A 72,089-nucleotide genomic window follows, 5' to 3' on the forward strand; every position below is an offset into this window, starting at 1 on the left:
CTTTGGGAGGACTGATTATGCTATAGGCTTGCAATGCTCTCTCCATGTTCCTTGTCTGGATGGAGACTAGGCCAGTTGGTCACAATAATAACTACAACACACATATAAACATGGATTCATAATGTATTCATAGAATGAGCAATTGCTTTGTACTTAATGCTTCCAAAACACGATAGAAGAATATAACTAGTCTAGCGTGAGTGACCAACTATTACTATATTGTTTATGTTTTTCTCTTGCAACCTCCACTTCTAGGCTTGCGTGTCTCAATATTCTTTAGACTCCTCTACCTTTCACACAATTGAAGCACCATTTTCTTCTATCTAGGGAGATACATAGTTGACTTTCAAGACTCCTTATTTTCCTCACCTCTCCTCTAATTATTTCCTCATTGTATCTATTTCTTGGCATAACCATTGGTTCTCTATATTTAAAATGTTTGACTAACCTATTAAATTCTGAGTATAAGCTAGAATCCCTTGATGACTATCTCCAACAAACCTCAATATAATGAGGAACATGAAAAGAATGGAGGGGTGCTTCTTATCATGGGATCCACATGATACAACCTGCCATTAGTCCATAAATCAATATTCTTTCCTCCCTCTGATCTCATTGCTTTCAATGCACTCGGTGTGTGACTAGACACCTTATTTCTTTTGTAAAGAGGTACATACTCATTCTCCAAATTAATATGGAGATGGTATGGACATTTAGATTATCCATACACGCAACCGAGTTACCAAATGAAGTGATCTCAGCTTGCAATGGATGTGGTTTATGGCTCCCCAACATAAAATTTTGAAAACAAAGATGGAATATTTTGAGAGAGTCATTGAAGCCTAAAGGGAAGTTTCTAAGAAACGGTGAGGCATTGAAGGTGACAAGTGCATGCAATGCCTAAACAGTAAGCATCTTTTGAGATTGCAATTTTTTTCCAATAAAATTTTTTATAAATTGCATTGCACTTTCTCTCTCAATTTCTTACAGGGCCAAAAAGCGACCTCAAGTTTCTCTAATGACACAAATTATCACTACAAAGAAGCAACCAAAGCAAAGAAGCATGGAAAACTCTTCAAACTTACCTTTTGCATTTGCAACCATACAATATGCAAAATAGTCCTTCTTTCTCCTATTGAACTATGGCATGAAAGGTATAGACACTTGAATTTCATAAGCATGTTTATGTTCAAGTCTCAAGGCATAGTTTTGGACATACCATCACTACAAAGTATTGGCAAAGTTTTTGAAGCATGTTGCATTATGAATCAGTCAAGAACTAGACTCTCAAGTACAAATAGATCAAAAGGAGTCATTGATCTCATTCATGCAGTGTATGTGAATCAACCTATATACCTTCAAGACATGGACATACATAGTACGTTGATTTTGCTGATAATTTTTTCAAGGATACTTGGGTATTCTTCGTAAAATCCAAGGTTGAAGTCTTCAACATCTTCAAGCATTTTCATATTATGGTTGAGACTGACATGTAGAAGAATCAATTTGTTTAGGTTAGATAATGGACCAAAGTTCTTATGACAAAACTATGCCAATACCTCCTTAAACATGGAATAAAAACACAACCTACTTGTAGCTATACACATTACTAGAATGGCGTTGTAGAGAGGAAGAATAGGACCTTGTTTGAGATAGCTAGATGCATGCTCAAAGACAAGTAAGTTGCCAATTGCTATTGGGTTGAAGCAATCAATATTGTCTGCAACTTGATGAACCAGTCACATACTGAAGTACTAAGAGGTACTACACAATTCAATTCTATTGATCCAAGCCTTAGGTATCTCATATCAAAGTATTTAGATGCTTATCATTTTCTCATATTCCTAATGAGAAAAGGAAAAAACTTGATGACACTAGAAAGTAAATGTTTGTTGGATATAGAGATGTGAGTAAAGCTTACAAGCTTTATGATCCGATCAAAAAGGAATATTTTGTATCAAGGGATGTAATGTTTGATAAGAATGCAAGCTATGAGCAACTCAGTCCTTAGATTTGGATGCATGCTCTTCCACACATATCTTAGTTCAGGTACCAACATCCATGGAAGAAGACACTATTGAAGAATTGGATGAAGAAGATAAAGAGCATCAAGAAGCCTTAAGGAGGTCTACAAGGCATAGAAGGGCACCCCAAAAACTAACATATCAAAGAGGTAATAATCCATATTTTCAACAATACAATCTTGACATGCTCACCATGGAATTACAACATGATGAACCTAAAACATGCAATGATGCATGTCGTAAAAAGAAATGGAAGGATGCTATGGATAAAGAAATGTTTGCATTGCATTGGAATGATACTTATAGATGTACGTCAACTACCACCCAATAAGAAAACCATAGGATGTAAATTGATCTACAAGTTGAAATCTAACAAGGAATGATAAATTGATAGACATAAAGCTAGGCTAGTAGCCAAAGCATTTGGTCAAGAATATGGTACTGATCATGAAGAGACTTATGCTCCTACAACCAAGATGAGCTCACATTGCTCTCTTTGGTTGCTCTTCACAAATGGAAGCTATGGCAAATGCATGTAAACAGTGCCTTTCTCAATGGATAACTTGAGAAAGAGATTTACATGCAACAACCAGACTATATTGTAGAAGGTAAAGAGCATTTGGTATGAAAGTTGAAAAATATCTTGTATGAATTGAAGTGAGATCCAAGAGCTTGGTATGGTAGAATACATAACCCTCTCAAAAGTCAAGGATTTCAAAAGAGTAATGCTGACCATACTCTCTATTACAAGATTAAAGGGAATGGTATTGTACTTGTTTTCCTTTATATGGATGATTTGATTTTAATAGAAATCAATGATGCTTTGGTGGAGCACGCAAAGTCCAAATTCTCCTATGAGTTTGAAATGATAGACCTTGGATGGTTGCATTACATTCTAGGTATTAGAACTTGTAAGATGAAGTTAGAAGACATTCATTTCTCCACAAAAATATCTTTGATCCATCTTTGAAAGATTTGGTATGGCTGCAAAGCAATTTCCACATGCATGGAATCATCCCTCAAGATAACTAAGGATGAAAATAGTGCTTCTTGCAATGCTACTACATATAAGTAACTCATTGTTTCCCTCATCTATTTGACTATCACATTGTTTGATATTTATTATGCAATCAATTCGTTTTCTCAATTTATGCAAACTCCAAGAATGTTGCATTGGATGGTAGCCAAAAGAGTACCGAGGTACTTGAAAGGTACTTAGCATTAGGGTATTTTATATGCATGTGACAAGTTGAATCTACATGGATTCACAGATTATAATTATGCAACTAATTTGGTTAAATATAAAAAGAATTAGTGGCAATGATTTCTTCCTTCGAAGTGGAGCAATCTCTTGGTGCTCCAAGAAGCAAAATATAGTCTATCTCTCAACTATGAGGCTAAATACAAGGCCTCTACTGCAACAACTTGTGAAGCTATATGGTTAAAGAGATGCATGCAAGAACTTGGATTCTATGGACCCTGTGATACTACTTCTATTCTTTATGATAACATATCAATTGAATCTTTAGCAAAGAATGTAATCATGCATTAAAGGACTAAGCACATTGAAGTTAGAGAGCACCTTATCAAGGAAAATGTTAATCATGGTGATATAGTGTTGCGTTATTGCACCAGCAAGGAGAATATGACTGACATCTTTACTAAAGCTCTAAGGTATTGAAAAAGTAATATAATAATACTATTGTTTGGAGTACATGGGCATCTTAGCCATCCATACTTTTCTCAAGTTTGAAACACACCCCTTCTATGTGGTTACACTCAAGAAAATTTCTAAGCATCCATATAATAGCTAGGGGGGAAGTCTCAACAAGTGAAATTCAACAACATAAAATGAGTTGTTTAAAGCATATTTAGTCTTACTTGCATTGTGAACTAGTTAGATCCAATAAGAATAAGATACAATGGCAAGACAAATGCAACCCTTAAACATTCCGTTTAGAAACTAGGAAGATACCTTGCAATTGTCATTTGTTTGACCAAGATGCCCATTACTTTCCTTTGAAAAAGAAAGACTAGGAAAGCCAAATTGTTGTATGCCTAAGCATTGTGTCAAATAGAAGCTCAAACACACATCTAATTTTTGGCAAGCTACTTTCAAAGCCATTGGGAGACTCAAAAGTTATAAAATCTTTTCTTCTACAAAAAGATAGAAATGTTGAGACAATGAATCAATTATAAGAAAATTTCCTTGAAATGTATATGTTAAAGAAAAGAATATTAACTGAGTTGAATGTTTCACTTTAGTAGTGTTTGCTTACAAAAACTCAATTCAAATGACTCCATTTCAAGTTATTTATAGACAAGTTCAATATAGCAATAATTTTTTCTCACTCGAAAAATAAAGTTGAAGCTTATAAAGAGATGCTTGAGATGATGGATGATAAAGTCCATTAGAGAGTGTACAAGAGCTCAAAATAGACAAAAACAACAAAGAACATGTTTTTCGTGAGTTGATGAACTTGTAAATATGTGTACATTTGACATTCATTCTCAAGAGAAGTAACTTGATTCTTTGATAGGATAGGATACTCTCACCTTGTTTCATAGGACCTTCCAATGTCTTAAAGAGGGTGGGGACACTAACTTACCAACTTGAATTTCTTGAGAATATAATCGTGCATGTGAGTTTGTTCATGTTTCTAAAATACATTTAGCATCCCAAAATATTGAACTCCGAGGATGATTGAGCCACAATCTATCTTGGATATGTGAATGAAGCCTCAGCTTACTTTAGAAGATTTTTTTAGCCTAGAGACAATAGTCGAATATCCCTAAAAGATCACTCAATTGATTTGAGTTTGTGGAGTCCTATGTCTAAGGGGGGTAGATTGTATTTATCATATACACATTCTACTTTGATGGAGGTTTTCAACCTGGAGTTGAATATGCATAACCAATGTACATTGAAGTCCTATGTCCAAGGGAGGAAGATTGTATTTATCATCGGCACAATCTACTTTGATGGAGGTTTTCAATTGGGAGTTGAATATACATAGCCAATGTACAATGGCTAATATTTTGTGAGCTAACTCTAGCTAGGATGCATACTTTAGAGACAATATAAAATGATGGGCTTTCAGATGTTTTTATTTTAGAAAATGTTTGTTTCAAGTGAATTGTTTCAATTACTAATTTATGTTTGCTTCAAGATCTAGAAATTTTATAAATATGCTTAAATTTATATGTCAAGAATCACAAGTTCTAAAACACATCCGAATGAGGATTTGACTCTCCACAATTAAACACAAGGAAGGAGGAGGAGGATCAAAATGAATACTTGGTAAACATCCTAATGCAATGTAGCTTTCCAAATCCAGTTGTGACACCTTTGAGGGACTAGATGGAATTGGAACTCAATTACTAGCTCAATCCTCCTCAATCTACTCTACAAGAGTGTTCTGGTGAAGCTTTAGTAATAGGGTGCATTTCTCATGCACAAGGTTGGGCACATGCAAACGATTATAAGGTATTGTTTTAGTTTTAAAGAGCATGTAACCCAATGAATATGTTTTTTGGAACAAATTACTTGTCATTCCTTTTGATGTGTTAATACAGGTCGATGTGCATAACATGAATACCTTGTAAACATTTCGATGCAATTGGTCTTTCCAATTGCAACTTTTTCAAGGAGCACACCTTTGATGAGCTAGATGAAATTTGAAGACTATTACTAGCTCAATCCCCCTTGATGCACTCTCGAGAAGTGTTACCTTTGTGAAAGAAAAAGCAACCAATTGTCAACTTGGTCATGATGTAACATTGAAAAAAAAATTCCCACAAATAGAGCTTTAGTAGTAGGGTGCATCTCTAGCACACAATGTTGGGCACATGCCCATGAAGGAATGTGGCAATCTTAAGAAGAGTTGTTTTTTGCAATACCATGTGACATGTTTATAAGGTTTTATGTGCCTAAAAATAACGTTTTGTAAACATCCTAATCCAATTAAGCTTTCCAAATATGATTTTTACAAGGACACACCTTTGATGCAATGTTAGTCCAATCCTTCTTTATGTGCTCCACAAAAAAGCTATGTCTACTAAAGTAAAAGCTTTTCAACTTAGTTCTAATAGTCAAATAGCATTTACCCCCAAAACCTTAGATTGAGCTTTAGTAGTAAGTGTGTTTCTAGTACACAAGGTTGGGCACATGCAAAACCACCAAGTTAAAATTGCATTTCTATAGAGTGCATCACCCTAATAAATAAAGCGCACTCAAGGTTGAGCGCATGCAAAATCATCTTACAACTAATATTAGATTCTTAGATACCACAAAAGGGAAGGGGCTTTAGCTTCTCCTAATCTCATGCTCAACATAATAAGCCTAGCAAACAAAAAAGAGAACTTATATGGGAGGAACATCTTGCAATCTCAATCATAAGGCCTTCCAACTAGCCTACAATGTACTACATACAATTTCTTTATTTGGCATTGCAATGGCAACTTTGTCTATCCGATTGATAGGTTAATGACCTCAAAATCATGGCAAATACATTTGTGGTCTGCCTTCAACAAGAGCCTTCTTCATGCTACTTGGTATAATGCTCACTCATCGCAGCCCTCAAAGGAGTTGCAAACTAATTTTGTTTACATCGAGATGAAGAAAAAGTAACTAAAAGAGCTCAAGGCAAGACAAAAGCCTGTTTCACTCAATAGCTTTCTTGCACCACCAAAAATTCCCGATTGCAATGTGCATTCACTGGCAAAAGATGCCACATCTTTTCACCTTACAAGCAACTCTAAATCTAGGGTTCCACCTAAATCCTCACCTCCCCTCTTCAAAATCTTATTTATGCATTAAAGAACCGAATCTTCTTAAAAATTGAGAGTAATTGGCAAACTTGTCAAGCTCATGAACTTAAGACTATTGGCTCAAATCCACCCCTTAACTTTATTAATATACTAACACATCTAACTACGATTACACAAGACCAAACCTATTGATGTCTCATTTTTATCAATTTCCGAGAGAGAGAGAGAGAGAGAGAGAGAGAGAGAGAGAGAGAGAGAGGCAATCATACGCCCAAACCATTAATGAGGATACCAACAAGTAGGAAACATTCTTAAAATGATAGTATTAATTAATAATGGTTGTTTACTCGCTAGTAATACCACAATCACTTTTGTACATGTCTAGAAAATGGATGTCCATTCAAAGATAATAGTCACACCTCAAAGTAGGTTTTTAAATTGAACACGTATCACTATAAGAGGACTCTCAACCCAAAATCTCTAGGTCTTATAGCCGTAAAGCATGCAGCAAGATCCTCCTCTACCAACACTCTCACTTCACTTCTAATTTGAAAACAGTCATCAACACATACATACAATGACATTCCAGCAATTAAAAAAAACGAATAAAGCATCAGCAAATCCGAGTCCAAGAAAGATACCAATAAATGAGTATTAATGGTTATGTAGCTAGCTGGCTCTCTTCTTTCTCCCAAAGAAGTGTAGCTAGCCTTCTAGAAAGCGAGCCTTTGCATTCTCCTCATGTTCTACAATTGAACCATTGCATTCTCCTCACCTTGTACGACTGACATGGCCGAAGGCCACGCTATAAAATGGCAAATAACCACATCTTTAACGGCACAAATGTAACCTCCCTACCTTGCAGAAAAATATACTGTGATCATCCTAAACTACACTTCTCCATTAAAGCACAAGTAATTAGAATCAGAAGTACCATTTAGGTGGCAGTTATGTGAACTGCCATGAGATTTGTAATCTCAACAAAAACATACAGCACATGAACTTTCTCGCACCATTAAATGCTGAAAGTGAACCCAGGCCAATGTTGTCTCTATGAACAATATTCAGCAGGAACAACATCCTGAAAACCCTTTTGAAATATGTCATTGCACAGCAAGTAGTCCCATTATCAACATAGATAGATGCTCATCAAGCACTTATCAAACTCCATTAGATTCCAATTTTGCATGATAATAAATCTCATCAATGCAATCTCAATGGAATCACTCATTACAGCTGCACCAGCTGAATGAATGCGAATGACAACTATCAGCTAAGAAAAAACACAGATTGCATGCTAAATAACACCTCATGATGAGAACACAGATGAGGTGAAACTGCCGAAGCCTTGACACCTGAAGACAACAGTAAAGTTTACCTGAAGAAACAGAGGAATGAATCTCAAGCAAGGATATGTAGAATTACAAAGTATACAATGTGCAGATGAACCGATGAACTCAACAAGGTGAAAGGAACCCTTGGAGCAGTGTGCATGCTAGAATGATGTGGGAAGATACATTGGCAACTATCATTAACCTTTCAAACTCAACAATAGTTAGCTTACTTGTTGACTGCAAGCATTACAAACATCCAGTTCACTTCTCTGAATTCAAAAAGTTACACAGGAACAATAATCAGACTGAACCCCTCAGTATCCAAAGCATGACATATTTCATTAAGTTAGCACAAGCCAGTTCAATAGTTAGCTTACTTGTTGACTGCAAGCATTACAAACATCCAGTTCACTTCTCTGAATTCAAAAAGTTACACAGGCACAATAATCAGACTGAACGCCTCAGTATCCAAAGCATGACATATTTCATTAAGTTAGCACAAGCCAGTTTGTGGAGCAGAAAAGCATTTTCAGAGAGGAAAGTTAAAACTGTATAAGCTGTGGTTTAAAGGGTGTCTGCAACATAGAAACATAGAAGTTCAGGGAATAAATCCAATGCAATTATGGTGTCTTATCATAAAGTACTCATACCCTCTCTCGTGGGATTCCAGAGGAACTGTAACATGAATTGCTATACCATGAAATACAAATGTATTCACAAACATCAAAATGGAGCCTATCTCTGCTTTTTCAGCCACAACATGGTCAGCTACATCTGCCCTTTGGGCAGACTAGGCAGACTAAGCACTGGAAAGTGCAGCAATGGCATATTTCCTTGTATGCATGGATGCTTCCCAAAACAATGACTTGAAAGGAAGGCTCTAGACAAATATGCTACTGCCTGTTCTTGGCCCATTCAACATAATTATCCAGTAGCAATGGCCACGCTTGACTTTCATCATAGTTGTTTAAATCAATATCAATCTGAAAGCACCAAGAAAAGATCACCAATTTTATTCAGCACCAACTATAATGACAGGCAAGTAATTCATATATTCCTCTTCCCCAAAAACCAGAGCTGGAAGTAGAACATTACCTCTTCACAAAACCTTAGGAAGCCTATCCATTGATCAAGATTCACCACTTTATATTCTTTTTGCAACTGCACAATAAGGTTACAACCGAACAAGGACGAAGGAAAATGAGGTGGTAAAACACAAAATGAAAACCAGGCCCATGAAAGTGCATCTAATGTTGCTGTAGCACTGCCAACTTTAACCATTAGACTACATATTTGAATTTCTCTACATTCACTCATACTTCCAACGAGTAATCACAGTTCCAAAAACATCTGAAACTGAACAATTGCAGAGTATCAATAAGAGATGTACAAACACTCAGAACCCAAAACTAGCAGTCCTACACACAAAAATATGAGCCTATTTACATGCACTTGTGCTAAACCACAGGCTTGACCTTGTGCAAAAGAGAATGATTATAATTCCAAAGCATCCAAAACTTTCGAGAGAACTGATTGTGACTACAGTGAAAACAGGCTTTTCTTGCATAATTACTGATAACTACATTGTACTTACAACCCCCATTGAATCTTTAGCCATAAAATAATACCTGTAAGAACTGGATGAATGATGAAACATGTGGCTGATCCCCTAGAATCAGTTCCAACATCTGACAAGCTGTCTCCAGATCCAGAGTTTTTTGGCGAGGTTCTGAAAGTGAAAGCATTATCATATAGCAAGCATTCACAGATTCTTGAACACCACCAAGACAACACCAAGATGCCTGAGCATGGTGTAAATATTGACAGTTGCTAAGCAACTCCATCAGTCTCATATAAGAAGTCATAAGTGTGTGCCCTGGAACAAAGGTTCATATGGCATGAATATCACGTACCTGTCAGGCAGTACTGAAATGCAAATGTATAGAAATCCCTGAACACATCAGGATTAGACACCTGCAAAAGCATGCATAAGATATCAAACCAAAAACCAAGTGGCTTGTGTAAAGCATGCATTATACATTAAACACCAGGTAATCACTAGCCTCTTGCTGTAGAACAGGAAGTGCTTTCTTCAGCTTATCTATGGTATCCACTCGCATTGCCTTCAAACCTCTTCGCCACTCTTCCTGCAATAGCATACAGACTATCAACTTAAGCATTCCATAATGGCATGATCTACAGAATGAGATCTCGGTGTGGTAATAAGATCATTTATTCTTTTGCCAATGTCATCGTAACTCCTCGAACGCATTTATGTCCTTAGGAGAAAAGAAGAAGCAAAGAGAGCTTGTCTAACAGCACACTGGGCTGACTCATCAAGTTTCAAAATGACTGAGCTGCAACCAATAGAACCATGCGACTAGCAGAAGTCAATCATTGTTTTTATAGACTCTCAATTTCTGTGAGAGTGCACAGCGGCAAGGAAAGCAAATGGGAAGAGAGAGGAGGGAGAGAGAGAAGGAATGCAAATAATGAAGGAACAATCTCACTGAGACTGAATGATACAATTGCTGATCTCTATCAGCTCCAACACGCAGCTTTAGGCATCAAGGTCTGGCACCAGATGGAGGCATAGAGAGAAAGTGATGATGACAGATGCATCAGTGTGTGGGCACCAGATAGAGGCACGGTAAGAAGATGATGATGACACAAGCTGGCTGGGGGCTGGCTGTTTATAGCCAAAAGACCAAAAAACTAGCCAACCTGCACAAAAGGCCCAAAATATGGCCAACCTAGTCTAAAACTAACATGGCCACCGTGCCAAAACAGAAATGGACTGTGTCACCTCCACCAAAAATGTCTCAAGACACGTAAACTAACAGACAATCTCAATGTCAAAGCTCCAAAAGTCCTCATCTAGCTCAAACTCCGGCTCATAGGCAAGAGATGAATGTACATGTAACACAACTGCTAACACCTCCTCTTAGATCTTGGGTGTGGTGGAAGGCCAAAAGTGATGGAATGTATCAAAGGGTGGTAGGAAGAGTGCCCCTATCAATAAACTCCATCAATGAAGAATCCCAACCAAGGAGTAAGACCCCCTCTCGAGATGAAAGCCCGATGCAACAGGAGGCCACCATAGGCCAATGGAAGCGGCGAGGCCTCAAATGGATCACTCCAAAAAACTATAATTGAGAATGGATGAGCCAAGCCTCTAATCCAACTAGGAGACGATAGCAAGGAGCTAGCAAAAGTGCCATAACCTACCAAAGAAGAAGAACAAGTACCAAGAGCCACAGAAGTGTTGGGATAAAGGTCAATGTGGTCGGCCGCCCATCTTACTCACTAACCCTAACTATACACATACACACTCATTCTTTATTCTTTAAGTATCTAGGCAATAAGGTGTTGCTCACAAGAGAGCTATTGGAGGCACCACAAACATGACATCCTCTCTATTTCTCTCTCTCCACCTCTGTGCAATCTCCATTCTCCTTGCAACTCCATCAATTGGTATCAAAGTGGGTGGGAGAGTCTCTAGCCAACACCGCAAACAAAAATCTTCAATCTCCCCAATTTGGATGAGATTCGACACGCATGATGAGGTCAACAAATTCTGAAGAAAGGCTTGTTAAAACTTGGTCTGCTTTGTTTTTCAATCTTGTTTTGAGCTCCATTTTTGACCTGTAAGTGCTACATAGGTTGTTTCATCTTTTTCCGCAATTCTACATAAGTTATTCAGATCTTGCAAAACAAGTTAAGGCTTATAGTATTCACTATAGAGACACTATACATAGATAACCAAGCATAGGTAACCAATGATAGACTATTAGAGACAAGCAATTTCAAGTTACAAGTTGTTTAACATAGGTTGCAGATTACAAATTTCACCATTTTGGAGTTTGTTGTTGGCCACTATTATATGAAACAAGTGTTACTAGAGAGTAGACTTTGATGTACATGTTGTAGCAATACTTGAGCTACATGTAATATTGTCACACTATCCATACATATTTGCTCATGAATCGACAAGAATATCATTTATCTATGTATTGCTATTGTTTCAGGAAGATCAAGGTTGTCACGTCCAATGGTGTCCGACTAGTACAGTCCGATGCTAGTACAATACTAATCGGACTAATAAATCTTGGATCTACATCCAATTTTACATCCGATGAAAGAAAAAATACATATAATTTTAAGTCTATGCTTAATGTTTGGACTTTAAAGTTAAAACATAAACTTAGAGATTTAAGTCAAAAGTGCAAAAGAGAGTTGAAACAAGACTCGAGAGTGTAGCATGAATAATGAACTAACAACTTTATTATGAGCCACGTGCAATCTCATACAAAAAGTATACAAAAATGGATCGAGATAAAAGCCATCATCCATGGCTCAATTCAAATCAAGATACATGATTACTCTAGGTGCTCACATCACTCTTGGCATCGAAGGTGCAAGCATCCTCGTCGCCGCTTGAGGAGCCATCACCCTCAATAAAATCACCCTCACTAATGGCATTGCTCTCGTCATCATACTCGGGCTCTCTAAGCTCTAGGTGAGAGGCAGTGATAGACACGTCCTCTTGGGCCGAACTAGGAGTACTTCTCGAGCCACTTCCACGCCTCGTGTAACATCTAAGGGCCCCACAAGCATCACGGGTAGCCGATATGGATGTTGAAATGGAAGCTCCATCGCTACTGACGCGAGGGCGAATAACAACACGGGCACACCGTGCATGAGTGCAAGAGACCTGCCGGTCTATCTCCTCAAGCTCCAAGTAAAGCTCCCTAAAGATTTGCTGCTCCTCCAAGTCTCTCTCACAAGTCACACTTTTAAGTCTACTAACAGAGAGCTAGAGTGAATCCACATTTATCTATACATTTAGAGAATGAAAAACTTAGATCAAATAAATGAAACTTCTTTAAATATATTTCATAATCTATGAAAAAAGTTATGAGCTAAAAAGTATAAAAATTAGATATATGATACCTATCTTGCCATAGACATCTCATGCAGATTGTGTAACATGCGTAAATTGCAACCACAATAAATTAGTCGCTCCAATTGTCGTGTGCTAAGCTTATTACGAATTTTGGTATGTACGAGAGAATAGTCAGGGGACCAAATCATCTCACATGCACTCGACGAATAATCCTAAACCATGTGAAGAAAAAGTAAGTTTAAACTTTAAGCTTGCAAGTTGTAAGTTGTAACTAGAATTAAATGAAAAAATAAAAGAGATTTCAAACATATGCAAGAATGCGTAAAGCCACTCTTCGGAGGTGAGGCAATTGATAGCCAAATGACTCCCATTAAAAAAGACGGCTTTACCAACAATTCCCGCTTCCAACAAATGGCAGATATGAAAGCGATGCCCCTTTGATTGCTATAATTAATGAGCTCCTGGAGGAAGACACCATGGTCAACAATCCTCGCCACCTACTCCAACTTGCATATATCTTCCATAAAAAGATCTAGACAATGTGTAGCGCATGGTGTCCACACTATGGACGAAAACTCGGCCTCGAGTTTCCAACCCATAGATCCACAATTCAAGGCGTTATCCGTCACAACTTGCACCACATTTTACGGCCCAATCTACAAGATTATACACGATGAACTTAGAATAAATTTGAAAGATTTAAACAAACAAGAGATTACAAAATAATGGATTTAGAAGCATTGCCTCAATGATGGCTTGCCATATGTGCCGATACATAAACAAGCCCGTAGTTCTCCTTCCCCTTATGCCTGCATCCACCGCTCACAAGAAGTATGTACCAAGTGGGCAAGAGACAAGGATGTTGATGATCCCCCCTTTTTTGCAATCACTCCATCCATCGGATAAAACAAAGCATCCATACTTCGCCCAACCGGTACACACGGGCTCGAGAAACTTATCACTTATCTCTCTCTCCTCATCGAGTTTCTTGGTACACATGTCATTGTACATGACACTATACCATCCCTCACATGGACCAATGGCGGCAATGGCTTTCACCATCCGCTTCCATCGATCCACTTTGAGAATATGGAAAGAGAGATTGTACTCAATTATGGTACGTGCAATCTCTATTTCCGCTTGCCTTTGCCTCTCCTTGAGAAATGAGAGAGAACCGAAAACTTGCCCCGTTGCTTGGGCAAGAGTGGCTTGTCTCTTGGGCATAAGTGCACCACTCAAATGGCTTTTTCTAGATGGGATAGAAGAGGCCCCTCCGTTGAAGGAAACCGAGACAGTTGGAAAGGGATCATCTTCCGCATCCAAGACCTCATGATCGAGAGAGATCACCTCCTCACTTACCCTTGAAAGACCTTTGCGTGACTTCAGTGGTAAGTATTTCTGACGACAATCTTCATAGACATCATTGAGAATACCGGAGCATGGTGTGGCCTCCCCTTCTAATTTGCAAAAGGTGGATAAGTAAGCGAGTGATGGATGAGATTTGGAGCTTTGGGCAATACTTGCGTTGCCACTTGCAAGTGTTGGATTTGTCTCATGGAGAGGGGGTGCCATTGATGATGTATAGAGAGAGCCTAAAGGGACACGAATGAAGGGTGGAATGATTGAAGAAAGGAGTAGGAAGGGTAGAGAGCTTGAAGGAGTGGAGAGAGGCTAGAGCTTGATGGAGGAGGAGATTGAAAGGATTGAGAGATTAATGGAGGACTCAAGGAGAGAGCTTGAGAGAGTAGGAAGGATGGAGAGCTTGAAAGGAGGAGGAGGGGTGGAAAACTTGAAAGGATGAATGAGATGGTGGGTGAGGGGAGATTTTTATAGAAAGAGAGAGTACTTTGGGGTTTCGGCTTGGAAGAGAGGGAGAGAGAGAGAGAGATTTCAAATTCTAAAATTTGAATGGTGGCCCATTATCCATGGGAGAGGATGGTTGCATTGTGCCATAATCCATTGTGTATGAGAGAGAGAGAGAGAGAGAGAGAGATGGATGAAATTTGAATCATGAGAGAGGAAGAGGGAAGGAAAAAGTTTTTAAACTTCTTAGTTTAAAACTTTAATCTTTAATCTTTTCTCTTGAGTTGTGTGAGAGACAGAAAAGATAGAGAGAAAGAAAAGAAAGAAAAGAATAGAGCCAAAGAAAAGAATAATAGAGAAGATTCAAGAAAGAAAAGAAAGAAAAGAATAAAAGAAAGGTAAGAAAGAAAATAAAGAAAAGAAAAAAAGAATGACGAGGCTTGAAAATGGTCAAAAAAGTTGACTGTTTGTTGGCCATAGGGCCCAAGCGTATGGGACCTGCGTAAAAGTCGACGGACAAGGAGTACGGGACCCATGTAACGGTCGACTGTCAGGAGTCGAACAGGACCCAATCGAGTGACTCAACGAGGACCGGACGGCGGGTCTAGACCGAACGTGGCGGATAGGACAAGACAAGTCAGACGAGTTGATCCGTTCGTCGGACGCGGGCAACCTTGAGGGAGACTAGCCTACTGATGTACTTCTAAACAATTGAATGATGTTATGCTACTATATCTATGAGGAAGTATTGATACAATAATACAATGTTTTAACTATATACAATGATATTCACAACGTTTGGACAATGATAAATGCATTATTGTTAAGGAGTAATCCATTTTCTATCTTCTCTTAGTTCTCATAATACTAAGTAGGTACTACAAAAATTCTACTAATTTCTTAGTGTGGTTTACTAATTTTCTAATTACTTTTACTTGACAGTTAGTTGTTTTACACAAATGGCTTCATCATTTGCAATAGACAATGAACTATATAACATTAGAAAGTTTGATGGTACTAAATTCAGTTTGTAGAAGGTGCAATTCTAAGATATCCTTATTCAAAAGAAGCAGTTAAGGCCTAAAACAAGCATAGATGCAAAACCAATACACATATTTGAAGAGGATTGGTTGGAGCTTGATGCATTGGCCAAATCCACTATTAGGTTGCACTTGGCAAAATCTGTGTATTTTATAATTGTGAATGAGACCACTACACATATAGAAGAATCTATGTGTCATGAGAAAAAACCTGCCTCTAATACGATGTATCTCATGAAAAAGTTATTTGAGTTGCACATGAAAAAGAGTATTATTATCACCTCCCATCTGAATGAATTCAACATCATATTCAGTCAAATAGAAACCCAAAAGTTAAAGTTCAAAGATGAGGTTAAGGCAATCTTTTTGTTATGCTCCTTGCCTACATCATGGGACACCTTTAGGACAACCATTAATAATTTAGCTCCAAATGGTGAGCTGAAGTTTAATGATGTGAGTAGTTTATTGACTAAAGAGATACGCAAGAAATTCATGGACCAGGCAAAACTAGTCGAGCAATAGCAACTCAAGAAGAAAGAGAAAGAAAACAATATAAAGGCAAGAACAATGACTATGGGCAGCCACACAACAAATCCAAGCCTAAGAAATGCATTGAATGCTTCTATTCTGATAAAAATCTCTCTCTCAAATGGCATTGCCAAAATGATCCTCACTTTAGCAGGAATTGGCAATGAGTCCAACATGGACCTTGTATCCCAAGAAGCTTTGGTGGTCTGGATGCCTAGAAGCTAGCTAATGAGAGAAAGATAGCATAAAAGTATTCCATTCGCAATGGATTACCTTTCTAAACAAGGCAAAGTGTATGTGCCTGACAATTGAGATATCCGCAACAAAATTTTATACAAGTATCACGATACACCAAGCACAAGACACGACTTTAGCCTTAGTTGCTCACTACTTTATTGGCTGCATATGGTGGTTGAGTCTTGTGTGTGCAAGTGCTTGCAATGTCGACTTAACAAAACTAAGCGACAAAACGAGTGGGAATATTATATCCTTTACAAATTCCCGACTACAAGTGCTAGAAAGATAGAATGAAAGTATAATTGGTCTTAAGTAAGTTAGACCTACCCCTAACCACTACAATAGGTCTTAAGTAAGTTAGACCTATCCCTAACCGATCAACTAGAGTTATGTTGGGTTTTCCTCACATCTATGCTCACACATGAGTGTCAATGATCAACATGTAGGACACTAGGGCACTTTTCACTCTCCCTAAAAGAGGCTTTTTCCCCTAGTCGCTTTTATTTTCATCTATGTATTTACATTACACATGTTGGTCACTTACGGCACAATGCACACATCTATGTGTGAACACACTTTTAAGTCACTTTCTCAACCCTAAAGTCTAAGGGTTGTACTTCTTACTTTACACTTCACATTCTATTATGCAAACAATCGTGCTATGACCACTCCCTCTCTCTATCAGTCGTGTTCACTTCTTTTTGCTCCATTGTTGTGCTTCAATCATACGCACCTTCTCTGTTCTTCTCAACCTCTGCAACCCTTCATGGCTGTTTAGAATAGTCAAAACCCTAATTCACAGGCACAGTCCCAAAAACTCTAATTTTACAAGCAGAGTCCAAAAAACCCTAATTTGGCAGGCATGTTCAGAACTGCCACGTCAGCACCTGCACAGTCCAGAACTGCTTCAGATCAGTTCCAGCCAGTCGCATCAGCAGCCAGCAGCTCAGAACTGGTTTTGCTTGCTCTCGACTTGCCACATCAGCATATTTTCAGATCTGCACAGCTGCTACAGGTATATTTTACTACTTTAATCAGAATTTCAGAGCCAAAGCAGAGGGCTTTTGCAGGAATATGTCAATTTTTGCTTCACAAGTGCTTCAGTGCACAAATTGAAGAAATTTGCAGATATTTGGGTCAAAAATTTTGGAGTTTTTGTATTTTTGGCAAACATTGGTACATGTTAAGTGTTTTTAGTCTGAAATTGACTAAAACTACACACATTGGACAATCAAATTTTGGGGCTTTAAGTTTTCAGTGCTGCTGAGCACTCTTATTGCCTTGCACAGCATGTTGATTGCTGAAACCTGGAAAATTTCAGCACATTCAGGCAGTATTGGTCAAATGTGACATGATTTGGTAATCCTTTTGACTAAATTTGGTCAATTACAGCTTGGCATTTGCTGTAATTTCTGGGAATTTGAAGATTTCCAGGTCAGACAGCTTTTATAATTGCTCTTTTTGCATTTGATTAAGTGACATTTATCATGGCAGCTCATGGACAAAATGATGTCTTCACTTATGTTTCGAACGAGGATAGATTGGATGGCAACAACTATTCTTTGTGGTCCTTTATGATGAAAAATGTGCTTGTTGCAAAACGTCTTTGGAATTATGTCAGTGGGAAGAAGTACGTCCTAGTGATTTGGCTCCCGCAATCCCTCCACAAGGAGGAGGTCATGGACAAAGGCAAGAGGGTGCAATAGCAACCTATCAACAACAAGCGATAGGACGTGAACAAGGCAAGAAGTTGCCACACAGCCACCACCCCAAATAACATTTGCTCAAAGGGCTTGGGCCACTAGGGATGCCCAAGCATTGTCACTTATTTCATTGGCAGTTCAACAATCGATAATCCCGCATATTCGTTCTAGCATGGCTTACACTTGAGCACATTTTGCTGGTAAGAATGAGGCACACATTTCTTTTTTAAGATAGAGCTTGAAAATGTGAAGATGGAAGAAGGTGAAGCTATGCAAGATCACCTTAATAAAATTCACGACTTGCGTGAGCAATTAATCAATATAAATGAGTATTATTTTGATGCTTAGATGATTTCTACCCCTTTGAACTCTTTGCCACAGTCTTGTTTGGCCTTCCACATTGCATTGAATCTTTTAATACAGGTTTCTCCACAACCACCTACTTTTCTTCGCTTGGTTAGCTTATAGCTAGAAGAAGAGCAAACAAAGAATAATAGTGGTGCACATGTAATAGCTTCTGAACAAGCTTTTGTGGCAAAGCAAAAGGTAAGGGCAATCAGCCCAAGAATGCTCCGCAGAGTTCTAGAAGTTTTGGAACTTCATAAAACAAGAAGAAGTAGGGGGGGTACACAAGCTACGAAGGGCAAGTGCCATTATTATAAAAAGCCAAGTCATTATATCACAAAATGCAAGAAACACATTGCCAAGGAGAAAAGGGAGTCTAGGATGTCAATTTCACATGCACCTTCTACTTCTACTGCCACAGAGTCCACAACTTTTGTCATTGACCTTGACCATTGTTTTTATACTTGCAATTATGATTCTTCTTGGGTAGATAGAGCATTCAGCTCTACCGAGGATGCTAGTACTCAGTTTTTTTATAGTGGTGCTTCTAAGCACATTACATCCCATAAGGATTTGTTTACTTCTCTTGTTGCAACTCCTATTGGCAAATCAGTACAACGTACCAACAATACATCTTATCCTGTTAGAGGCATTGGAGAGATTGTTTTAAAAGCCATTGATGGCTCTACACTTGACTTTGGAACTCACTGGCACATTATGTCATGGACTTTATGAGTAAGATGCTCACTCTATTAATCAGTCAATTTATTTGGCATTTACTCATACTCTCGCTATGTCACAAGCAAAGTTATGGCATGCTCGTATGGGGCATGTGAATTATGGCAGTCTAATGCTTATGCAATGTACTCAGATGTTGGAAGGCTTACCTCTCTTAAAGAGACCTCCTAAGCACATTTGTAAGGAATGCATTTTGGGAAAAATGCATCAGTTTTCTTTTCCTCATGATGTTGCTTTCAGAGCTAAGGCCAGGTTGCAAATTGTGCACTCAAATATATGTGGACCCATCTCACTAACTAGATTGCCAACTTTCTACGAGTTTTGAGTGTCGGTTCTTGGGTTACACGAGATTGCACAATCAAGTCCACAAGAAGTCCTCCATACACATCCATTTAGAGGGGCGAGGATTGGTTGCCTCTTCTTCGAGAGAAAAAACCAACAGTAGTAAAAACTTGCAAGATGTGAAGGCAAGCCAAAACAATGGTGACATCACTTTCTCCAACGTAACCAAAGAAACATGACCCCTTTGGCAGCAAATTCCTAAGAAAAATAGGTTTTGCACACACTGGCTATATGGACGAGAAGTGTCATACCAAGTTTAAGGTCTTCCTCCTAGAAAACCAACGCTGATTATTGCAATTGCCTCCACTCCAACTGGCCAGACCAATGGGGCTACGCCTCCCATTGTTGCACCATCTATTCCATGATCCATCTATCCCAACGGGTACTAGATATGTGGCATACGGACAATTTCAACAACCTATCTCCTTCACTACTCCTAAAGGATTGGCCGATTGCTTTGCTAGTGGCTCAACTATTCCACTTTATGCATCCATTCCTAGGACATCCATTGTGTTGCATACCTACATACTCATTGCATTGCACTTAGCTTTGCTTTACTTTATTTTCACATTTGTTTTTTGAAGCATCTCACTACTCACCTCTGAGCTTGCAAATTTTTCTCTTTTAGAGGGTTTTGTATTTCAATGTAGGGCTTGCATACAAGCTTGTACTAGTCTTTCCTGAGCTAGAAAAAGAATATGCATATTGTTCCTTTCATGGTTTCATCTACTTGGAGTTTTGCTCTTCTACCAACATGAAGACTTCCCCTCTCGCAACAGATCATCATGCAGTCTCTCTCTTCATGCTATCACGGCGGTGACTTCTATCCTTGCCCTTCTAGTAGGGGATGCTTTATCATCTTCATCCATATGGTTCTTGGCACTACACAAAGGCTGAAACCTTCAGGCTTCTCTTCCTTCTTCAACATCAACATCTAGGTTGAGAGGGGATTTCTACCCTTCTTGGTATTTGACAGTGTGACATTAATGTGATATTTAATGTGACATTAAGGTCACAAACATTGAATGTGACATTAAAGTGACATTTAATGTGACATTAAGGTAAATCAAGGGAAACGTGCACGAGGATGACTGTCCGGGCTCTTGGGCGCCCGAAGGGGGTTTAGGGGAGCCTAGAATTGCCAAGCACTCTTCCAGTGGATATAGTCCATTTATGTTAATGTATGGGTTTCAACCCAGAGCTCCTTTTGGGAGAATTGGCTTACAAGATCCAACTACCTGCTGGTAGTAAAATACATCCAGTTTTTCATGTAAGTAAATTAAGGAAGAAACTGGGTGATTTGGATAATCTAATCTTAAATGATGATATTGAGGAGCTATTAAATGACCAATCTAATCCACATGAACCAGAAAGAATATTCCTTGTTCGTCTTTTTCATGTAAGTAAATTAAGGAAGAAACTGGGTGATTTGGATAATCTAATCTTAAATGATGATATTGAGGAGCTATTAAATGACCAATCTAATCCACATGATCCAGAAAGAATATTCCTTGTTCGTCATAAAATTAAGGAAGAAACTGGGTGATTTGGATAATCTAATCTTAAATGATGATATTGAGGAGCTATTAAATGACGAATCTAATCCACATGAACCAGAAAGAATATTCCTTGTTCGTAAGAAACTGGGTGATTTGGATAATCTAATCTTAAATGATGATATTGAGGAGCTATTAAATGACCAATCTAATCCACATGAACCAGAAAGAATATTCCTTGTTCGTCTGAGACGAACAAGGAATATTCTTTCTGGTTCATGTGGATTAGATTGACGAACAAGGAATATTCTTTCTGGTTCATGTGGATTAGATTTGTCATTTAATAGCTCAGACGAACAAGGAATATTCTTTCTGGTTCATGTGGATTAGATTGGTCATTTAATAGCTCCTCAATATCATCATTTAAGATTAGATTATCCAAATCACCCAGTTTCTTCCTTAATTTACTTGCATGAAAAACTGGATGTATTTTACTACCAGCAGGTAGTTGGAGCTTGTAAGCCAATTCTCCCACCTTTTTAAGTATTATCAAAGGACCACAATACCTTGGTGAAAGCTTTGGACATTGTCCCTTTTTTATAGTTTTAGTTTGTTTAGGCACCTTAAGATAGACCAATTCTCCTTCTTCAAAGGAGATGTCTCTTCGGTGAGGATCTGCATATGCTCTAGCTCGATTTTGTAAAACTCAATTCATTAATGATGGGCATTCTGCTGAGTGCATCAGCTACTATATTATACTTTACTTTTCTATATCTTATCTCATAGTCGAACTCTTGGAGGAGTTCGGCCCATCTGGCTTTACACCCGTGTAAATCCGGTTGATCATTAAGCCACTTAATGCTTTCATGATCCGATAAAATCAAAAGTTTGGCACCGTACAGATAGTGCCTCCATTTCTTCATTGCATGTACTATTGCATACAAGTCCCTCTCATAAACAGAATAATTCTGTTTTGCACGGTCTAATTTCTTGCTTTCAAAAGCAACTGGTCGACCTTCTTGTAATAAGACCGCGCCTATCGCCTTATCACTAGCATCAACTTCAACCACAAATGGTTTATTGGGATCCACTATTAATAATATTGGAGCTGTAGCAATAGCTACCTTAAGTTTTTGAAAACTTTCATTTTGGTTTGTTCCCCAATTAAAACTTTTTCCTTTCCCTTTAAGTTGATCAGTCATTGGAACAACTATTTTGGCATAATCTCGAATGAATCTACAATAAAATCCAGATAAACCTAGAAAGATCTGCAGCTCTTCCAGGTTCCTTAGAGATGGCCATTCAATAATTGCCCTTACTTTTTCTGGATCCATGTTAATTCCCTCTTTTGAGATAATATGCCCCAAATATCTGAGGATGTTCAACAAGGAAATGGAGCATTAGGGGTTGCTCAAACCGGATTCAAGTGGAAGAATTTTACCATTGATAATGGTTATTTACTCTACAAGGGTAGGGTATGTGTCCCGAAAGATACAGAAATAAGGCGCCAGATACTCTTTGAGTGTCATGATACCCCTAGCGCGGGATATTCAAGAGTTAATAAGACTTATAGTCTTATTAAAAGGCAGCTCTATTGGCTTGGAATGAATAAGGACGTCCTTAACTATGTGGTCAAATGTAATAAATGCCAGATTAATAAAGCTGAAATATTGAAAATGGGAGAACTTCTCCATCCACTAGAGATTCCTTCGGGAAAATGGGAGAGTATCTCCATGGATTTTATTATTGCTTTACCCAGAACACAGAGGGGGCACGACTCTGTGTGGCTGATTGTGGATAGGTTAACCAAAATGGCTAGGTTCGTTCCAACTTCAACTAATGTTAAAACACCAGAATTGGCTAGATTGTTCGTAGAGAACATATCTCGATTGTATGGCCTTCCGGCAAATATAGTTTTTGATCGGGATAGAAAATTTGATAGCCAATTTTGGCGTGCCGTATCTAGGAAATTAGATACTAAACTTAGCATGAGTACGGCGGATCACCCGCAAATTGATGGGCAAACTGAAAGGGTTAACCAAATCCTTGAAGATATGCTTAGGGCATATGTAAGTAAAAGGCAAACTAATTGGGAAGAGTATCTACCAATAGCAGAGTTTGCATATAATAGTGCCAAGCACTCTTCCACTGGATATAGTCCATTTATGTTAATGTATGGGTTTCAACCCAAAGCTCCTTTTGCATAAGGAAAAGGTTCAGGCAGCCAAAGACTTTTTAGAGGATATGAATAGTATGTTAAAATTTGCTCAAGAAAATATTAAAAAGGCTCAAAATCGAGCTAGAGCATATGCAGATCCTCACCGAAGAGACATCTCCTTTGAAGAAGAAGAATTGGTCTATCTTAAGGTGCCTAAACAAACTAAAACTATAAAAAAGGGACAATGTCCAAAGCTTTCACCAAGGTATTGTGGTCCTTTCATAATACTTAAAAAGGTGGGAGAATTGGCTTACAAGCTCCAACTACCTGCTGATAGTAAAATACATCCAATTTTTCATGTAAGTAAATTAAGGAAGAAACTGGGTGATTTGGATAATCTAATCTTAAATTATGATATTAAGGAGCTATTAAATGACCAATCTAATCCACATGAACCAGAAAGAATATTAAATGTTCGTAATAGACGAACAAGGAATACTATTTATCAAGAATGTTTGGTTAAGTGGAAAGATTGTTCAGAAGAAAGCTCAACATGGGAGCGAGTAAGTACTTTAAAGAAAAGGTTTTCAAATTTACAGTTAGACCTTCCAAGTATCGTTTTTGAGGACGAAACCAATTCTTAAGGGGAAGGAAATGTGACATTAATGTGACATTAAAGTGATATTTAATGTGACATTAAGGTCACAAACATTGAATGTGACATTAAAGTGACATTTAATGTGACATTAAGGTAAATCAAGGGGAACATGCACGAGGATGACCGTCCGGGCTCTTGGGCGCCCGAACGGGGTTTAGGGGAGCCTAGAACCAAAGAGAGTCCAAGAATAGTAGGACTCACCAAGGTTTGATGGCTGGCAATTGGATCACGATAGGTCTGGCCAGCAATAAACTAGGCAAGGCTGGGAGGTGAAAGGATCACTCGTGCTCATTCATCCCGACTGTCTTTCTCTGGCTTTGATGGTTTTCTTCAGAGTCATCTGTCAGACAGGCTTCAACACTTGTCTTTGACATCGATCTGTCCCCTTGTTGTACCTTCCCCTTTGCATTGCATGATTTTACCATCTTTATACTAGGGCGCTTGGGCAAGTGAACAATTTCCCCACAAGGGACATTATCGAAATGACACTTGTTGCATAAGCATTATTCAACATGTAGCATCCTTTGTGTCCCATTGCGCAAAGCACCACTAGACAGATTGTAAGTTGTTTCCACCAGCAAATTACACCACCATTCTTCTTCACATGATACTTCATCACCCTTTCCTCATCATCGACATTCTCGAGTGGTTGGGAAAGCTTGTACTGTTTTGTGATCTATTGGATGTACCATCCCTACTCCCGTCTTCAAGGCCACTATTACTTAATCAATTGCCACCCTTAAAATTAACTTTCCACCACCAAAAAAAAAAGTTTAATGTGGTTTCATCCGCCTTTGTAAGACTTAGTAGGCCATTGGACAACCAATGAGCACCCTTTGTCCGATGCCCTATCCTCTTTGGGATGACTACTTGGACTTCCTTGGTGTAATGAATGAAGCTGAGAAGAGAGAGGTGAAGAGTTTAAGAGAGAGAAAGAGAACAAGAAGAGAAAAGCGGACTGGAAGAGGAGAGAGAAAGACAGAAAAGAGAGAAAAAAGGAGGAAGCCATGGAAGTTGAAGATGAAGGTGGAGTATGTTCTTGATAATAACCGGTTGCCCTAATCTAGGGCTCTTACACCTTATACCCCGGTTAGTGTGACTTGGTATCTAACCCCTAGTTTCTATGTATCCCGCTTGTTACAATCCATTCCCACCCTAAAAGTTTTTGCCCTCAAAAACAAAGAGAACTAGAGGGGAATGATGGGTCAGGTTTAGGGAGAGATGCAAAGTACTACTCTAAGCCATATTACAATGAAAATGGGTGGGTAAAGACTAGGGGCAACATGCTGTCCATGACCAGTCTGTTGAGGTAAAATTGTCATAACTTTTGGTAGGCTGCTCCAAATGGGATATGCCGCATGTCGAAACGGAGCTTATGACGAGTACCTTCAATCTAAGTAGGATGCACATGCTTGAGATTTGGGAAAGTACAAAACTGTTCTAAAACAGTGTGCACTTTGCAAGCAGAGGGTGGCTAAACAGGGGCATAACCAGCTAGTCTTCAGTCCATTGGACCTCTTGGAGATGGGGAGATTTATTGACAATGGTGTTTGGGCACCAAGAGGCTTCTTCCAGGGGCAAGCCTTGCCATTTGATAAGGTATTCCTTGATAGATCGAGACCTTAAGTGCTTATCTCGTTGCCCAATGATTGCCTCAGGGATATACTGAATGATGCCTTCTTCATCTATGGGAGGGGAGTTCTTCCACATAGTCCACTGAGGTGCCCATGAAGGGTTTCGACTGGCTAACATGAAACACATTGAGGATTTTGGTGGTAGAGGGAAGCTCTAATCAATAGGCCAAGTCACCAACTCTCTTCGGGATCCGGTAGGGGCCATAGAAGTGGTGAGCCAACTTCTTACTACTGCCCTCTTAGAGAGTGTAGTGAGACTTCGGCACTTTCAAGAGGACCAATTCCCCTTCCTAGAATTCCAAATGCCTTCTTTTCTCATCAACATAGAGTTTCATGTGTATTTGTGCCTTTAGAAGATTCACTTTGCATTGCTGAAATAGGACTTGCATACGATCCTTGAGGGCTTATCTTGACTTATCTTGTCATTGAATAGTAACTGTAGGGAGGGGAACCTTATACCCGTATAAGGCCTCAAACAGGAAAACTCCAATGCAAGAGTAGGTGGAGTTATTATAGGCAAACTCAACCAAGTGCAGCCATGTATTCCAACTGGATTGTACATCATGGCAAAAGTGCCTCAAATATGTCTCAAGCCATTTGTTCACTCTTTTAGTCTAGCCATCAGTCTAAGGGTGGTATGCAATGGATGGGGCGAGCTTGGTACCCATGGATGTGAAAATTGTTTGCCAAAAGTTACTCATAAACTTAGCATTCCGATCATGTACTATTACTTGTGGTAAGCCATGCAACTTGAAGACATATTCCATAAAATGAGCAGCCACCTAAGAGGCAATGTATTGGGTCTTAGTGGGGATAAAGTGGCCAGCTTTGGTGAGGCATTTCCCTTCAGGAATAGGGAGGGGTTGCAAGAGGCTAACAAGTCTAAGTGTACTATCCTTGTTCAGTTGGCATGGAACACATTTGGTCACAAAGTCCTTGACATCCCTCCATAAGCATTTCCAATGAAAGCTCTTCGCAATCCTGTCATATATTTTGAAAACACCCGAGTAACTAGCAGTGGGGCAAGAATGTATCTCTTCCATGATCTTCTATGTAAAGGGGGAAGTGTGTGGGATGACAATCCTACCATGGGACCAAATAAGGCTATGCTTAGGAAGTGTGTGGGATGACAATCCTGCCATGGGACCAAATAAGGCTATGCTTGAGCTGATATTGAGAGTTTTCAACCATGACCCCATGCTGTAATTTTTAGAAGATGTGGCTGACGTAATCACCTGACAAATAAGCTTCTTGAAGCTCTTCAATCCAATCACTATGCAACTCTTAAATAGAGGATACTCTGCATGTCCACATTCGAGAGAGTGAATCAGCCATGATATTATCTTTGCCCTGAGTGTGAGAAATGTCAAAGTAATAGTTTTGTAATGTTGCCACCCATCACCTTTGCTTAGGAGTCAAAGTGTATTGAGTAAAGAAGTACTGGAGGACTCGATGGTCACTTTTTACTTGGAAGCGACTGCCATACAAATAGTGGTGCCATTTCTTGATAGCCTGGAGGATGGCCAGCCTCTCCTGGTCATATACGTTCATTTATATCTCCTTCTCATCAAGCTTGCAGCTCTCAAATACAATCACACCATGCCTTGCAACAATATTGCACCAATACCTCTGCCACCGGCATCACAATGAATGGTAAACAACTTAGAGAAGTCAGGACAAACAAGGATGGGGGCGAAAGTGAACACGTCCTTTAACTGCTTGAAGCTATGATCAGCAGTGGCATCCCAAAAGAATAACTTCTTTTTTAATCGGTCAATCAAATGTGCTACAATGGTGACATAGTGCTTATCATCACTAGAAAATGATAAAGCCCACCATCAGTCCTAAAGGCCGCTTTGATCTCATCTTCCTCCCTCATACGAATTTGATGGTAGCCAAAGCGTAAGTCAATCTTAGTGAAAAAGCATGCCCCTTTCAACTCATCCAGCAAATTGTCAATACATGGGATGGGATAGCAGTTCTTCACTGTGATTTTGTTCAAGTCTCCATAGTCGATGCACTTGCGGAAAGAGCTATCTTTCTTCTTGAATAACAAAACAGGTCATGCATAAGGGGAAATAACTTGGTTCAATGAAACCCATCTCCAACAGCTCCTTGACTTGCTTTGCAACCTCTTCACATTCATACCTGGAGAGTCTGTAAGGTGGCTTGTTTACTGGCTTGGAATGGGGCTCTAAATCAAGTGGGTGGTCCACTTGCCTCTTAGGGGAAAGGGTTGTAGGCATCTAAAATAGATCACTATACGCCTCAAGTAGGGCTTGCAAGGCTGAATCATTAGATACTTCAAAGAATTGACCTGAATTGTCCTTATTCAATTGCAAGACAAAGATTTGCGAGCATTTATTAAACTCCCGTTTGAGTTGCTTTGCTGTAATGAGCTGAAAAATAAGTATGATCTTGAACTTCCTCTAGATGGATGGACTGTCCATGCATCAAAAACTCTATATAGAGCTAAGAGAAGTCCATAGCAATTTTCCCCAATTGTTTCAGCCAATCACAACCCAAGACAACATCAATGGGGCCCATATCTAGGGCAATTAGATCAACCAATGCCAATAATTTTCAACCAAGCATAAGGGGACTGCGAGACATACATGTGTGCTGGTTTCTTCTTCTCCATTTGCTACTTGGATCTTCAAGGGGTGGTGTAATTCCATAGGGGTGCATTTCAACCAGTCAATGGCTGATTTATTGACAAAACTGTGATTGCTACCACTATCAACAAGGATAAAGACATGTCTTCCTTGAATGCGCAGGGTGTTGGGGCTCCGAGAACCTATCCAAGCGTCCAAGAAGATGGAGCAAAGGGAAATGGTAGGCAGGTGGGATGTCAAATCAAGTATCTGTGATGGACAGCCACCCGGGTCAAAAGGAAACCCATTCTCCGCGTCATAGAACTGCTCGTGATCCACATCCTCAACATGCTCAACAAGGTCAATGGGTAGGTCATCTTCGTCATTGTGCCAATCTTCCATGACATACATGCTATGGACCTTGACCTTAGTTGTCTTGTACGGGCATTTGGAGGCATGGTCAGCAATGTACTTATCCCCACATTTAAAGCATAAGCCTTTTTCCTTCCGTTCTCTCATAGCATCCGGAGAAATGAAGCGTTGGCCACTCGAGCCATGGGAAGGTGATGTAGTGGACTGTTTATTTTCAGCATGCTTATTCTCAGCATTAGAGCCAAATGCTGTCCCAAAAGTGCCTTGTTTTCTTTCAACATGGAAGGTGGGATAAGTGGGTATTCTGGGGCTGTTATTGGGCATAGAGGCAGCTCAGAAACCACCTCCATATAGGGCTGATCTTGAAAAGGGATGTAGGGCTATCAAGAACCTTGCTGAAAATGTTCATTCTTACGGTACTTCCTTGCATATCTCTTAGCCATTTCAATTGCTTCAAATAGTGCGGTAGGCTTTTGGGCCATGACATCTGCTAATAGGCTCGGTTCCAACCCATAGATATACTTGTGCAATTTAGCATCATCGCTAATGCTCTCCACATACATTTTCAAGTTCATGAACTGATTTGTGTACTTACGTACAATGAGGTTACGTTGGTCAAGAGCGTACCACCGTCTTGCCAACTGCTCTTTTTCCACAGGGGACACAAATACTTGGACCATATGCATTTTAAAATCTTCCTAGTCAATGAGCCGATGATTCTCTCCATTCATATAGCGCCACCATGTGTGGGAAAATCCTTCCAAGTGGAAAGAAGCAAAGATTATTTTCTGATCATCAATGCGGGGGTAGATATTAAAGTAGGACTCCAACTTGGACGCCCATTCCTCCAACTCTGATGGTGAGGGAGATTGCCCATTGTACTTAGTGAGGATAATCTTGTCACGTAGATCATGAGGGCCTTGCTGCCCATGAAACCCTTGCTGTCCATACATCCCATGATATCCATACATACCTTGCTGCCCATACATCCATGTGGTGCATTTATCCCATGCTGTCCATTATAGCCATGCTGCCTATGATTGCCATTCTGGCCATTGGTACCATAGTGTCCATGATGGTGCTGATTCATATAGGTTGCATGGGTGCTCCTAGGGAGAGTAGGGGAATTTCTACCAAGGGTTGGAGAGGGCCTCAACGGGGTGTTGCCTACATGGTTGATGGGGGAGCTCAACAGAGGCTCATCGTGCGTATGAGAGGGTTCACCAATCTCATAGGTAGAAGAGAAGATTCCCTTAGCACCAAGTATGCCGTGTGGACCATGCAATGGGTCCTGAGGTGGTGGACATCGCCTAGAGTCATTTGCCTTCTCTTGGGATGAAGCTGTAGCTAACTGAGCAACAAGAGTAGTGAGCTGCTCCAAGGTTAGTTGAGTCCTCGAGTTTGTGAGAGCCATTTACTCAATTGCTTCATCAAACTTGGACATCATTTGGCGATGGTTGGTGACCATGTCATTATGCCGTTCCATGTGACGAAGCTCATGCTGACAGAGGGTGTGGTTGAGCAAGTTGTAGGGATCTGTATCAGGCATTTTCTCCTTCATATCACCATCGTAATCTTGTCTCGAGCTTGGTTCATCTTTCATGGAGGTCCTGGAATCTTTAATCTCCCTTTGGAGTTCCTCGTGGACCTTACTTTTGCCTTTCTGGCCAAACATCTGGATGCAGTCCATAGGACTTGCTATCAATAAATGGGGTCTAACTTTTGGTAGGAGACTCCGATTGGTGAGATTTTTTATTTAGATCCTCTTCGAGATGAGCTATTAATCTTTGTGACAAAAAATCATTAGAATATTTTGCAATGGAATTGCTGTGTCTATCCTAGAGCGGTCTACACCCTGTCCACAGTGACCCTAGTGCACAAAAATGGGCATAACTTTTAGACCACGGCTCTGATTGGGGAGATTTTTTATTCAAACAAGAGGGGATGAAGCCCTCTTCGAGATGAGCTGTAGGCTTTACTCCCAAATGCAATACAAAATTTTTTGTAATAGGATCTTTATGATTGTCATGCTTGACTATGACCAAAAGCATTGTCTGTATCTTAGTGCAAAAGCATTACATGGATGAGTCATATGCTGAGAGGCTTGCTTGACTATGACAAACATTCTCTCTCTTAATGCAAAAGCATTATATAGATGAGTCATACGTTGAGAGGCCTGATCAACACATGAATAGCATCCTGAGCATACTGATCACCATCCCAAGCATCATTGCATATCCATCTGCTCTGTCATCAATGCATAAGTGAGTTTACTGCCATACATCTCTTCTGACTGCATACACTTCAAGTGTCATACATGGGTACCATTAGCATTGAAAGGGTATCCAAGGGGGATCATTGCATCAGGGGAGGTGGTGATCATGGGAGAGTACCTGCACCTGCATACAAGTATTGGGCTCCGGATCACCGGGAGGTGAGTAAAGTTCCCCCCGAGCCGTGGTTGTGCATCCCTTCAAGGTCTTAAGTGGTAAGGAAGGGTCACCTCTCTTTTGTCTTACCATCTCGCTTGGCATTAGCCTTTTTCCTCAACCGGAGTATACATGGCAAACATTTTTATTAAGCAATCAGCATTAGATGTATTCGAAAGGAAACATTAGGTCGTTTCATGAAATGCAAGGATGAACAAGGGTGTGGATAGGGGTTACCTTGGCCGTCCAGTGACTCACTAGCTGCTACTTACCCAGTTACAAAGGCAATTACTCGCTTTGAGGCTTATCAAGGCATACAAGACAATGATGGGGGTTAATGTCAGCCAATACAATTAATTCAAGATTAGTTATGATACATTAGAAAGCAAAGGGGAATATTGACTTTCAGTAGATGTATGCATACAAGAGGGATTGACTAATAAGCCTATGTAATCTTTAATCTCTCCAACAAAGGGATTAAGCTCAGCAAGTGGATAAATATGAGAAATTAAGATCAAATTGGCATACCTCTTTGGTGCTTCGAGAGACAGTTGAAGCATAGCCCACCACGATGTCGATTTGCTCCATTTGTTTTTGTTTTTGTTTTTTGAGTCGGGTGCCTATTCAAACTCAAAGGCGGAACCCTGTGCCACTAGCTTATGATTTCGCTGCTTCCTTCAAGATCTCAATCCTTGGAAGACTCCCCCCATGGAGAGGAGCGTGGGTAGGCACCTAGCACCCCGGTTCAGGGATCCAGGTAGTGCTGGACTCTCACTAGCTAAAACCGCCAATCCCGACGGGTTCTCAAAGAGGAATGCCATACCCCAAGGTTGGGCATTGGCTCGAAAGTGGTGTCCACTCGCACTCAAGCAAACACTACCTCCCGAGACAGCATTCGCTTGCTTGAGCGAGGCGCCATCATTAGTACGAGTAGGAGCTTACGCACAAGATCGCAAAGGAAAGATATCGTCATTTCCCTACCCGTAATGGGTAGAAATCACGCGTATAATGCTCTGAGGTACCTCAGCATCACCTCGCCGAGGAATGCTGCTACGAGGCGATGCCCCAAGACCATATTCCTCAAGTGTGGATGAGTGCTCACCCACCTTGGTAAACACACCCCACCAACCTCCCCACCGAGAAGTAGCGTAGCTTCATCCTCTAAGGTACACCCTCAGGACAAAAGGTCACGAGTTTCGCTTATAATACCCGAAATGTGCCTGTCGCGTTCATCAGTCAACCCAAGACAGGAGAGCAGGATGTATGCATAAGAGGTTCCTGCTTCATAGGAGCTACATAGGGGACAGGTTTGTCGCCGAGAGTGACGATAACTATCCGCCATCTTCACACCGCCGACTCGTGCAAGGCACAAAAACCGTTCCTCTGCAGCCTTGACGTTCTCTGAAAGGTTAGTGCGAAAGAGGTAGTTCCTTGAGCATTCGAACTTGTTCTCATTATAGAAGGAGAGTCTCACACACTCGTGATGTTGTTCCCATTTCTTCCAGACATGATGTCTTACAGCGAGTAGAGGTGCTTCAAGGACATATTTCCTCCATCAAGCAAGCCCGATTGGTCGGGGCATTCCCATGGAAGAAGACTTCAGCATTTGAATGCTTCCATTGATGATGAGGACTCTCATGCTTGTTCCTAAGCTTGAATTACAAGGGTGAAAAGCTTCACATAGAGCATTCATGGCTGCCCACAAGCTCTCTGCATGCTAAGCTTCATGTCTTCAATCTGGATAAGAGAGGTAATTCAAAGGCTGAAGGGGCTTGTGGGGGCTGAGATTCAATGGTTAGAGATAGCTTCAGTTGAAGGATCCATGGCTGCCCCAAACTGTCCACACCTTTGTTCGCCTTGCAAGTTTGTTCCAAGGCCAAGAGTGCCAAGAGGGAGGAGAAAGAAGTGCTGAGCAAGTGCACTGGAGTGGCAAGAGTGCCAGAGGGCAGCAAGAGGGTTGGGTTGGAGCTAGGGAAGGGCAGGTAGAGTAAGGAACAGCAGCGCAAAGGGCTTCAATAGGGCACATCCACGGCTGCTTTGGGGAAAAGTAAGGGTTCTTCTCTGTTGTGTAGCCATATTAGTTTGCCTGAGAGAAGAGAGAAAGGGGTCGAAGCAAAAAGTAGCTAAGCTTTTGTCCTTTAACCCCCTGAGACTCTAAACTTGGCCTGGAACCCTTAAAATTTGCATGAAAAGGAGTGACAACCTACTAGTTTAGCCATTTTACTTCCAAATGAGTTTAAGTCTCCAGCCATAGCTCTTGCTTGCTCCAAAAAACTGATGGTTAATTGTAGTCCTTGCTATACTTGTACCTGTAAACAGAGTAACTAGGGTTTTTGGGATTTGAAAAGGAAAAAAGGGGAAAGAAGAAAAGGACCAAAGCCTAAAGCTCTGATACCACTTGTAATGAATGAAGCTGAGAAGAGAGAGGAGAAGAGCTGGAGAGAGAGAAAGAGAACGAGAAGAGAAAAGAAAACTAAAGGAGGAGAGAGAAAGACAAACAAGAGGAGAGAAGAATGGAGGAAGCCATGGAAGCTGAAGATGAAGGTGAAGAGTATGTTCTTGATAATAATTGGTTGCCCTAATCTGGGACTCTTACACCTTATATACCCCGGTCAGTGTGACTGGGTGTCTAACCCCTAGTTTCTATGTATCCAGCTTGTTACACTTGGCAAGACAACCATCGCCTCTATAGTCTTGGTAGGCCACTAACCAGCCAACATGCACCCTTTGTCTGATGCATTGAATGGCTGCTTTGGGGTCGAATGCCTTCGGGTAAACATTCTCGACCTTCCCTTTTAGGCTCAGTTTTAGACCTGAGAGGGAGTGTGTTGAGCTAAAACATGCTTTACAAATGATGAGCATTTTTAAATAGCCCCAAAACACACTTAATTAATGAAAAATGCAAATTTGGCACGTGGTTGGAGAGAGTTTCAATGGTCCCCCAAAACCCAAACTTTTGGGGCACCCTTCAACATCTATAAATAGACAAACTGCCCACCATTTAGTTCCATCTCGTCTGTGCAAGTTTCTCATCCTTGTGTGCAGATCTCAGCCATCAGTCTCCCGGCCTTCGCGATTGCTGCCATCACCTCTTTTGCTCCTCTATTGCAGTATTCTATTGCTGCATTTTATTGTTGCATTCTACTGCTGCGTTTTGCGGCTTCCCCATATCATTGGACATCATCCTCTGCAATCTCCTCACACTCTAGTGATCAACCTTTGGTATTCCTCTCACTCCGTCACTTCAACTAGTGGTCACAACACTTGGGATCCATCTCCAACGGAGTCTTTCTTTGACACTTCATTGCTCTGCCCGTGGGCATTCAATACACTTACATTTTTACAGCATTCATTTATTCAAAGTTTCTTCTCTCTGTGTTTGTCTCTATGTTTGTCTCTGTGTTTGAGTTTTGAGTTTTGCGTTTGCGTTTAGGGTTTGAGTTTTGCTTGTCTCTGTCTAAGTCTTTGTGTTTCAATCTTAGTCATACATGCTATGGTTCCTCAATGCAAACCCCAACATATCTTCACACGTCACATGGCACAAGTGGCCAAGCAATCCTCCATGTGTCTTAATGACTAGCCCAAAAGATTCCAGAGCAAGAGTTGCCTTGATGGCAACACCCCAATTGCCCTACCACCACAGCCATGTGGGGCCATGCCACATTTTCCTTGGACCTCTACAACTCCTTTCTCTCTCTTTCTCTCTCCATCTCAACAACTGTATGCTCATTCTCTCTCCAAGCCACCAACATCATCTCTCTCTTCAACAAATTACCAAAGATTAATGTCAAACGTAAATTAATAATATTAACATTAATATTAAGCGGTGACAATAACATTAAATACAATCATCGACATTGAATGTTAATGTAATAATTAACATTAAAATGTAATGTCCATATTAAATTTAATGATCACATTAAAATTAAATGTCCCTATCAAAGCAAAAGTATTGATGCCTATACGTAGCATAAGAGTATAATTATTTATGATGGTTTGCCATAGCCCTGCAATGTAGCTTCCCGGACTCCAACCACTAGTACCACTAAAAACCCTCACGCATAAGCATCTTATCAACACAAAACCCGAACATAGGTACCGAACAAGAAACTTACCTTGTCATACCCACCATGGTACCACCTACGACACGTGCCCCCCATGTATGCCCCTCTCACTAGCAATGTCTCATACCACCCTAAACGAGATAAAAGCATACCTATCCGGCATGGACCATCACGATTTCATAAGCGAAAGTGATCTTGTGCATGTTAATGCTCTGATACCAATGAAACTTTAGCCTAAGCTCCAATCTGCACAACACGATACAATATACAAAGTTTAAACTATATCCATGAATATAAAGGGACCAAATATCAAACTCCCCTCCCATCCAATGAAACGTCCACTTAAGATCCATCCTACACATGAACTCAATACAAGCTATGTACACAAATATAATGGGACTAGACATCAAATTCACCTCAAAGCCACAAAGTCAAATGGGCTCACCCCCGAGCATAGTAGCTAGTAACACTTCAGATCACAACCACATCTCAAGAGATAGCATACCATACCACCAGCCCACACCACCCCAATATACAAACACATCTACCTACACACCAAGAGTCCAAGAGTGGTGATTACACAATAATGTGTAGAATAGGCCTTGAGTCCTATAAATAGGACTAGGTTGACCTAAATCCAAAGTGTCCTTAGTGCATATGTACTAAGTCACTTCATAATCATTGTGACCAATGCTATTGGCACCCATCCAGATATCCAAGGATGCAATGAGTCGACTTTGAGGATATCTTTTCACCTATCATGAAATTGACTACTCTTCGAATTGTGCTTTGCCCTGGTGGCTAAGTCAAGACAACATTTGTGCACAGGTGACCTTCATTATGAGATCTACATGCAATAGCCATAGGGTTTTGAGGAATATGGCAAGAAAAACTTGCTTGCAAGCTAGAAAAAAGTCTTTATGGATTACAGCACGCCCCACAAGAATGGTAATATAAGTTCGTTGCCTTTATGCAATCTCATGGCTACAAGAGAAGTAACAAAGTCCACTACAACTTAATAGTGTTGATCCTTTATGTGAATGATATGTTAATAGCTAGGAAAAACAACTATGAGATTGATGCCCTAAAGAAAAGGTTAATGGAAACCTTTGAAATGAAGGATTTGGGACATGCAAATCACATTCTTGATATACGCATAATCGGGGATAGAACAAAAAGATCGCTCTATCGATCCCAAAAGGACTATGTCAACAAAGTATTGCAACATTTCAATATGGAGAAAGGGAAGGCAATTAGTATCCCCATCGCCTCCATATGTGAAACTTAGTGTTGATGATTGTCCCAAGTCTGATGAGGAGAGGTTGAAAGGCCAAGGTTCCATATTTATTATGTATGGGCGGTCTCATTTATGCTATAATCACCACTCACTTGGACATTGCTTTTGCAATAGGAGTAGTGAGCAAATACATATCAAATCTTGGCAAAACCATTGGGAAGCAATGACAGGTAACTTGAGGTGCTTGAGTAGTACAAGAGATATGCGTATATGCTTAGGGAAGATTACTAATGTTATACTTGTACACAAATGTAGGACAACAAAAAGTCAACCACAAGATATATTTTTACCTTGTAAGGTGGTGCAATCTCATGGATATCTCGTTTGCAAAATTGTGTGGCATTATCTACGACTGAAGCCGAGAATGTTGTAACAACATAGGCATGCAAAGAAGCCATATGGCTTACTTCTCTAGTGGGAGATTTGGATCTTGGTAAAAACCATAGAAATAGGGAATGGCCGTTCCGGCCTGTCGGAATGGCCTAACGTGTTCCAAACCCTCCAAGGAGGTGAAACGGCCAGAAACCATTCCCTGCCGTCATAGTTACCTGAAACGGGAAACGAGAACGGGACCCCCTGGAACGGGGGGAACGTCCAAGGTCGGGGAACGGGAACGAGGGGAACGGCACATGTCTTAAGTGCCCCAAATATGCCCTACATGACCCAAATTGCCCCAAAGAATGTCCCTCTAATTGCCCTAATACCGTCAATGCTTGAAATTGACCCAAATGTCCCAAAATTGACTCGATTACCCCCATAGCTCCAAATTGCCTTGAATTGCCCCAATTATCCCAATTTCCCTTGAAATTAGACAATATAAATGGATGAATACCTTGGAATTGAGGATCGACTGAAATTTGATTCTAATTTGCAAGAGTTGATAATGCATCAAATTTGAACTTTGCATGGACTCGTAATTAGCTTGTGGGTTATCTTGACACTTTGAATCTTCAACCCGAGAGAGAGAGAGAGAGAGAGAGAGAGAGAGATTAGTGTGTGCACATTTGGCAATGGAGATGGGTGAATATGTGGTAGAACGACTGTGACCCAAGTTTTTAAAAAAAAAAGGGAAAAAAACGTCAATTTTCAGTCAACAGGCTTGGAATAGCCGTTCCAAACAAGGAACAGCCTTGGGAACGACAGGGAACATTCCTTGGCTGTTTCACCTCCTTGGAGGGTTTGGAGTGCGTTAGGCCATTCCTACAGGCCGGAACAGCCGTTCCCTGTTTCTATGCCTACCTACCATTCCCAAGGTCGTCCCCTTCCATTCCCTAATTGGAACGGCCATTCCAAGCCTGTTGACTGAAAAATGACGTTTTTTCCCCTTTTTTTTTAATTGGGTCACAGTCCTTCTACCACATATTCACCCATCTCCATTGCCTAATGTGCACACACTAATCTCTCTCTCTCTCTCTCTCTCTCTCTCTCTCTCTCTCTCTCTCTCTCTCTCTCTCTCTCTCTCTCTCTCTCTCTCTCTCTCTCTCTCGTTGAAGATTCAAAGTGTCAAGACAACCCACAAGCTAATTACGAGTCCATGCAAAGTTCAAATTTGATGCATTATCAACTCTTGCAAATCAGAATCAAATTTCAGCCGTTCCTCAATTCCAAGGTATTCATCCATTTCAAGGGGCAATTCAAGGCAATTTGGAGCTATGGGGATAATCAAGTCAATTTGGGAAAATTTGGGTCAATTTCAAGCATTGACGGGTATTGGGGCAATTAGAGGGACATTCTTTGGGGCAATTTGGGTCATGCAGGGCATATTTGGGGCACTTAAGACATGTGTCGTTCCCCCCGTTCCTGTTCCCCGACCTTGGATATTCCCCCCGTTCTAGGGGCTCCCGTTCCCCGTTCCAGGTAACTATGGTAAAAACATGTCATTGTGCACAGTGATAGTCAAAATGTCATCATATTGATAAAGAATCTTGTATTTCATGTGATAAACCAAGCACATAGAAGTGAGATATCACTTCATTGATCAGGTACTTGAGGACAAGCGAGTTGGGCTTATCAAAGTTCATAATGATGATAGCCATGCTAACTTTCTCACCAAGAGTTGGCCCTCTGAAAAGTTTGTATATTGCAAGGAGTTGATGGGCATCGAGTGAGAATACCTCTTGTATGTTTATCTCACATTCTCTTATTCTTTTCTCCCGTAAGGACACATTGGGCTCTAAGTGGGAGGTTGTCGGGCTAAAGCCCAATATGGCCAACTGCCCATCTTACTCGCTAACACTAACTATACATGTCCACACTCATTCTTTATTTCTCAAGTGATAAGGCAATAAGGTATTACTCACATGAGGGCTATGCCACCTAGCACTGCATGTTATACTTATCCTGCTCCTCCTAAGTTCTAGTGCGAATGCATCCTTATCCACAACACTTTTTACTTTCTAGTTGGAGAAGGGTTTTCTCCTTGCATGAACACCCGTCAGTCGGTGTGGTATTTAGTAACTCAAGGATTATACTTTCATATCATTCTCAAATAGTGGATGTGACGTTCCAACACTCTTCCTCTTGGTATTCACTTGTTCGCTATGAGAGTATGTGTCTGCGCATGCTATTGAACCCTAACCTAACAATGTTATTAGAGCCATAAACCATAGCCACTTTGCTCATTAGCTGCTAATGCCTCGATTGCCATTGAGTCTCAAACTTGGTCTACTATTTGCAAACTATTCTACTCATCAATCGCCACCTCAAACTACAGTTGATTGTCCCCTCCTGCACGCCAATGGTTCGTGCCTTTGCACTGAGCCAACACGTCAAGACTGTCTCATATGCACAGCTTGTCCACCGACAATCCCAATAGCTAACATGACAACTCCAAGTCAAACCCATTTCTCAACGCACAACCTATCCAAGTCGCCAACAACCCGTTTTCCCACGTGCAGCCCATCTAGGTCACCAACAACCTAATTTCCCATGTACAACTTATCCACGTCACCACCAACCAACAACCTACGCATGTTTCAGCCTGCCTGACGCTTGACAATCGAAGCATTAAAATATTATTTCTATCTAACCTTACTCAGCATTCACCAATATAAAATACCTCTTGTTCACACACGACCCCTTCCCAAGCATAAAATTTTTTGGATTTACAACAAAAATCAATTTTCCCCAAATTTCTTCAAAAATTTTGCAGATTTTTTCCGAAAAACCAAATCTCACGATATTTTGGAAATTTTGCATTTGATGCTCAAAAATCACTCAATTTTAAACCAAAATTTGGGGCCTTTCACATTCAAGCTCAAATTTCACCAAATTTTAGCAATTAAATTTGGAGGTTTTGTGAAATGCCCCAAATTCATTGACATTGAGACCAATCACACCTTGTACATCGACATTTGCACATATCGGACCCCTTTCAGCTGCTGATTCTTTGATGGCACCATCAATTTTAAGAAAATTTATAAGTTTTTGGCCTTTTCTTTACTTTATTTTTGTGCTGCCCCTATATTTACTATTTGGACAATAGCTGATCACAAAAAACTAGAAATTTGCAGAAAGCAATGGCAAGGCAAAATGGTTTGTTCAATGTGTTCGGGGACTTGGACAAATTGGATGGTACTAATTATCCCATGTGGGCATGCATGATGAAGCATGTTCTTCTTGCCAAACAACTTTGGGGTTATGTATATGGTTCAAAAGAAAGGCATGTTGGCTCACTACATAGAATGCTACATGTTCTTCTAGCTCATCCATGGTCACCAATGGATCTTCTACTCTAGCTCCTCCTACACCTCCCACTGAAATTAGTTGGGATTTGATGGGCATGATGCCCAAACTCATGCTTTGATTACACTCTTGTGCAAGAAACAAGTCATCCGGGATATTCGATCATGCACAATGACCAAGGTGCTAGAGATATGGTCATCTGGTCATCCCCTAGATAGGCATGTGTCCATGCATTCAAGAGCAGCTCGTCAAAGTTGTGTGTTGCTGAAGTGCCATGTGGCAGCATAGGTCAGATTTGCACCTGCAGCAGGTGAACAGGCCACATCAGCAATTGGACAGACTGATCACAGTGATGACATGGCAATTTTTGCCATTTTCTGCAGGTTATATGCAGTCGGCCAAATCTGGCACAGGTCGGCCAGATTTGGCAGGCTGGCTGCTATTTTGGCTGGCCCATATTTACTGCTATAAAGAGCAGATGTTCAGCACACTTTTGGACACTTCTGATCACAGATTTCTAGGCTGAGTTCGTGGAGACTGCGGCAGACTTTGAGGTGTACATCAGGGCGACGTCATCAAGGTGGAGATACGCATGCATATGCACTACACCCGTGTATATAGCATTCCTTATTCGGCATTCTTCATATTGCAAATCTATGTTCTTCTATCTCTCTCTCTCTCTCTCTTCTCTCCGTGTTCACTCTTATCTCCTAGTCTCGGTCATACGCTTTGGCACCACCGCACTCTGGCATGGTATCAAAGCAATGCAAAGACTGATTGATTGTGGGCAGACCAAAAGAAGAGTTTTTAGTACAGCACAAGGCTGTGTTTTCAGCATTCAAGGGCAAGCCGGACAGCAGCTGCACATCGGAACAAGGCTGAGGCAAGCATGGACATGCAAGGAAAGAGCAAAGCTGTTGATTTTGTTACAGATTTTTGCTGTTTGAGAAGGAGGAAGGTTGCGTTTTGAGTCTTCAATTGCAGAATTTCCCTTATCATTGCCTCCAATGGGTGAAGAAGGTGTGGAATGAGCAGAAAAGAGCCCTTGCACACTGCGTTCTACAATCAAAGGGGGCTGCTTTTGTGTTTTTGGATGCATAGCAAGTGAAGTTGTCTTCTAAGACTAACATGGAGTTTTAGGCAACTATGGATTGAAAGGTGCCTGTCCTACTGGCTCTTCCATCATATCAGAAGCTCAATGGGGAGAGCTACCACATCTAGTGCGTTATGATGCTTGCTATCTTGGAGTCCTATGATTTCACCGAACTTATTGCGAAGGCCATTGATTGTCCTACATCAAGAGACAAGTCCAAACTTTCTGCATATGATTGTGAGGATTCAGCAAAGACTCAAGCACAATCAACTCATTTTTCTTCCTTTCATGTACTGCAGCCGTGACTGTCCATATTGAGCACTTGATTGTGGCTAGAAACATATGATTGGAGCTCAATCAATTGTACAACCAAATGACCGCTATGAAACAAGTGTCTTTGGAGGTGCAAATGAGAATGTTGAACCCCAACAAGTCATCTTCTATGTGGGAGCATGTGAACAAACCACAACTTCAAATGCAAGTTCAAAATGCAGGAAACGTGATCACATCCAAAGGCATGGCAATAACTCTTCTTTCACAATTACCGCCTAGGTTTGGTGCTTTTTACTCTGCCTTGATTGCTTCAAGGTGAGAGTCAACTCTTCAATGGGAGGAGTTAGTTCCTATGGTCTTGGAACAAGAGGAACAATTTAAAGAGCAAAATGCTTCCAAGTCGAAGGCATTGACACATCAGTCCTCTCAGAAGAAGGGGAAGGACAACAAGAAGAAAAAGGATGACAAACCGAAGAAGAAAAAAGAGAAAAAGGACACCAAGAAGGAAAAGGCTTCAAAAGATTCCAAAGAGGTGGCTACTTCCTCATCAATCACTTTCCTCCATTTGGAGGTGATTCAAGCATCAACCCCGAAGGCTTCTAATGCTGCGTTGATGGCCCCATACCCCCAAGAGTGGATTAGTAATTGTGGTGCCTCTCAGCACGACCCCTTCTTCTACAAGGTGTTGCCCATTTGCGGCCTTTGCATGGGCAAATTCTCATTGGAAATAGCACTTCTATTTCCATATAGGGTAGGGGTGACATGCAGCCAATTCCATGTGGATGAGGTGGTACTCATACTTCTAAGATGCTCTATGTGCCAGGCTTGGGTTACCATTTGCTTTCCGTGCACAAGATTTGTGCTCTTGGCCCGTTGGTTGAGTTTGATACAAATTCTTTCTAAATTCTTCTTCATGGATCGAGAAAGGTGCTTTCTACAAGTTATGAGGAGAATGGAGTCTACAAGTTGAGGTCTCCTTCTACCTTGACTTCTCTTCTTCTTACTTCACAGACACAGTCCAAGCTTTGGCATGCTCAATTTGTATAGTTGAATTATGACTACCTTCAAAAGGCATCCAGGGGACAACTTGTCTGAGGTTTATTGGACATAGTGGTGAGCCAGCATCCTTGTAAATCCTGATTTTGTGGCAAACAACATCGTGCTACCATTCCCAACAAGGCTTTGAGGTAGCCTTTAGCACCCTTGGAGCTTGTTTCTATAGATCTTTGTGGACCTATGCAGACCGAGTCCTTAAGGGGAGTTTGTATTTCATACTTATTGTTGATGACTTTAGCAGGATGACATAAGCGTACTTCTTGATGCTGAAGTCATAGGCCTTCTCCAACTTCAAGGGGTTGCCCTTTGAGGAGAACTTGTCAAGCTGGAAGCTAAAGACCTTGTGGTCACACAAGGGAGGAGAGTTCGTCTCTAACGAGCTTGCTAGATTTTGTGCAGATCATAGCATTCACCAGGAGTTTGCAAACACAAACACACCTCAAGAGGACGGCATATTGGAGTGGAAGAACAGGAGTGTGATTGAGATGGCTCACACCATGATGGAGCATCATCAAACACCACAGTGTCTATAGGCCGAGGTTGTGGCTACTATTGTCCAGATCCTCAATGGTCACCTACTTCGACTGTGGTTGGTATCACTCCTTATGAGGCTTATTTTTTAGCCAAGCCAGATGCTTCTTATTTCAAGATCTTTGGCTCTGATGCCTATGTTCACATCCTGAAGACTCAAAGGGACAAGTTTAAAGCGGCTTCGAAGAAAAAGGTATTTGTGGGCTACAGCTCACAGTCCCAAGGCTATCGCTTGTATGATCCCATTAAGCAAGATATCTACATGAGTCACGATGTGCAATTTGTGGGGGTTCCAACTTCAGAGAGGGGTGCAAAGCACACTGTACTTGGAGATCCCAGAGATAGGTGGGCGCCAGAGATTGCTCCCTTGGAGCCCATTGTTGTACTCCTATGCAGACATTGTGAAAAATCCTAGAGTGCATCGTCATCCGACTTTCTTATTGATCTCGAGAGTCAATACCATATTAGTCATTAGTGTCAATGTCCATGGTATGGATGGTTCAAAAATGCAGGATTTTTTGACAATTTTACCCTATTTTTGATATTTTGGATATTATTTCTTGTAAATATCCTTTGTGCAAATGCTAATCATTTTGATCTATGATCTAGGGAAATGCCTTTTTATGTGCATGATGAGCGACAAGTTGACGCTATGGGTATTGGACCCAGGTGGTGCATTGGTGGCATATACCGGAGGATATGTAGGTTCAAAGGAGGTGGATGTCGTGTCACTACAAGGACACAGTGTGAAAAACCTTGGAGTGTATCATCATCTGGCTTTCTTATTGATCTAGAGAGTCAATGCCATATTAGTCATCAGTGTCAGTGTAAATAGTATAGATGGTTCAAAATACGGAATTTTTGGATAATTTTAGCCTATTTTTTATATTTTGGATATTATTTCTTGTAAATATTATAAAAATATGTAGAAAACTTCTAGAATAGGATGACATGCAAAAATCAAGTTGCTTTTTAACCAATTTGGGAGATCTCGTGCAAAAAGGAAAGCTTCCGAATTCACCAGCATGCGATCACAATTTTTAGTCACCAAACAGCACTCCGGACGAAAAGAAGAAGAAAGAGCGATCTGGGAGATTTCTAACTAGGTATCCTAATGTTTTACCCCCTTTCAGAGCCAACAAGAACCATCACATTTGTCATCTGAGCAGCAGAGGAGAAGTTAGTGTTTGGTACACATTTTAGGACTACTAGAGAGCTCCTGGAGATCTAATGCTTGGAGATTGCTTCCGAGTAATCCGAGACAAGGATTTTGTTTATCATCTCAAGTTCTATCAATACATAGTGCTTTAAATCATTCAGCTTTGTTTTTATATTGTTTAACACCTTTGGCAAATTTGAATCCCTTGCCTATTCTTTTTATTCTCTTCTATCTCCTATTCTCTACTTCCTTCTCTCTCTGATCCTCTTTGGATACAACCTTTCGACTAACACCCCTCTGACACCGTGTCTCTTAGGGATGCTTATTCTTCAAATGAGGATTCTACTTTCCCACTAGGCCCCCCACTTGAGTCACCACCCAATGTTCCAGAGCCTTTTATAGATGGAGAGCGATGAGGAGAGATCTAACCTCCTCATTGGGCCTATGATACACTCCGTGATACAAGGATTAAGGAGGTCCCTAAGGAGTAGCAATTGCAGGATGGCCCGCAACGTTCTTGAAGGAACGAAGCACATTCCACCAAGCTTATTTGTTCTAACTATTGTCTGATGGGCCAGTCTTATGCAAGATAGGGAGCCTACTTCCATGAAGGAGGCTTTGCAATCACCGCGTCGGAAGAAGGCTATGGAGCAAGAATTGGATACTATTGAGCGAAATGGCACTTGGGATCTTATACCTAAGCCTGTTCATAGGAAGGTGATTGGTGTTAAATGGGTCTTCAAGACCAAATATCACAATGATTATACTCCAAATAAGCACAAGGCGCAGCTCATTGCAAAGGGTTTCGCACAATGGCCAGGAGTGGATTTCCATGACACCTTTGCACCTCCAGCTTGGATGGCTACCATTAGAGCCGTTCTTGCCTTAGCTAGCCATCGGAGATGGCCAATTTATCAACTTAATGTAGAATCTACCTTCCTCAATGGTGATTTAAAGGAGGAAATCTATGTTTAGCAACCTCTTGGTTTTTCCTCATTAGATGGACAAGTATACACGTTAAAGAAGGCCCTCTATCGCCTAAAACAGGCTCCCCGTGCTTGGAATGAGAAGATTAACTTGTTTCTCCAATAGATATTGAGGTATCAACACTCCACAACTGATCCCCAACTTTATGTCCACATTACAAAGCGGACACGTGCTTTGTTTCTGCTCCATGTGGATGATTTGATTTTAACACGTGATTATGTATAGATGGTCCAAGCAACCAAGGTAGCACTTCACGAGAAGTTTCAGATGACGGACATGGGACTTCTCCATTTCTTCTTAGGACATGAGATCTATCAGACTCAATTAGGGATCATTACCTCCCAATAGCCGTATGTGCAAGAGCTCTTGACTACATTTGAGATGGAGCGATACACCCTTTCGACTCCTAAGGATCTGAATTGAAAGGCCAAAAAACATGTTGATTCACATTTGGTGGATGTTACCTGTTATCGACAGCTTATTGGGTCCCTGATTTGGTTTCTCAACACTCATCTTGATTTTTGTTTTGTTGTAAGTTTGTTGGTCAGGTTCATGACAACATCTCACAAGCTTGCATTGACACGCTACTTTGCGAATTTTACAATTCCTGAGGGGGGGCCCTGATCTCAAGATCTTGTATCATGCACATACAGATGGTTCCGATCTTGTGCTTATGAGTTGGAGTGATTCCAATTGGGTTGGAGATGTGGTCCACAACAACCTATTGCTTTACCTTGAGTACGAGTATTGTTTCATGGAGCAATAAGAAGCAACCCACAGTTGCCTTATCTTCAATTGACGCAAAGTATCAAGTGGCGTCTTCCACCACATGCGAGACGATGTGGCTTCGGAGGTTATTGGAGGAGCTTGGCTACCATCCAACAAGTCCTACTATTCTTCATTGCAACAATGAGAGTTGCATTGCCTTGGCTCAGGACCCCGTGTTTCATGCTAGGACAAAGCATATTAAGATACAGTACCATTTCATTCGAGAGAAGCTTCTAGATGAGACTATCGATGTGGTCAACTACAAGACATAGGACACCTTAGCCAATTTGTATACGAAGGCACTTTCCCAAGCTTTACTCTACCAGCATTCCTAATCCCTCAGCCTCATGCCATGTCCACAATGTGAGAGGGAATGTTAGAGATATGGTCATTTGGTCATCCCCTAGACAAGCATGTGTCCATGCATTCAAGAGCGATTTGTCAAAGTTTGTGTGTTGTTGGAGTGCCACATGGCAACACAAGTCAAATTTGCATGTGTAACAATAGGACAAGCCACGTCAACAGTCGGATAGACTAATCATAATGATGACATGGCAATTTTTGCCATTTTCAGCAGGTTTTGTGCAGTCCACCAAATCTAGCACAAGTCAGTTAGATTTGGAGGGTAGACCGCTATTTTTGGCTAGCCCACATTTACTGCTATAAATAGCAAACGTTCAGCGTACTTTTGGACACTTTTGATCGCAAATTTCTAGGCTAAGCTCATGGAGACAGCTGTAGACTTCGAGGTGTATAGTAGGGTGATATCATCGAGGTGGAGATACACAAACATATGCGTTGCGCCCGTGTATATATCTGCATTCCTTATTCATCATTCTTCATATTGCAAATATGTGTTCTTCTATCTCTTTCTTTCTCTCTCTTCTCTCCATGTTCACTCTCTCTCTCTCTCTCTCAGTCTCGATCATACACTTCCATACTGTTGCACTCTAATACAAGGACACTTAGGATAAGCTTGCTTTGTTGTGTCAAGCACGCAATGAGACTTGTGTAACCTACTTGCATAAGCAACTTGAGATAGAGCACATAACAAAGGGTGATTCTGTGGATGCATACATTACACATGTCAAGGATATCACGGAGAAGCTTGCCAATATTGATCAAATAATTATTGATGCCTCTCTTCAATCTACAAGCTTGACTGGCCTACTTGATACTTATCAGAGTTTTGCTACTACACTTTGCTTACTTGCAAGAGAAGATGCCCATGCATACACACTTGATAAAATGGTATTACTGTTATTGTAAGAAGAGTAATCAAGAGTAAACCACTCTAACAGAAGTATAGATAATCAAGCATTTGCAACCAGCAATCAAAACAAAGGAAAGTCATGGCGGCCCTTAAACTCAAAGAATAAAGGCAAAGCAGCAGCTTCTACGAACTCTTCAAGCACCAAGGATAATGGTGCTAAGAAAAAGAGATGTAATTACTGCAGAAAAAGAGGCATGTTATTAAAGAATGTAGAAAGAGAATGTCAACAAGTGAAAAGAAAAAACAATCGACCATAAGTGTTGCTAAAAATTCAGCAAATATGAAGGATGCAACCAAACATTTAGCATTGCTTGGATATTGGTCGATCTTATGCTTTTGTTGTGTGTCATTCATATGATCCTTCTTTACATGAGCATGGTCTTTCCATGGCTGAAAATTATAACACATGGTATTTTAAGTCTTGACATTGGAGCTTCCAAGCACATAATATCCTTTTGTGACTTGTTTGTACCATATGCAAATGTACAAAAGGGGGGATCCGTTTATATGCAAACAATGCTTCATATGCAATCCAAGGCATTGGTCAAATTCCCATTATTGTAGTAGATGGGAAAACCATCGTGCTTGAAAAGGTCTGTAAGTGCCAAGCATAAAGAAAAAATTACTTTCAATTCCAATCATTGCATGTAATGGTTTTGTGGTTAAATTCCACAGAATCGATGCAGTGTCTACGACTGTAGTGATGGGGATGTCCTCATTGTCACTGGTACATTGTATAACAGACTCCATCAACTTGATTTCTATGAGAGGAGAGCATCAGAGAATGCATTACAAGTTGATGCCACTATAGTGGATGACACTAAGCTATGGCATGCTCAATTTGATCATCTAAATTATGCCAACTTGCTTCACCTAAAAAATAAAAATATGGTGCTTCATCTCCCTCTGTTAAAAGCACCTACTCACAATGTATGTGAAAGTTATGTACTTTGCAAAATGCATTGTGCTTCATTTCCCAAAAGTCGATCCATGCATACTGATCAAAAATTAAAGCTTGTGCATAGTGATGTTTGTGGGCCCATGCATGTCAAATCCATCGAAGAATACTTGTACTTTGTTACCTTCATTGATAACATCACTCGTCATTGTTTGGCATATGCTTTAAGGCACAAAACAGAAGTGTTTGCATACTTTAAAACCTTCTTGGCCTTGGCTAAAAATGGCCATGGATGCAAGCTGATTATACTACATACCAATCGAGAGGGAAGTATATATCATGGGAGTTCAACTCTTTTTTGGCAAAAATGGGTATTATACCATAATAGCAAGGGAACGTCATTCCATCCCCTTTGTGTTTTTCAAAGAGCTTTTATGAAATATATAAATGAATAGTTTAAAATATATAAATCGTATACAAAGTACAAGTTGTTCCCCTTACGTTCCCGTTCCCGTTCCCCTTGGGGCTTCGTTCTCGTTTCCTTAGGACCCCGCGTTCTCGTTCCCGTTCCATTGCTACTATGTATTATACATCAATATACTACACCTTACACACCTCAACAAAACGGTGTGGCTGAAATAAAAAATCACGCTTTGATGAAAATGGTTGTATGCTCTCACATAATAAGCTACCGATTATAAAGTGACCGATGACAAGGTAGCTAAAACAGTTCCTAGATGGCTGTTAGATACATTACCGGACAGCAAACAATCTCTTCCACTTCTTGGTAAAACTAGAGCAACCACTCCCCATACACAAGGTAACTCGGTTACACAAGCACTCCTAGGCTCTAGCTATTACATGCAATGGAAAACCTATTTATTTACATGATGCTATACAAAATGAACATTGGATGGCAACTATGCAAGTAGAGATAAACTCTATTCATAAAAGTGATACACGGAAGTTATGTGACTTGCCTGCTGGGCGAGCGTGCTATAGGCACAAATTGGGTTTACAAATTAAAACACAGATCTAATGGTGGCATTAATCACTACAAAGCATGTTTTGTTACCAAAGGGTATGCCCAACAGCATGGGATTGACTATGATGAGACCTTTGCATCCACTTAACATATAATCACCATTCACAGCATCATCGCTTTGGCTACTCATTATAATTGGCATGTGCATCACTTAGATGTGAAGACTGCTTTTCTAAATGGTGATCTCCATCAGGAGGTTTATGCCACTCAACCTCTTGGCTTTGTTCAAAAAGGGTTACAAAGCAAAGTATTGTCGTTTGGACAAGGCTCTCTATGGTTTAAAGCAAGCATCTAAGACATGGTATGAAAAGATACATGCATACATGATTGCTCTTAACTTCAGTAATTCACACACTGAAGTGCACTCTATGTCCGCACAAATGGGGATAGCCTCTTGATTCTCATTTCTTATCAATTGAAGTTGGATGTGAAGCCTACTTTTCTGAATGAAGATCTTCATGAGGCGGTTTATATCACTCAACCTCCTTGCTTTGTTCAAAAAGGGTTACAAAGCAAAGTGCCTCATTTGCATAAGGCCCTCTATGGTTTAAAGCAGACACTTAGGACATGGTATGAAAAGATACATGCATACTTGATTGCTCTTAGCTTCAGTAATTCACACACTAAAAGCACACTTTATGTTTGCAAAGATGGAAATAACCTCTTGATTCTCATTCCTTATGTAGATGGCATTCTATTGAGTAACCTCATGAGACACATATTTGAGTCTTAAAAGCTAAATTGCAACATGCATTTGATGTGACGAATCTTGGCCACTTGCATTACTAACTTGGCATGCAGTTTACAGCAATTGAGGGGGGCATTATTTTGCAACAGCCTAAGTACATTGGGCTCTTGAGTGTTTTCAGATACAAGACTATAAGTCTATCTCTACTCCCATTGAGACAGGCCACAAGTTTACACTTGAGGATGCAAGAGAACCATTTGATCCTTCTCTTTATCAACAGGTTGTCGGTTGTTTATTGTATTTGTATAATACACAACCAGATATTTAGTTTAAGGTCTCTCACTTGGCACACTTTATGCACAACCTGTCAGAAGTGGAGCAGCGGTGGAAGCATAAACATGTGCTGAAATAAACTGCTGAAACACAAGACAAAAAGAGAAAAGAAAAGAACACGATACAGATGAGAACTCAGATGTATGCACGGGAAATGGAATCCATATATCTGAACACGAGACAGTCGCATACAACAGTGAGTCACTGGCTACGTGGGCACTGGCACTGGCTCTGGCTCCTCTCTCCACAGAGTCTGCAGATGGTGAAGATAATAATAATGACTGAGGAGGAGCACTGAGTATAAATAGGCTGAAAAAGTGGGGAGCAATAATGCTGGTCGGACAGCATTAATGCTGGCCGACTGGTGCATAAAATGCTCCACTGGCATAAAATGCCACACCAGAAAAAAACCTAAAATACCTAATAAAAATGCCCAACCCAGATCAAGCTCAGACTCACACATGAGCTGACAAATACTCTGCTAACACCCTCTCTCAGATCATGAGTGATCTGATACAATACAATAGTACAATGAAAAGGGATCAGAAACTATACAACATAGAACCACCAAGTAGAACCATGGATACCCAAGCAGTGGGTGATCAAGCCACCACCAAGGTGCCTCGGAGAGAACCTGATGTCGATGTCGATCGTACCAAACACCTGAAAATAGAGAAGATCATAGCATGTCTCTGTGTCCATCACCAATGTCTCCCAATAGCATACAAGACCATCCTGTCAAAAATGCCTCTGAACATAGGTGACCATGGATTCCCCGCCTTTGGCCAAACCACCAAAGTGTCCCCTTATGTGAGCTCCAGACGAAAACCTCCCGCTCTCTGTCAGATAACCAGCTTAGCATGAACCTGGATGTCAATCCCAGCTCCAGGATTTGATTCCGCTAGACTGAAGTCGATGCGTTAGGGACGTCCCTCTCTGGAACCTGTGCACCTGTATAAAAGTATAGATGAGGCGCGGCTGCCCCATCTGAACACCCGCTCACACTCCCTCTCTGGCACAAGAGAGTCGTGAGGGATGACCTCATCACCACCACTAGAAAGCAGCCGAGGAAGGGGCCACCAAGCCCTTCCCGCGATCCGAAATGAGGATCCCTTCCGCGCCTTGGACTTCACCTTGGTCGGAGGATCGGAGTCGGAGTCTGATGAAGGAGAGGACTCATTGGTAGAGTCAGCATCCCGCTTCGTCTTCTGCTCCTTCTTCCTGGAAGCCGCTAACTTCTTGCAGTCCTTCCACAAATGTCCCTTCTTGCCACAGTGGTAACATTGGGCCTTCGACTTCTTCTTCCCGATACCCCTCTCTGAAGCTACATAAGCCTCACCTCCATAATGTGCCGGAAGCCGCCCCTGTAATCTCAAGGATGTCTCATGCTTGTCCTCATCAAAGTCTTCAGGAAGAGGAAAAGAACGGAGAGGTCGAGGAATAGCTCCACAGACGATGTACCATAACCGCTTCTGCACAAACCAAGCTTTCATGACAGCACTCCATGTGAGATAATCAGGTCCATGTAACTTATCATCAGTGGAAGTGCACGGAGGAGCCATAAGGAGAGGATAAGAAGAGAAGTAGAGAAGAGATGGAATTTAGAGAGGAAACACAACCAAAACACAAGCACAGACTACAGAAAATGAGAGTTCGCATGCAATATAACCCAAAATCTGATCAATAGAAGACAAAAGCTGCTGCAGAAAGTCAAAAAATCAGTCAAAAACTGCCAAAAACAGCAAAAACGGCCTGAAGTAACAGTCACCCAGCCACGAGAGACGCTGAATCAACAAAATGCAGGCTGTAAACTGGAGAAAAAACAGGTAGAAAACTGTCGCCAGCAGCTGCAGATGAAAAACGCAGGCAGCAGAGGGTGCGTAGGCAGCAAGCGATGGCAAAACTGCAAAAAACGCAGGCTGAAAACAGCCCCAAAACAGGTCGCCTGGCTGCGACAACAGTCGTCTGATCAGCAAGGGTACAAAACAGTCCTGAAATCAGCAAGAAAACACAGCAGAAACACAAATCCTGAAAACTGATACCATGTCAGAAGTGGAGCAGCGGTGGAAGCATAAACATGTGCTGAAATAAGCTGCTGAAACACAAGACAAAAAGAGAAAAGAAAAGAACACGATACAGATGAGAACTCAGATGTATGCACGGGAAATGGAATCCATATATCTGAACACGAGACAGTCGCATACAACAGTGAGTCACTGGCTGCGTGGGCACTCGCACTGGCTCTGGCTCCTCTCTCCACAGAGTTTGCAGATGGTGAAGATAATAATAATGACTGAGGAGGAGCATTGAGTATAAATAGGCTGAAAAAGTGGGAAGCAATAATGCTGGTCGGACAGCATTAATGCTGGCCGACTGGTGCATAAAATGCTCCACTGGCATAAAATGCCACACCAGAAAAAAACCTAAAATACCTAATAAAAATGCCCAGCCCAGATCAAGCTCAGACTCACACATGAGCTGACAAATACTCTGCTAGCACAACCATGGTATTACACATTGGCAACCAATTAAACGTGTCTTTCGATATCTCAAAGACACTCAAACATTGAGCCTTTTTCATCTTGAAGACACTACTCTTTACTTGAATGCATTCACTGACAATGATTGGGCTGGTTGTTTTGACACGAGGGTGTCTTTGAAGAAATTGCTAGGGTTTGCACTAAGGAAACACAGAGTGTACAACTATGACAGAAACACAAAGACACAGACAATGATACACAAATCTCAAAGCCTAAAAGCAAAACACAAAATGCAAAAACACAAATGCAAACAAAGAGAGAATGAGAACTCTGAAGTGAACAAATCAATGTAGTAGATGAATGTAAGTATGTACAAAATGCTCAAGGGCAGAGCGGTGAGTGTCAGAGTATAACATCCACGGAAGACGAATCCCAAGTGCTATACCACCAATTGAAGTATGTCAGAGGGTGTAGAAGACCAAAATGCAAATCACCGAAAGCAATAGGATGCAAGGCAACAGCAATGGAGATACATGAGGATGTTGGCGATGTATCAACTAGGGCTGGTGCTGGATGTCTAGGGCCAAATGCAACAAGGGAAGAAGCACCAAGCAGCAAGGCAACTGAAAGGGCAGTCACAAGGGCTGGAGCAACAAACGGAGTAGTGGCAGCAGTCACAAAGACTAGATAGACATATGGCAGAAGGCTGATGGAGAAGATCTTCATATGAATGCGAAAAAGCTGCATAGAAGGCATGAAGTCTAAATGGGGCCAGTCTATCTATTTATAGATGTGGATGGATCCTCCCAAATCACGGTTTCACAAAAACTCTCTCAACTCGTGTACCAATTTTGCATTTTTCATTAAACAGACATGTTTTGGGATTGTTTAAGAGGCTAATCAATATGGAATGCATTTCTTCGCTCGACACCCTCTCCTCACGTCTAAACAAGGCTAGAAAGGAAGGCCAACCCAAGTTTTCCCAAGGCGTCCCACCCCAAAGCAACTAGGGCATCAGACAAAGGGTGCACAACTAGGGCTGGTGCTGGATGTCTAGGGCCAAATGCAACAAGGGAAGAAGCACCAAGCAACAAGGCAACTGAAAGGGCAGTCACAAGGGCTGGAGCAACAAACGGAGTGGCGGCAGCAGTCACAAAGACTAGACAGCCATATGGCAGAAGGCTGATGGAGAAGATCTTCATATAAATGCGAAAAAGCTGCATAGAAGGCATGAAGTCTAAATGGGACCAGTCTATCTATTTATAGATGTGGATGGATCCTCCCAAATCACGGTTTCACAAAAACTCTCTCAACCCGTGTACCAATTTTGCATTTCTCATTAAACAGACATGTTTTGGAATTGTTTAAGAGGCTAATCAATATGGAATGCATTTATTCGCTCAACACCCTCTCCTCACGTCTAAACAAGGCTAGAAAGGAAGGCCAACCCAAGTTTTCCCAAGGCGTCCCACCCCAAAGCAGCTAGGGCATCAGACAAAGGGTGCACAACTAGGGCTGGTGCTGGATGTCTAGGGCCAAATGCAACAAGGGAAGAAGCACCAAGCAACAAGGCAACTGAAAGGGCAGTCACAAGGGCTGGAGCAACAAACGGAGTGGCGGCAGCAGTCACAAAGACTAGACAGCCATATGGCAGAAGGCTGATGGAGAAGATCTTCATATGAATGCGAAAAAGCTGCATAGAAGGCATGAAGTCTAAATGGGGCCAGTCTATCTATTTATAGATGTGGATGGATCCTCCCAAATCACGGTTTCACAAAAACTCTCTCAACCCGTGTACCAATTTTGCATTTTTCATTAAACAGACATGTTTTGGGGCTGTTTAAGAGGCTAATCAACATGGAATGCATTTCTTCGCTCGACACCCTCTCCTCACGTCTAAACAAGGCTAGAAAGGAAGGCCAACCCAAGTTTTCCCAAGGCGTCCCACCCCAAAGCAGCTAGGGCATCAGACAAAGGGTGCACGATGGTTGCCCAGTGGCCTACCAAGACTACAAAGGCGATGAATATCTTACTAAGGAAGTCCAAGTAGTCACCCCAGAGAGGACAGGGCATCGGACAAAGGGTGCTCCTCAACTGCCCAGTGGCCTACCAAGTCCTACAAAGGCGGATGGAACCACAATGAATTGTATGGTTTCTTCTTCTTTTTTTGTGAATAAATAAATAGAAAGGTGTTTAGAGAGATGGGCGACGGTCGATTAAGTAATTGTATGATACAGAAGAATGAGAAGGCATGGTCAGGTCCAACCCATCACAAAACAAACAAGCAACACATCCACTCAAGGGTATTGATGACAAGGAAAGGGGTGATGAAGGAGTGGTGGTGTGGTGTAGGAACCTCCCGTGGAGACAGCTCGCCCAAGGGTGTTTTGCACAATGAGATGCATAGTACACTACATGCTGAAAATGCTCATGCAGCAGGTACCACTTGGAAGCGAAGTCTACCAGCCCTATAGGACGTGATGTCAGCGCCAAATTAGAGTCACCCAACAAGGAGAACGATCACCTGACCAGAAATGCAGCCTGCTGTTGTCTGTCCAGTATCAAACACAGCCAGGAAGAGGGGGGAGAGCAAACAGACCACCCTGCTCAGATTTGATCAAAACCCCAAGGGTTGCAGCAATTGATGATGCCCAGTTGTTACAATCATGGATGCAGCTCCTCTTTGTAGCCTCTAACTCCCACGAAGGTAAATGATAACATGTGAGAGTGTACAACCGAAGGGGAAGTAAACCCAGAGTGAAAAAGCAGAGAAAGACAGAAGGAATGCAGAGAATGAAGGAACAAACTGAATTGAGAAGGAATAATACAATGGCTGATCACTGTCAGCCCCAACATACAGCTCTAGCATCAATGTGAGTGCCAAATGGAGGCACAAAGGCTGGCTGGAATGATGAAATGATGGAATGACAAGTAGTAGAGTGTAGACTGGCTATTTACAGCCAGAAGATCATAAAACTGGCCAACCTGCACAAAAGGCCCAAAACATGGCCAACCTGGTCAGGGCATTCATGAGCTGTAAGTCTTTGGTGGTGGAAGTTTTTCAGTATCCATGGCTTATCCTTGAAAAACCAACAGCATGAACAATGACAGCCATTATGAACCATATTAAGAATTCATCCAATGCATAATATTAGTCATTTGTCCTTTATTTGGACCACTGGTTCAATGCCTAGGACTGACCATCCTAGCATATAGTCAATATATATTGACACATTATGCCTTAGTGTCTTTGTGCATTTGGGTTTCTTTCTAACAAAGTTTCTGTTGTGCTTGAGTTCCTTCATGGTACTAGAATCAGGCATGCTCAGTTTTTCATCATGTGAGAGTCTACTAGAACTCAACTATCTGTAGTACCATTGCGGCAAAATGTTCAAGGCCAGAAGAATTACAGAGCTATGTGACTTCCCATACTACTCAATAAATGAGGCTATATGCAAATTAGAAGATACAAGATGATGAAGCATGTCAAATAGTGTGGAGATCAATGGAAAAAGTGCAATTTTTAATGGTGCAAGGAGGGCAAGCAACACATCCAAAGCCCAAAATAGATTCATGGGTCCGAGGTCGGCCAAATGGTTGGCCACTTCATAGCCAACTCACATGCTTGTGAGAGAACCTTAGGGCTAACAAAGCACATAGAAATGTACGAGCATGACTAACAAATGCATGCCCAAAAAAGTGACAATGGAGCCATACTGAAACATTTGAAACCAATGAGATAAAAAGAATGGATGCTCAGCGGAGGGGCCAACTGCAATGTACGCAAGAAGAGGTGAAGCCTCAACACAAAGACGGGACAGACCAAGACAAGTCTCTATGGCTCAAGGTTCAAGATTATCAGGTGTTGGACGAGCATAGCGGCCAGATTTTCGGAAGTGGGGAAACGGAAATGCATTTTGAAGTTGCGAAACGGAGTTTTGGACTCGGTCCAAAATGCCGAAAGTGGAACCTAAAAATTATACATCTAAATACCAATTATGAATTTTGAAAAAGAAAAAGAAGGGGGGGGGGGGGGGGGGGGGGGGGGGGGGGGTGTTGTTGTGTGGGTAGTGTGTATGTAGCATATTGTACAAGCTACTACTTTAACCTTTACATAATTAAATGCTTACATTGCTAAACTTGTGTATTATGCTCACTACTTAGTAGCTATTGGTGGCGAGCAAGAGTTAAAGTTAGTACAATCTTCATAGTCATGCATATCAAAGCCCCCCAAAGGAAAACAAAGCAACAAAACGTTTTTTTTTTGGAAAACCTCAAAAAGAAAGAACCAAACAAACAACAAACTTTGATTCCAAAACATTTATGATTTCTCCCATTTCGGTGTTGCCATTTCTAGCATGAGAAATGCCGTTCCAGGAAACTATGTGAAGAAGTCATCAATGACACCATGAATTAGTAGGATGAGGGTTTTGTACAAACACAAATTCCAGAATGGAACAGCCAGCCAACCTTCTATCTTAGACAGCATGTAGAAATTGTGTCTGATGCACAGATCACAGCAAGATATAACAACAAAATGCAACTGTGACTTTGAAGAAGAGTACGAACTTCAACACTCATTCTTAATCTTGAAGTAGAATGGGTTCTTTCATTTGTTCCACTTCGCCTCTTGTAAAAAAAAAAAGGGGCTACTTGATCGGCTCACTTCGTTGCCATGGCTTTCTCCTAGAAGTAAATGGGCTTCTTTCCTTGGATTCTATAGGTTTCTCGATTTTTTTGGTTTAAGAAGTTGCTCATAGATATGTTGATTATCCTAAATAAGGCTTTGAATGGCTTAAAAGAGCAAGAAAAGATAATGTGTTCCTAAATGAATAGAAACATGATCTTATGTTCTAGGAAAATAGAAGCCCCATATGGATTTGCACCTGAGGTTTTCTTCTTCTTTCTATGTTCAAATGGAGCCTTGAAAGTGATAGGGAATCTTTCATATTTTAGCAAGTCTCAAAGCACCTCCATAATATTATGTACCCAAGTCTTTAAAAACATCATCATCTGCAGCAATGGCTTCCTCAGGCAATGTAACATCTTCTTATTGTAGTTGCTTTATGTTATTCTTTGCTTTTATCTCTAGATGGCTCCTAAAGTGAACCAAGATAGTCCACTTTCTCTACACCACACCCAACCATCACTAATCCACTTCCTTGAGAAAGCTCATGCCCCTCCGTTCCACGCCTGAGGAGCCTACTAAAGGCCATAAAGAACCTTCTTCAACCTGTACACCTAACCATTGGAGCTATAAAATCCAAAGGCTGCTCTACATAGATCTTCTCCTTTACCATTCAAGAATGTTGACTTTAGATCCAATTGGTAGACCCGCTACCTCCTATGGCTGGCACTACTAAGCACTATGTAAATGGTGCCTAAACAAGCAATAGGAGCAAACATTTCCTCAAAGTCCAACAGCTATCTTTTGAGTAAATCCTTTGGCAACCCAACAGCCCTTATATTTGCTCAACATGCCATCATTGAGATACTTAGTCTTGAAGACCAACTTCATTGCTAACATCTTGCAATTTTGTCCAACATGCCATCACTGAGATATTTGGTCTTGAAAACCCACTTCACTACTGTCATCTTGCGATGAACAAGCCTAGGCACTAACACTCGAGTCTCATTCCACTCTATAGCCTCCAACTCTTGTTCCATAGCCTTCTGCCAATGTTCATACTTCAATGCCACACCGATAGATGTGGGTCCCTATCTGCCATTGCACAAGTCATCAACCCAAATGAGTGTGTAGAAGCTATATTGTATTCCTACATTGAGTCGATTGAGACATTAGAAGCTCTGGATAGTCATTTAGTCTTTAGATCATTTGTTCCATTGTCCAATTTGTGGTCAAAGTCCTTATGTGCAAGGGCTTTCTTTGTATCAGCCTTCTTCATCACTAGTGCTGGTTTTTCTCATCATTTTCATGTTACTGATTCTGATTCAATTTTCTATCTTCTGTTCATAAGTCTATGCTTCCAATAGTATTGAGGAGGTTAAAAAGGCCTTAACGAGGACCCTTGAGAACAATTGCAAGGGAGGACTTGTCACTCTTGCCCCCAAGCCCTAGAACACATAGGATACACATCAGAGAACATATTGGTAAAGTGGCATAGCTACCAAGAACACAGAACAAAGAATGAGAAACATGATAGAAACAGGGAGGCCTCATTGCTGCTAGCCCCATGTTCTGGCTTGTAAGCTCAACAAACTTGCAAGCTGAAACATGACACCCAACACCACACATCAAACTTCATCATGGTTTGCAAATCCTGCAAACAAGTACATAATATTCTCACACCTCTTACGAGTTTTCAATTTGTATTCTAGCCATGGCTTAAGATGATGCCCCTTTTCATGTTGAGCATTTGGACCATCAACCCTATACATCAAAGTTCCTAAACAATGAAATTCAAACTTGTTCTACTTTTCCCTCCCACAACTTCATACCAGTCTATATTAGAAAACATAAAACTTCTTTCTACTCACCAAACTGAAATATCCTTGCCTTGCAGCCTGCAGTTTCCTGACCAGAAAAACATCCATAACAAACTCTTCAAACCAACCTGAGAATTTCTCCAGGCTAAATCAAATAAATTAAAGATGCTAACTATTACCATGCCAATAAAAGAATCCGTATATCTGTTGGCTCCACTCCAAGATCATGACAGAGTTGTTCAATACCATCAGGTCTGACCAGAAGAAAACAAAGCAAATCAAATACATTACAAAAACTGCATGAAGCTACAGAGAAGTGGAGCTCATTTTACAAGTACTCCTTTAAAAGAGCGCAAATGGTTTCTCTGAAGTTATGCTAAGAGTGAGAAGTGAAACTTGTTGGTAATCAAAACAGAGCAAACCAGGAAACCAGTTGTAGCTCCAGTAAGAATCAATCTACAACTAGTAGAAATTCAGACAATTTATCAGATAAGAGGTGTTGCTGAACTTTTGAAACTTAAAGCAGAGAAGGATCTGAATCCATATGGAAGCTTCTTTAAAACTTGTATACTATATTTGCACAGAGGGAAAAATATATCACCCTATCAGCTAGTAAAAGCAAAGTCTCGGTAAAAAACGCTTGGACTATTTATCAGAGAGAGGTGTTGCTGAACGTTTGAACTTATAAGGAAGATTCATTAAAAATCGTATTGTATGTTTGCATACAGGCAAAATATCTCACCCTATCATAAGATCTTCGTTCTTATCTGCATATTGGCCAAATAGAATGTCGATACGTTCAAGCTCCTTTGCTGCGGCCTTTGTTCCAGCTACACAGGCAGTCAACTTTACAGTAAGGGAATAACAAGAGAATTAAATTTGTCTACTCCGTTCCAACCCTAACACCTTGAGATAAGCAAGGTCGAATACAGAACTTTGTGCATTAGAGATTGTTAGCTATAATGGAAACAACTCCATGGATAAAGAGCAGACCGTCTGTATAATGATTTTGAGCAATGCAAAAACATACAAACCCTAACTATGCCACGGAGTAGATTCAAGGATGCAGGCATATTGACACAAGCGACAATCGATGGAAGAACGGGGAAATAGAACTTACAATTTGAATTGGCGACGACAGGTTTCCTGCTCGACGATCTGCGCATCATGCTGGTCACCGGCTTGCCTGCTGCAGGTGACAGAAGGAGGCACCAGAATGGCACCGATGACGATTCAAGTTGGCTTGCTGGATACGCGCATTCGCTGAAGCGCTATACAGCCGACAATACAGTCCCTCCGTTCGAATAGAATTCGCCGAATTTTTATTACTATTACCATTTGGTGTTATAAATGGATATTTAGGATTTTTCATATTTTATTTTATCTGTTTTTATTTTCTGATATTTTATTTTACCATAGTGTCTGTCTAGCAGGTGATAATTTTTTTACGATATAAGAATAGTTTTCCATTGCTTCTCCTCTCCACGTTGTCCACTTACCTCTTGCGAGCTAAGAGCCCGGCGAGAGTGTCCACTTACCTCTTGCGAGCTAAGAGCCCGAGCTAAGAGCCCGGCGAGAGTGGCCACACCCAAGTCCATGTACTTAATGTGTGGTGAGGCTCTGATGGCAAACTCAAATATGGCCACACACAAGGTCAGAGACTTGTGTGGACCATGCAAAAAAACCAATTTAAGAAAGCCTTTTTTGAAGCAATCAAACTAAAGCCCATTAAAACAAGAAGTTCGAAAAAGGCAGGAGAGACAAAGGGAGGGAGAGAGAGAGAGAAAGAGATTGCTACATGCATCTACATGTTTCAACTTCTTGAAGTAGAGCTAGTAGCTTTATTTTTGGTGATGCTTGCTTTGCTTGTTGGGGTCCCGTTTTTCAACAAAACAAGTCAAGTTACTCAACCACACTCCCTCTGACTTTACCCCAATGACTTGTGTAGGTCAAATGGACCTAAGTGTGGCCTGTCTCTAAGAGGATTAAGCTCTCTTTTTATTTTCAGTTCTTTTCTTTTACCACAATGTTCTATTTAGGCAAAAATTTGCCTTAGGATATAAAATTATTTTTGTCATGTGATTTCAAAAGTTGCCTCTTTTTTTAATCTATACTCTTTTGAAAAACTTTTCAATGCTTCTCTTCTCTCCAAATTGTCCACTTAGCTCTCGCAAGCTAAGCATGTTGAGGCTGTGTGTGTGTGTGTGTGTATGTGTGCGCGCGTGTGCGTGTATGTGTGTGCGTGTGATTGTGTGATCCGTATGCAAGCCCCATGCTAATCCTCTCTATGTCATTCCAAATTTTATCAGATCTCTCCAAAGACTAACTTAAGAAGGAACAACATATATGTTGACAATAAGGCAACCCCAACAACCCCTATCCAAAAGCAAGGCCACCCTTACAACAAGTGTTTTGCTTTGTCAAAACTATACTAATTGATTCGGTAGCCACTCATTATGGTGAACTTGCAAAGCCCTCGAGTCTTTACCTCATTCGCTTTGCGCTTTTGTAAAGAAAGGGAATTGCATACTATCGCATGGGCACTTCCCTTTGCTCACAAAAGAGTTACAAATAACACCCTTCACATACAATGAATGAGGTGCTTTGTGCACCTATTGTATAAAATCCCACGAATATGAATCATCTATTTGTATCGCATGGCCACCTCCCTTTGCTCACAAAAGAGTTACAAATAACACCATTCACATACAATGAATGAGGCACTTTGTGCACCTATTGTATAAAATCCCACAAATATAAATCATCTATTTGTTAAGATTATCCACAAAAGCATGTAATTAGTCATGTACACTTGTATATTATAATAGATAACATGCTTGTCAAAATGCAATAATACATTCACTTGTGAAATAATAAATGTGTAACGAGAAAGAGAGAGAGAGAGAGAGTGTGTGTGTGTGTGTGTGTGTGAGTGAGTGAGTGAGTGAGTGTGTGTGTGTGTGTGTGTGTGTGTGTGTGTGTGTGTGTGTGTGTGTGTGTCTCTCTCTCTCTCTCTCTCTCTCTCTCTCTCTCTCTATTATTGCACTATTTGTGCACCTCTATGTATGAATGTTAATACATCTCTTTGTCTATCTCACATATGTACAATTAGTGCTTATTAAATAATTGATGTATCAACCATGCGAAAGGTCCGTGTGAATCAACATCCTTGTAAAATTTGGAAACACCCATTGGGAGTGAGCTGCAAGAATGTTGCCTCATGAATCTTACTCCCAAGTAACATGGGCAAGTAGCATCTATGGCATTGTATCTTATATGCACTCTACATCCTATTAGGCAAGGGTGAGAAATGTGTGTGTGTGTGTGTACAAAAGAAGCTCTTGCTACTCTATGTTTGAGAGAGAGAGAGAGAGAGAAAGAGAGAGAATAAACACCCTCTCTCTCTCTCTCAATTTATGAAAAATCACTTTTCTCATGATTATTTTCTCCTAAATATTATCAATCTAACACTTGGCATTAATAACATACCTATTTATTGGTCACAGTAATCTATATTAAGTAGATGATGTCCAATACAATCTAACCATGTCATTCAACAAATTACTTTTCACATTTGAGCATGCAAACCCTTGTAACATGTCTATGTAATTTCACATTTCATAGCATGCACCCTTATAAACAAACCATCATCACCATCTTAACCATATAAACCCTTGTTGTGATCAAAAGTTTCCATGGGGTTGTCTTAGTTTAGGTCCCACATCTAGAAATCCCACAACACTATGAATCATTGTGTATATATGGCACAATAGTGTATTTAGTGTACTTAAAAGGACATGTTATAAGAGGGGCTTTATCAAGGGGAGTACATGATTATGGAGAGATCTTTTGTCACAAGGACCATATGATGTTGCTAGAGCCACAGTATCAATCAAAACCCACATACAACCAAAACACTACCATTTCAACTAATCAGTTAAGTGATGCCTTCATAATTAACCTTCATGAATGATAAAGGCCCATCTAAGCATACATATGCATGGTCACATAAGAGTGAGGGGTTGTTATTGGCATGCACTTGTCGATGAAGACACTCTAGAGCAAAACATAGGTAGTCAATGGTGAGGATATAGTGCTAATGCTCATAACAAACACAAACCAAATCCTTGAGCTCTATATAAACAAACCATAAAAAAGTCTCTCTCAAAGCCTATCTAGCTGAAGTTGCTAGGGATGGTTAGTTTAATGCATTGTAGGAGTTTCCTCGTGATCTGATTATTAGTAGGTATACTCTTGCTACAACTGAATTGTACATTCAGGCCCGCGAGGAAGAAAAGATCAAAGGTCTTCGTGCTCAAAATGTTCATATTGATGCCAACACAACAATAGAAGTACCGTCAAAAGACGGCAATCAAACTGACCAAAATATAAAGATGCGATAAAATGATCTCTCTCAAAGCCTTCGGTCGTGTTTCAAGGCGTGAGTTATATTGTGTTCTGATGGGCGCAACAAATCAATGATGAAAACATGTGCAGGGATAGGATGGGGATGAGGAGGAGAGGGGAGGAGGTGGGGAGAGGATGAGGCCACTACGAAAGGAGGAGGAGGCAATCGTGATAATACTCCTAATTGGGAAGGAAAGCGGGTGATGGGGCGCGACAGAAGAGCAGCTGAGGGAGCTATTACTGTTGTTGAACCACGACTCCCTTCCAGCACCCTCGCCTCCACCTCCTTTCCCATCCGAGCCAGCGGGGCCAGGCCAAGCAACTTCTTTTTCGCCAGGGTCCGCAAATGCTGACAATCTGACTCTAACTTGGCAATCTTCTTCACATTCTCCAGATGTTGCTTGTGTGCAATGTCTGCTATCTTCTTGTTATACTCTCGCAGCTCTTTGTTGAGTATGTGCAACTTGTACTTCAAAGCTGAGCGCTCTTTCTCTGATGAATCTACGTTGTGTCGTTCCCCTTGCTTTAGCCTCACTCGTTTCCAAAAAAGTCTTAGCTCGCTCCTATAAAGACCTCGTCATAGCGTATCTAGCCATGCACAGGTAGAGGTGGAAGCCGTGGAGAGAGAGAGAGAGTGTGTGTGTGTGTGTGTCTCCGTCGTCTCCTCCATCTTCTCTTGTGGCACGCATCAACGAAGGATGAGGATGGATATAGTCTTTCCATGTCCCTCATCTTCTCCTCCATCTTGTTTCCTTCATCTTCTCTTGTGGCACACACGAGTAGAGAGCGCAGGTCCATATTGTTTCTCTTCCATCTAGTATTCGACCATGTGCAAGCAGTAGAAGTTGTGGAGAGAGAGAGAGAGAGAGAGAGAGAGAGAGAGAGCAGAGCAGAAGCCGTACGCTACTGCAGCAGGCCGCATAGGGAAGAGACAGCGAGCGCGCTGGTGAGCAAAGCATTTGAATCATCCGCGTGAGAGCGCAAGCGAGCAAAGCATTTTAATCATCCGTATAGCATTACAGCGTCGAGATATGATATTATTGCGGGGTCAAGGCCGCAGATCGAGACGGTGGGACAAGGTGCAGCATAAGTTGTTCACACACAGCCATTGCCCTCCCAATCCATGCCCAATTGGTGGGCACATGAAAAGTCGACTTGGATGGTCACTTGTCCACCATCTCTTTAGCACATTGGGTGGCGGACACTTTTTCTAGCCAATAAATATCAGTCTATCTGCAATTGTTTATACATCGACCACCACCTATACATTGGACACTTCTCGAATTATCCTCTAATCATATGTGAATGAAAGGATGCTATAGATGTTTATCATTATTGATATAATAATTAATATCCAAATACTTGATTAAATACAATCATTGATGCTAAATAACACAAGTTCATGTTATTGACGAGGAAAAGGGGATATAATTTATCAAACTAACACATATTATTGACATAATAATCTATGTTAATCATTACTGGCACTTAGGGTTATTATTGCAATTCACGATGTCGCAGCACATAGGGTTGAAGGTCACCATAGGGGTTTGGCAAGAAAACTAGGCAAGATAGATGGAGATGTGTCTTCAAGAGATATGTAAATTATAGTGAATGTTTAAAGGTTCAAGCGGTACTTCATGGTCAATCATAGGGGGTTTGAGAGAGAAGAATGTATGGGGGTTCAAGAGCTTAGACTCCAGAGATGGTAGAGATAAGAGAAGGATTAAAGGTTTCAAGCCAAGTTCTTGAAGATGTTGATAGAGCTTCCAACTGCATGTTCTTAGCAAAGATCACAAGAATATTATCTCATAAGTTTTAACTCTAATCAAGTTTGTTTTCTTGAATGTAAAAGCAATCACAAATTATAATATCATGTACAATATGATGTCATGTATCATAAACAACTCTACATCCCATCATTCATACATAATGCAATGCATGAATCAACTTTGCATAATTACATTTAATGTAGACTGTTAGGGACAAAAGCTTATGAGTCAATTACAAGGCTTGTAGGGCAAAGAGTCTTGCTTCAAGAACGCTTCAAATTGAGTTCCTGATAAGGATAAGTTACCATAGCCAAGAAATAAGAGAAAAAGCTCTTGTTAATTCAACTCAATGCATCTATGAATGATCCACAAACATTGCCCTGCCATAGAGGCACATAATACTTGCATATTTTGGCAAGATGTCTTCTGTAGAGTAAGAAATGAATTAAAAGAACATTGCTATAGCTAATTCTTTGAATATGGCTGAAGGTATCAGCCCCAAATCAGCCCAAATATCTTTCGGAATTCACCTTTGATGATAGCATAAACTTCCCCTAACACAATGTTGGAGCGTTTGATGTCGAAAGTCCACCACGAGGGTAAGAGACAGTAGGGTGAAGGTAGATTCAGGGAGAGGAGTAGATGAAAGAGAAGGGGTTAGAAAAAATTGAAGACGTAGAAGAATACTCCCAAAAAGAAATAGAAAATGTAGAAGAATACTAACAGAGATGAAGCCTGTTAGTTTCTTTTAGCATTATGAGAAGATATAACTCTAATAGACAAAAATGTGTATAAAATAATACATTCCTCTATGCTGCTCAAATCGCCAATCTGATGCTTCCATTGGCTCCGAAAGGGGGGTAAAATACTAGGACACCTGCCTAAAATTCAACCAAATCACTCCTTCTTCATCTCCCACTTTGGAGTGTTGTTTACTGCCTGAAAACAATGATTGCACGTCACACGATTTGAAAGGTGAGAATGATCGAAGCTTGCACTCGAGAGCTATGGCGGGAGAGCAAGAGCAAGAAAGAGATATAGCTCTAGTGTCATTCAAGTATCTCGTGGTAGTCTTCAATGCTTCCCAATGCTTGTTGCCGGGGTTTTCCCCATAAACTTGCATAATATTAGCTACTTTTGCTTCATCAAGAGGGGATTGAGATTGAGGCATAGAAGGCATTCATGCATGCATTTTATAGGCTGGAATTGAAGTGTATGGATTTAAAGGTACACTTGATACATTGGAACCTACAGTTATCGATGGATTTAAAGGAACGGTCACATAAGACATGTTCTTAGATATCCTACTTGAAGTGCTTGGATATTCCATCTGAGGTTGTTTGAATAAAACCCTCCATCGTTGTTGGCTGAGGAAGGCAAAGCGCGCTGTAGAGAGGCTTTTCATGAGCAGATTTGCAGGATTCTGGTCAGTCGAGATCTTGACAAGGTCAACAGACTTGTCCTCAACGACCCCACGTATGAAGTGATACCTCACCTCAATGTGTTTTGTCTTCGCATGGAAGACTAGATTCTTGGCTAACTAAATAGCACTCATAGAATCTGAATGCAATGTAGGGATAGCATCAATACCAAGGTCAGCAACCAAACGATCCAACCAAATGGCCTCCTTGCAAGCCTCAGTGGCTGCAACATACTCAATCTCTGTAGTAGAAAGGGCCGTGCATTTCTGCACCCTGCACATCCAAGAAACAGCACCTCCAGCATAGGTAAATACATAGCCAAAAGTATCTACATGTCCTGCATAATCAAAGTCAGTGTACCCCACGACTCCTGTATCTTGGCTGCCGTAGCATATGCACATATCTGCATTGCCCTTCAGGTACCTTATGATACCCTTCACGACATCCCAATGCTTCTTGCCAGGTGTAGCCATATAGCGTGCCACAACACCAACTGCAAAGGCAATATCTGGATGAGTGACGATCATGGCATACATAAGACTACCTACTGCAGATGCATAGGGAATCTTGGCTATCTCGACCCTTTGCTCATCTGCCTGCGGATAATCAACCTGTGATACCTTCACATAAGAAGGCAATGGACAGCCAATAGGCTTTACATCCTTGATGCCTGTCGCGTCTAATGCACATACCAAGTATGTGAGTGGCATGTCCTAGATCTTTCATCTCAAAGCTCTTCTTGAGCTGAATCTTAAGAGCATCTAGCTCATCATGAGCTTTCCCTGCTATCAACATATCATCCACATAGAGTACCAAAATCAATAAAAAACCATCACAGGCTTTCTTTATGTAAAGACACGGATCCATAGCACTCCTGCTATAGCCCTGTGACTACATAAAGGCATCAAACTTATGATACCACTCCCTAGGTGCCTGCTTCAAGCTATAAAGACTTTTCTTCAATTTGCACATTAGGTGCTCCCTGCTAGGTTTTGTAAAGCCCTCAGGCTGCTCCATATAAATCTCATCATGCAAGTCCCCATGTAAGAAAGCCTTCTTGACATCCATCTGGTATAAATCCAAGTCAAGCTGAGCAACCAAAGCCAAGCGCAGGGTGGTCATCTTAACCACAGGAGAAAAGATATCATCAAAGTCCACACCATGCTCCTGCTTAAAACCCTTTACTACCAATCTAGCCTTGTATGCCAGCTTGGGGTGTCCAGGGGTACTTTTTAGTTTGTACACCCACTTGCATGGCAAAGGCTTCTTACCCTTAGGCAAGGAAACCAAATCCCAAGTCTCATTCTTATGCAAGGAGTCTATCTCAGACTGCATAGCCCTTTCCCAGGAGTGACTGTCATCCCTGCGCATAGCCTCATCATAAGTGAAAGGCTCTCCTGCATCTGTAACCAAGACATAGTGCATTGAGGGCTGAAATCTATCAGGTGGATGTATGTCTCTAGTAGACCGTCTCACGGCAAGCTCTGCTGCCTGTCCAACACCCTGACCATGAGCATCTATTGCAGCTGTAGGCTGTCCAACTGGCTGTGCGGGAGCTCTTGGCTCCTCTTGAAATATGACCCTGTGGATCTGTTGTGTTACGATATTTCTTCACAGAGTGGTTGCTAGACACTCTCCAAGATGAAGAATGGGTGGCCTACCTCCTCTATTCCTAAGGTGCATAATTTTCTCAAGTACTTGGTTAATTTAACTAGCAAACCTCTCTTATCTATTAAGTCAAGAGATGACTTCAAGGAACCCAACTCCAAGTGGTACTTAAAGGGTCAAACAGTCATGAAGTAAAATGGAGTCTAGAGACACTTTCAAGACTTGGAGAAAGTGCCTTGAAGGGCATGGAGGGCTACTCTTTCAAGATTAATGTCTTGCCATGGAGAATTGTAGCTAACAAAATAGCTACAAGAGACTGTATATCTCAATTTGTGCAAACCTCTCCATTCTGTCTTCTACAAGAGAAAGGAAGAGAATATTGTGCATGTATTTTGGAATTGCTATGAAGTACAAACCTTGTGGCACAAGATTAAAAATCTATGGAGCAACTAAAGTTTCAGCACATTGTCCCATGGAAGGAAATCCTACTAGGAGACAATACTAGAAGATGATGGCATTCACGTCCTCTTAATCATTACGAGCCCTCTATGGACTATGTCATGGTAATAGACTTTGCTATGTTACTTACCAATAAGAAGGCTTTAAGTTAGAAAAGAAAGTTGATTTTGATGAGATCATCTCTCCTATAGTCAAGATGACTACCCTACACTTGGTATTGGCCTTACTTGCTTAGCTAGATTTGAATCTTTATTAGGTAGATGTTAGGAGACTAGTTTTTTATGTTGGGATCTACATGAAGATATTTTATATGCAATAGCCTAAGGGTTTTGTGAAAAAGGGTAGGGAACATGTAGTGTACAAATTGAAGAAGAGTCTTTATGTGCTTAAGCATAAACCTAGGGAATGATACCATAATTTTGATGCTTTTATGCATTCACAAGAATATTCTTGTAGTGATATGGATTTATATCTATATAGAAGAAGACCCGTAGTGGTAACCTTATTACCTTGGTGCTTTATGTTGATGATATGTTTATGTTCGGAGTGTTCATTCTGAGTTGGATACTTTAAAGACTCAACTCAAGAAGAGCTTTAAGATGAAGGATATAAGGTAGGTCTCATACATACTTGATATGCACATACACTCAATCTCTCTATGAAAATTCTCTACTTGTCTGAGAAGGAGTATATATAAAGAGTACTTAAATGATTCCATATATAGGATGGTAAGGCTATTGGCTATCTATTACCTTCTCATGTGAAGGTTAGTTAAGAAAATTGTCCCTCAATCAGATGATGAGAGGGATGTGATAACCAAGGTTTTGTATGCATTTGCAATGGGTAGTTTGATGTATGCCATGATGGCTAATATTTCATATACATCTACATTGGGTAGTTTGATGTATGCCATGATAGACACTTGATGTAACATAGCATTTGTAGTGGGAGTTACATCATGTTATATGGCTATACTTGGCAGGAAAAATTGGTATACCATAAATGATATCATCAGATACCTTAAAGGCACTATAGATATATACATTTGCTATCATAGCTAGGATACAAGAATTGTGGATTACAATAACTTAGATTATGCAAGACATGTAGATAGTAGGAAGTCCACCTTTGGGTATGTCTTTAATTTTGCTAGAGATGCTATGTCTTGGATGTCTAAGGTGTAAAAATACACGGTTATATCTTACTACCAAGGTTGAGTACATTGCACCCATAAAGGCTTGCAAGAAGGCCCTATGGTTAGTATGTTTGGTTATTATAGATCTTTATATGACTATGACTCTTAGATTGCGTTCAGATTTGATGAATGCCATTCAATTGGCCCATAATTTGGCCTTCCATGCGAAGACAAATCACATTGAGGTGCACTATCACTTTATTAGTGAGGTGGTAGAGGACGAGTCCATAGATCTTGTCAAGATCCCTACAAATGAAAATTCTATAATGTAACGTGTCCAGATCTTGACATGTTCTAGTAGTCCATCAGGAGTTTGATCTAAAAGACGCTACCTGGCACTCCCACAGACTGTCACAGGATTTTCTACTCCCAATTCTACTCCACAACGAAACGTATCGGCCAACCTTGTTAGGATCAACCTGAATCTTACTAGGTTTCTAATGGTCAAGTCATTCCACAACCTTCTAGCATCGATCTTCAAAAGATCTCCTTTGTGTAGAGCATCTGAACCGAAGTAGACTCATATCGCACTTGGTTCAAAGAGAATGGGAAATGAGAGGGATGCATCGCTTGACCTAACCACCTGTAGGGTAAAGTCCCATTCTAGTCCCCTAAAACGAGCCACTATTCTATTCTACATTATCTAAGGTCAATATGTCATTGTGATTTCAAAGTTGAGGAGCCTCTCAGTTCTTTGGGACCACCCTGCTGTAGGATGAGAACCTGTTGGGGGCTTCGTCCACCTGCTTCCCCTGATAGCTTTAGTTTTCTACTTACCTAAGTGCATATTAGTGGTAACACATACAAGGAGCTTCCTTAATTAACCCATTAGCCACATGTTCCTTTACGTAAATTTATGCACTAACACGAAACAGTTCAGACAAATTTCTTGAAAGTAAACTTTATATTAAAATTTCAACTGAGATAAAAATCCCGTCCATAGGACGATTCTTGCAATTCGTGAGGATGTGTCTTATTTTCCTCTAAGTTTCCACCCTTGCACTAGTAATAGGGCCTCGAGAATCCATCTCGAGTCACGCAGACCATTTGAGTAGGACCTATAGGTAGGGGAATTATAGCTAGAGCTCCCCTGTCATCCAAGCATCCTCCTACAATCAAACTAATCCACAGAAAGACCTCTCATGGCGGGTTCGGTCCACATTCTCGTCAAGGTTATTTAGAACCCCTTGGATAGGGTTACTGGCCAACTGGGGGTGGCTTGGCGCACTCCTCCAAGAATTCAATCTGATTCATTATACCATATTCTTATCAGAGCTTCCGTCAAACAATATTTTCACAAACAGTGCTCCTAAAATTACAAGCACATACAATAATGTGGGCGAGTGCTCAAAACACCTGCTAAGGTGGAGTTCCCTTTTTGAACGCTTAACATTCAACCTTTGGATTTTTCTTGCCTTGATGTCAACTGCAATGCCCCACTGTAGGGGTAGGGAATACCCTTGTTTCATCCCTCATTCTTATGCAATAAGAATGAGAATTTACGCAATCGATCTTACATCCAATTACCATTACCCATTAATTTTCGGATGGTAAATTTTTCCTAAGTTCTTTAGCTCTTGGGTTGGGTTTTCGCCAAGATCTAAATAATCCAATCTCAGATCCATAAGGACCGTTTGAGGGTGGTTTCACCCTCTTGAGAATCCATTACAAATTTTAGTTCCCCTCCAGCTTCCACTGTAATGCTTTTCGATCTATCTTGTGGTTGAATTCTTAGTTTGTTACCGTCGAAAGGATAGCCTAACAAATTTTCCTCTTACAAGCTAGCCTTGGTACAAATTACGATGAAGACCACATCCTATGTACATTACACTCAAAATTATATCTATGATATCAAGAGAATCAGCATGCAAGATTTAACACCCTTGAGAGAAAATGCTTTCCATGTAATGTGCATTTCTTCATGCTTAATATGGAGATGCAAGCTATCTCTTCTAAACACACCTTGAGATGCCATCCCTTACAATAAATCAATTCTAGAATGTTTCTAAAGATGCATCTTACAACCAAAAGGTATTAGCA

At 40.8% G+C, this 72,089-nt stretch overlaps 1 protein-coding gene across 1 annotated transcript; it reads right to left on the reverse strand.

The window, feature by feature from the left end:
- Nucleotides 1-8,611: 8,611 nt before the first annotated feature.
- On the reverse strand, nt 8,612-60,495 carry LOC148024740 (defective in cullin neddylation protein (DUF298)). The gene is made up of 9 exons (XM_087694396.1): nt 60,308-60,495; nt 59,930-60,017; nt 59,367-59,441; nt 59,239-59,275; nt 10,192-10,275; nt 10,042-10,102; nt 9,757-9,857; nt 9,224-9,289; nt 8,612-9,111 (listed from the first exon to the last, which is right to left on the reverse strand). Exons 1-9 carry the CDS (start codon nt 60,354-60,356, stop codon nt 9,022-9,024), a joined length of 651 nt encoding a protein of 216 aa, XP_087550522.1. The 5' UTR covers nt 60,357-60,495; the 3' UTR covers nt 8,612-9,021.
- Nucleotides 60,496-72,089: the final 11,594 nt, after the last annotated feature.

The sequence above is a fragment of the Lygodium microphyllum genome, chromosome 15 (genome assembly GCF_053477565.2).
Source record: "Lygodium microphyllum isolate KBCC chromosome 15, Lygodium_microphyllum_v1.1.10, whole genome shotgun sequence".
NCBI classification, from domain to species: domain Eukaryota; kingdom Viridiplantae; phylum Streptophyta; class Polypodiopsida; order Schizaeales; family Lygodiaceae; genus Lygodium; species Lygodium microphyllum.

Coding starts and splice junctions, on each gene's coding strand:
- LOC148024740 (XM_087694396.1), bottom strand. CDS start 60,356: ATGATGCGCAGATCGTCGAGCAGGAAACCTGTCGTCGCCAATTCAAAT. Junction 9,858..10,041: donor ATTTCAGTACTGCCTGACAG/GTACGTGATATT, acceptor TTTCACTTTCAG/AACCTCGCCAAAAAACTCTG. Junction 9,112..9,223: donor TCCTAAGGTTTTGTGAAGAG/GTAATGTTCTAC, acceptor TGGTGCTTTCAG/ATTGATATTGATTTAAACAA.